Source organism: Zingiber officinale, chromosome 2B (assembly GCF_018446385.1).
Source record: "Zingiber officinale cultivar Zhangliang chromosome 2B, Zo_v1.1, whole genome shotgun sequence".
Lineage (NCBI taxonomy): Eukaryota > Viridiplantae > Streptophyta > Magnoliopsida > Zingiberales > Zingiberaceae > Zingiber > Zingiber officinale.
The window spans coordinates 32,306,537-32,377,904 of NC_055989.1; the positions used below are offsets into that span (position 1 = coordinate 32,306,537).

Below are 71,368 nucleotides of genomic sequence, written 5' to 3' on the forward strand. Positions count from 1 at the left end.
GGAGCATTCAGGAGTTCAGGGAAAATAAGGAGTGGGTTTTGATGCACAAAACTCTAATTTATCGTTGAACCAGTCAACAAGACCATCCCAGTTTAGTTCAAGCCTGGTCCCACCTCGGTTCGACCATAAGATTAAGCCTAATTTGAACACATGATTAACTTAAATATATCTATACCAGTTCTAACTCTCAAATATTGATTAATAAATTTCCAAAGGAAAACATGAAGCAAAGAGGTCATCAAATTCATGCCCTTTGCTCCATAATAAAATGGATTAGATTGCTCAATAAGAAAATGGGTTAGATTCTATAGGTTCAACAAAACCTATGGGAACTTAACAGTGGAGTGGAGTGGAATAAAAAGACGAGAGAGAAAGAAAACTAAAATAAAATAAAGAATAAAGCAAAAAAAATAGCTATAAAAATAAATAGAAAATGGAGAGGAGTCCTAATTGTGAATGAACAAATTCACACACAAAATTTAAAAGGATCTTTCTAATACTCATAAAAGAATAAGGGCCAATGGAATGATCATGAAAGATTTCATGTTTTTAGCAGTTAAATTATAAAAAAGTTTCTAATTTTTAGGACTATTGTTTACTTGAAAAATAGTTGTAAGGATTTTTCAAAAAATTTTCAAGTAAACTCAAAGGAATTTTTCAAGTATTGAAGAAGTTTGTAAAAATTCTTTGACATATAATTTTAGGACTATTGTTAACTGCTAAAAATTTTGAAGAAGTTTACTTGAAAAATTCCTTTGAGTTTTTCTCAGAGTTGCATTCTGTTTCATTTTAACTCTCTTCGCCAGGCATCAAGGTTTGTTACAGAACAATCTTGGCCTCTTTTGATAGGGTTCAGATGGAGTTGCAAATGATAGGTTTGTGACTTTCTACCCATTTTCTATGCTTAAAAGTTGGTTGGTGAACATTACTATACTGTTTTGTATATCACACAAATGACAAATCCTTTGAATTAAATAGCAGTTTTGAACTGGTTTTTGTCAGACTACATTAGGCATACCCAAGAAAAGTTTTCTTCCTGATAGTGATAATAGATGCTAGTTGGGCTTCATATTCTTCTAGCTAGAACTAAAATGAGAAGAAACTTAGGGAATTAAATCATGTAAAATTCAACAGAAAAGGGTTGGATATAAGGAATATGTTTATGATTAAAAAAAAAAAAGTATGAGCAATTCTGAATCCTGAAGATATTTTGTTATGGAACTAACAGTAACGATTGTGTTTAGTTCAAGCTAAACTTTATAAATTAGCAATACCATATCAGAAAATAATGAAGAATCAATACTCACATAAAAACTTTGAATATGTGAATCATGAAAGATCATGAAAGACTGCCTTGCTTTGCAGTTAACCGAAGCTTGGGATCAGGTTCCAACATCAGCCGAACTAAATTTTTAGCACTGTCAGAAATACTAGGCCATGGTTCCCGTTTGAAATCTATTACGCCCCTAAGAATTGCTTGAGCAACTCCCTGTTCAGTTTCTGCAATTAAGAAATCATAGCTCGTTAGATAGAAAATGTATCTGAAGAAATACAAAAAGTGTATTAATTAATAGACAATAAGTATCTTATTAGCATAAAGTGATAGAACTAATAAAGAATAGATTTATTCATGGAAAACTTACAGTAGACAATAAGTAACTTATTTGTAGAAAGTGGTAGAACAAATAATGAAGTGTGCAAAATGGATTTATTGATAGAAAGCTTACCAGCCCAAAATGGTGGAACTCCACACAGTAAGATATAGAGTATAACTCCAGCACTCCATATATCAATTTCTGGTCCATAATTCCATTTTAAAACTTCTGGAGCCATGTAATAAGGGCTTCCAACTATCTCAGAAAATCTTTCACCTAGAATTGGGGTAAAAAGAGAAAAAAAAAAATAAGTAGAGCACGCCCTTATAGTAAAACTAACTTCAAGTTATGTTATTGAATGGAAGTGATCATTAATGAGACTCAACAAAAATGAAGATCATTAGTATGCATTCATATGGTAACTAATCATTGTAACTTCATTAACCAGGACAACTTTAAGACTAAAATAAATAGATGAATACAGTAAAAATAAAACTCTCCCTCAACTCCACTGAACAAAAATTGCTTCTTGTTCAAGCAGTGCCATTGCCAATAGTTCACTCCATTCATAACATTATGAACTTAATCTTCTCATTCCAGACACTCAGAGATCAAAATATTCAAATTAGACATGAAAGCAATCTCAATAAGTGCATTGCCAATAGTTCTTAAAATATTACCAAGGAGGAGAAAATAAGGAAAACATTCTTACGAAGTGTTCTTTTGTTTTAGCAAACTAACTTAGCGAAATGAAAGGAACAAAATGTTAAGTAAACAATGAATTGTGAGATAAATTCTTTCCTTAGAACAACATTAACGGCAATACACGAACTATTTTAGAAGACAACACTAGCATAGATAGTTCCACGGCTGCACCACATTGTTAGCAACACAAAATAATCAGATAAAGACAGTATCAGTGGAAGAAATGTTATGTTAATTATCTATTCTGAACCTAATCACAGGATTAAATCAATGTACCCACATCCGTACCTACACAGAAACTTTAACTGGTCCAAGCTTTTCTAATTAGAAAGAAGACACTTCATCAAAGGGGGAAAAAATCAGCAAGCAGTAGAAGATGAGGATGATTTGGACCTGCGAAGTTCAAAGTGGCGAGGGTCTTCTGGTAGGACTTCGCGCAGTACAAGAAGCCATACACCATGGGACCTAAACTGATAGATGATGATCGTTCTTTGTCAATGAAATACGCAACGAAATCAAGTGATCATAGTGGGAAAGAAGGGAGGAAATGGGGGATGAAGGAGAAAATAAGTGTACCCAAAATGGCGCCTCTTCCGGCTTCATCAATGTCCATTATGCAGGGCTTCGCAGTCCATCTCAGAAGGGAGGAGCAGGAGAAGACATCCTCCCTTCTCTGTCCAAGTTGCTGCCAATTCCAACACAAGGAACTGAGGAAGGAACTCATGGTTCATGAAGACATCCTCAACAATGGTCTTCATGACCACAGCTGCCGCGCGCTCTGAGTAGTGGCCCCTTGCCACAATGCGGTCAAAGAGCTCCCCACCCTCGCACAGCTCCATGACCAAATGCATGACTCCGTCTTCCTCGCACGCCTCCCACAGGTTCACGATGTTGGAGTTCCTCGGCAGGTGCCGCATTATCGCGACCTCCCGCCGCACGTCCTCCACGTCAACCACCGTCCGCAGCTTCCTCTTCGAGATCGACTTGCAGGCGAGCAGTTCCCCAGTGAAGTGGTCCAGGCAGAGGTAGGTGACTCCAAACTCCCTGCGATAGAGCTCGCGATCTAGCACGTACTTCTCCTCGATCCCACCCACCGCCCTGGCGTCTCCACTAAGAATCGCCGCCATTCACTTGGAGTGCCCACCACTATTCTGGCGGAGGTGGTTCTTGTTGGCTAGTGGGCGGGTGTCGTGGTCATGATGGGGACGGGGAAAGGTCTTAATGTCCTCCCAGGCGACGGCCTCCGGCGAAAGGCAGCAGTTTCCCATATCGAGCTCAGATCTGATACCTCCGCTCACACAAATCGACCTAACAGCATGGAAGTGACTAGGGTTTCACATCAAATCAACCTCTCGCAACCACAACGAAAAAGAACCATTTTTTCCCTTTTGATTGGGGAAAAAGAGATAGAAGCAATTGAGAAAGCATCCGATTGGGGGAAGGTGAAACTTTTATCGCCGACTGGACCAACAAAAAAAATAAGCGAGACTGCGAGCAACGTGGCTGAGGTTTCACAACGCGGACACTTCTCCTCCTCCTCCGTAACCGTGGCCTTGGTTAGCGGAGTTACAGGCGAGATGAGGATGAGAAGCGGAAGCTGCCATGGCGGTAGCTTTATCCTCCGCTTGGTCGAGTGCGAAGTGTAATGAGGACGTTTGTCGGTCGTGCTCCGTCTTCTTCCTCGTTTTGTGTGCTTGAAACCTTTTGAATTTGATTAGGGAACAAGAAGATGAAATTAGCGACAATGGATAAAGGAAAAATTACCGGAATATGAAGAAGGACTCCAGCAGTGGCAGTGGCAGTGAATGCTGGACCGGAGATGATGAAGGAAAAACTACCGAAATGCGAAGAAGGCCTCCTCTTCTCACCCAAAGGGAGGAGTTGAAGGAGATGCGGTGTGGTTGGACGGAGAAGCAAGGGCGTCGTGTCTTGATCCTGATCGGGAGAGGAAGGGGCGTTGATCTAGGAAGGGGAAGAGGGAGATGAGGTTGAGAGAGATGGTCAGAGGTTTAGGTTTAGGTTTAGGTGAGAGAGATGGTCGCGCGGAGGAAGGGGCGCGATATAGATTTAGGTTTGGGGGAACTTCACAGTGTTACAAATTTTGGCTGTGGGAATATTAAAATATTTTATTTTGGTTCATTAACACCAGATTTTAAAAATCGCGGTTAAAATCGGCGTCTATTAACGAAAAAAAGGGCGCTCATAGACATCGCCTAAAAAACCGATGTCTATGAGCTAAAATCTGCGCTCATAGACACCGGTTTTTAGAAAAACCGGTGTAAAATACTCAAAGACATCGGTTTTTGCTTAAAACCGTTGTTGTTCCACTGATGTCTATGAGGGTTTTTGTTGTAGTGTTCCTTGGAGGACTTCCTTGGAGGTGGGCCCTTCTAGGTCATCACCGGATCAACGAACAAGAAAGCAACAATAAAGAATGCTCAAACGGTAGTTGTATCGATTCAGAGCAACCCCGCTCTTATACCAATTGTAAGATCAATGCGCTAGAGGGGGGTGAATAACGTTCATTACTTTCACATTCGTATAAAAAATTCAGAGAGATAGGCAGCAGCGGAATAAAGATAGAACGAAAGTAAAGGAAAAACAATCACTAACACAGTTTATTTTTACTTGATTCGAAGTCTGTGACGACTCCTACTCCAAGGTCCATACTCGTTAAGTGTTTACTTTGGATACTTTACTATCAATCCAGATAATTACAAATGTAATAATTTAATTACCATTATTGAAATTATACTGATAATTTAGAATTATGAAAGTAGAGCTTTTGGTCACCGGAGCAACGTTGCGACTTTGTCAAATTTTCTTTGGAGCAGCACTCAAGAGAAGGATCTCAAATTCGAGTACTGTTTGGCCCTCTGCTCAAACTAGCCTTTTATGAACTTCTAAAGGCACATTCAATACCATTCAAGGTACCTCCAGCTCAGATTTCTATCCCTAAATCCACTAACTCGATAACCTCAGCATTTTGTGAAGTTCATCCATCCGAAGGCGCCTTCAAACTCATGGAAGGTGCCTCTCATCTAGTCTCCAAGGCACCTTCAGTGTAAGGTACCGTTAGCGTTGAATGATTTAAATTAGGAATTTTTTTAATATAATAACAATAATAATAATAATAAAATATAAAATTATAGTCGTCCACTAGGTAAATTATTTTATAGAAAATTTAGGAATTTAGGGTTGATTGTATATATATATATATATATATATATATATGTATGTATATATATATCTTACTATTTTATTAAAAATCTCCCCCCTTTACTAACTAACTTTGGTGAAGCCTAAAATGAATTTACGTTAATATCCTTTTTTCTATTCATACTAAAAATAATTCCAAGCTTTATTAGTAATTCCACAAGCGAAACAATCAGTGATCTAGAGTTCGAGATTCAGCTGCGGCATATTATTATAAATTTTTCTCATCATTAATTTTCTCTGGTTGTTTTATATGAAAAAATATAGTTTTCTTTAGTCCCACATCTTAGAATTGACAACACTATGATCAAAGAAGCTTTTATAAATATTTTAAGTCGACAATGTTAAAAAATATACTTTTCTTAGTTTTTTTTACTAAGATAAGTATAATATTAAATTAAATTAATTTTTTTCATAGGGAAACCGTAAAGGTGACACTCGAAAATCCAAACAATTCAGATTTTCAAACACCCAAATAATTTAAATTTTCAAAAGTCAGATACTTTACCCTAATGGCTATGTTTGGTAGGGTGTAATCTGCCTTGTAATGTAATCAGGATTACATTACAAGGTTGATTATTTTGTTTGGTTTAATTTTAAACTTGTAATGTAATGTAATATGGATTACTATGTAATCCGATTACTATGTAATTCGATTACATTACGAGGTCACCGTATAAAAAAAATTTAAATGTCGAATATACCCCTAGTCCACCATGACCGCCGCCCACTGTCGTCGGTCGCCGCCACAGGTGGCCACTGCCGGTCGCTGGTCAATGCCGGCCCCCGCCCATCGCCGGTCGCCGCCCACCGTCGATCGTCGTCGGCCGCCGCCATAGGTGGCCACTGCCGGCCGCCGCCATAGGTGGCCACTGCCGGCCGCCGGTCACCGCCGGCCGCTGGTCACCGCCGGCTCCCGCCCATCGCCGGTCGCTGCCCACCGCCGATCGTTGTTGGCCGCCGCCCACCGGCAGTCGCTTCGCCGCTGGCCGCCGCCCACTGCCGTTGGCCGCCTCCACCGGCAACCACCGTCGGCCGCCGCCGGCCGCTGCCGGTGGTTGTCTCCGTCGTCGGTTGCTGATTGCCAGCGGTCGCTGGTTGCCGCAAGCTCCGACAGAGGTGCGGCAGCCATCGGTAGAGGTCACGGGATATTTTTTGTCATTTTATAATAATACGAATTACATTGCTTATAAAAAATAATTGACACCAAACAAAATAATGTAATCACCCTTGTAATCAAAGATTACATACATTACATTACCAAACGTAGTAATGCAATCAAGATTACAATACATTACATTACAAATTTGATTACATTACAAGCTAGATTACGTTACACCCAACCAAACAAAAATAATGGACACCAAACAAAAATTATAATTCTCTTTAGTCCCACATCTTAGAATTGACAACACTATGATCAAAGAAGCTTCTATAAATATTTTAGGTCAACAATGTTAAAAAAATATACTTTTCTTTATTTTTTTACTAAGATAAGTATAATATTAAATTAAATTAATTTTTTTATAGGGAAGCCGAAAATTCAAACAATTCAGATTTTCAAAGACCCAAATAATTCTGATTTTCAAAAGTCAGGTACTTTACCCTAATGACTCTACTTTAGTATTTTAATGCTAACATGCTTTAATTAATATAATTTCATTATAAAGGGTTAATGTGATTTCAATGTATTATATTACACACGCGACGCGTGTACACGATCACTAATATATATATAAAAGTTACCCTAAGAGTTCTTCGTCGCCTCCCTCTCGCCTATTCCCTCTGCAGCACCCACCGTGCCATCGTGCCGCCTCGTCGCCTTGACATCGCCCTCTGCGGGAGCAAACTAGAGCAAGTCTTCCTCCTATGCTCCCTACAACGATGCCTGGAAAAGAGAGGCAAATATTATCCCCTTTTGTAGGTACGGATCGGTGAGATAGAGGGTGGGAAATGAAGGAAATCCCAGCCAACCAGTATGATTAAGGATGCTTTTTATTTCTATTAGTTCCGGTATCTCCCGGAGTGTGCAAACTGATACTGATCATCGAGGCTAGTGTTCAACACTATCTCCGTAAACGATATTGCTCCGCTACGGTGTTAACGGATAGCAGCAATTTGTTCCCAAGATACAACGACGAACGTCTCGGAATCGTAGCATTCCGAATTCCGAGACCAGCGAACCTTCTCGTAGGCTTTTTGGACTCTTAAATGCACAAGATGAGATGAATGCTCAAGAGAGAGTAGAATAGATGAATTCGATGATTCGATTGATATTTCCAGCATCTGGAGGGTTCTATTTATACCAAATGAAGAGGTTGAATGCCCTTTTGGGTGAGAGGATGTGTTCTTTGGGCTGGATCGATCTGGATCGTCCATTCTGAAGAGTTATAACCCTTCACATATCCCACTTTAATCTCATCCATCAGATCTGAAGAGTTATGACCCTCAGATCTCGCCTTTTGTCATCAGCCATCGGATCTGACACTTCAAATCAAGTCTCATCCTAAGCGGTCAGATCGTGACTCTTCGCGATCCAACGCTCTAGATCGTATCACAAACGATCCATCACACCTCTTTGTTTTCAAAGAATATCGCATTCCGAGATTCTAAGGTTGTTCCCACATGAATATCATGAATGTCTGATTTGTGAACTAGGAAACGATATGCACTACTATTATGGGCATATCCGACAAATACCGCATCGAACGTTTTAGGTCCGATCTTTACTTGCTTTGGTTTAGGTACTTCGACCTTTGCCAAGCACCCCCACACTTTCAAGTATTTGTACGATGGCTTGCGGTCTTTCCATAGTTCGTATGGAGTTTTATCACTTTTCTTATGAGGGATTTTGTTGAGAATGTGATTTGCCGATAATATTGCTTCCCCCCACAAGTTTTGAGGTAAGCTTGAATTTATCAACAAGGCATTCATCATCTCTTTTAGTGTTCAATTTTTACGTTCAGCAACACCATTCGATTGAGGTGAGTAAGGCGTCGTTGTTTGATGGATAATGCCAGAATCTGAACAAAATTCATCAAACGGTGCACCATATTCTCCACCTCTATCGCTACGAATTATTTTAATTCGTTTGTCAAGTTGATTTTCAACTTCTCTTTTATAGGTTCTGAACGTCTCTAAGGCTTCGTCTTTACTTCTTAAAAGAAAGACATAACAGAACCTCGTGCAGTCATCGATAAAAGTAATGAAATACTTTTTACCTCCTCTAGTTTGCACAAATTTCAAGTCACATAGATCACTATGTATTAACTCTAGAGGAGTCGTTGACCTTTCCACCGAATGAAAAGGTAGCTTCGTCATTTTAGCTTCCACACACACTTCACATTTGTGTGTTTCGTCAACATTGATGTTCGGTAATAAATTTAGTTTGACAAGACATTTCAGAGTATTATTATGCACATGTCCGAGTCAATCATGCCACAAATTGAAACACTCAACCACATAGCTGGAAGCAATTTTATTACCATCAAATTTTCGGAGTACAGTCATTATAACCATTTTGAATAGACTTTGTTCTAAATACCCCTTTCCTACAAAGACACCATTCTTCGTAAGGACAAAGTTGTTAGACTGGAACACTAGTCTAAACCTGGCCTTAACAAGTGCCGATCCAGAAACTAGGTTCTTTCTGATGTCGGGAACATGAAGCACATCAATCAGAGTTAGCTCCTTTCCAGACGTCATCTTCAGAACAACTTTTCCGAGTCCGACAATCGGAGATGTCATGGAATTGCCCATATAGAGCTTCCTTCCATTTATCGGAGTATACTTGGAGAACATCGCCTTATCTGAACAGATATGACGAGTTGCTCCAGTATCGATCCACCACTGCTTCGGGTTATCCGCCACTGTATTGGATTCAAACACGACCGCAGTGAGATTCAAGTCCTCAAGAGAGGTTGTGACGTGGTTTGCAGCATCTTTTGGCCCCTTGGTTGGCTTCTTCGGGTGTTTGCAGTCCTTTGACATGTGTCCTGACTTTCCACAGTTGTAGCAAGAGCCCTTGAACTTCTTCGCTTGAGCCTTCTTCTTGAACTGCTTCGGCTTTTTGGCGTTTGGCTCGACCAGGTTGGACATTTCGTCAATAGTCCGCTTGGTTCCTCTAGAGTCAGATAATTTTTGATTATCCTCCTCTATTCGTAGCCTCAGGATTAGGTCTTCCAGTCTCATCTCCTTTTGCTTGTGCTTGAGGTAATTCTTGAAGTCCTTCCATGACGGAGGGAGCTTCTCAATTACCGCAGCTACTGCGAATGACACGTTCAGCTTCATGCCTTCGGCGTCTAGATTGCGCAGTATTAATTGCATATATTGGACTTGAGCTGAGACGCTCTTAGAGTCCACCATCTTGAAATCCAAAAACCGACCAACGATGAATTTCTTCAATCCGGCATTTTCGGTCTTATATTTCTTCTCAAGTGATTCCCACAAAGATTTCGCCGTCTCCAATGAACAATACACGTTATACAGCGTGTTGTCCAAGGCGTTGAGAATATAGTTACGACACAGGAAATCTTCGTGTGACCACGCATCGCAAGCAGCCTTACTACCTTCCGTAGCGGCTGGTGAGTTTTCTTGCAAAAACCGTACAAGGTTTAGCGTCGTTAGATAAAACAGCATTTTCTGCTGCCATCTTTTGAAGTCGGCTCCGCTGAATTTCTCCAGCTTTTCTCTGTGCGGAATTGATGTTGGCGGAATGGCGATCGGAACGACTGTCGGAAGTAGCCATATCAATTTGCACAATATCATTTACGACTGTTGGTTCCGGTATCTCCCGGAGTATGCAAACTAATTCTAATTGTCGAGGCTAGTGTTCAACACTATCTCTGTAAATGATATTGCTCCGCTACGGTGCTAACGGATAGCAGCAATTCGTTCCCAAGATACAACGACGAACGTCTCAGAATTGTAGCACTCTGAATTCTGAGACCAGCGAACCTTCTCGTAGGCTTTTTGGACTCTTAAATGCACAAGATGAGATGAATGCTCAAGAGAGAGTAGAATAGATGAATTTGATGATTCGATTGATATTTCCAACATCTAGAGGGTTCTATTTATACCAAATGAAGAGGTTGAATGCCCTTTTGGGTGAGAGGATGTGTTTTTTGGGCTGGATCGATCTGGATCGTCCATTCTGAAGAGTTATAACCCTTCACATATCCCACTTTAATCTCATCCATCAGATCTGAAGAGTTGTGACCCTCAGATCTCGCCTTTTGTCATCAGCCATCGGATCTAGATCTACTGATCCATTCGATCTGACGCTTCATATCAAGTCTCATCCTAAGCGGTCAGATCGTGACTCTTCACGATCCAACGCTCTAGATCGCATCACAAGCGATCCATCACACCTCTTTGATCAACGGTTGCCATTCGTTTGCCCAATCAACAGTCCAGTCATCTCTTCTTGCCCACGTGGATGCCACATAGGCATTGTCATGACAGATACGAGCCTGATACGTCACCCGAGTGCCACGTAGGTACTGCAATGTCCTCTAGAGCATAAATTTAAGCTCCTCAATGCATACGTGCGAAGTACAAAGTGCGCCTACAAAGCGTCCATTGCGCACGTGCACGTGGAGGGCTCACAAGTGCGAGCACTTGCTCGCCCCTGAGAAGAGAGCACCTGGTCTTTGTTTCTGAGTTAACTCCATTAATACAGTATTATTAATAAACAAAGAATACACATCGAAAATTTTCGATGTGAGATTATTCTCCCATGCATTTCCTTATATATATCATTAATGAATAATTAATGTTTATTTGGGCCGACTTTAAACAATTAATTTCTCATTCACCTTTAATCGGTTTTGAGCAAATTAATAGTCTAAATTTATCTACGCGAAACGTATATTTCAATTTTGAAGTCAATTACGACTTTTATCTATTGATGGCATTCCGATTTTTCCACAAAACTGTATTGGTCCATTAAGGCCCCAATATCCAACAATGTTTTGCTGTAAGATAACATCGCCATTTTTATTTCATCTACTTGTCTAATACGGCGTTTGTAGTGTTTAGAGAATAGGAGGTGTGCCTTTGATTGAGTTGTCTGCATAAGAAACGTGGATTTGGTAATTTCCTGTTCCCCATTACATGGTGGAATGAATTTGGAAATCTTCCTTCTCCTTTCTTTCTACTGTAAATATGACCTCCCAATTCCCTTCCGTGGGTTAAGCTACCATATGAAATATTGAGTTTGGACATGCAAGTATCTCATGATATCAAGTCTTTGAATGGCAGCTAGATCATGACAAAAGTAAATCAAAAGCATATATGATCCTGATTGGAACATTCCTGCTAGTGTGGTGTCCTTATCCTTTTGAGGATGGATAAACGTGTCTAACATTGTGATATGATCCACTTGCATAACAGTATGAAGTTGTTGCTAATAATCATTCATTCTTATTTTTATTTTTCCATTCCAAATAACCTTGTCTTGGTATAGGTTAGCGTAGTCGATTTAGTCCTTTAGGTTATCTAAATCGTCTCATAAATGACTGAAGATGTATTAGTAGTAATCGGCTCAAAATTTTGGCAATTAAGCATGAATGTCTTTACACTATGATTTGGTTATGGAAATATGTATGGAGTTTGTGGCTTTTCCATGCCTAAATGTGTAACCGCAAAAATAGAGTATAAATGTGAAATCCCTGTTCTAGATTCCATGTTTATCTGTTGCCAAGTTATCAAGTATTTTCGACCATGAGTCCTGATTTTAGCTTTACACAGGAATGACTTTTCATTATGTTATGATTATGGAAAGTGTTGGACAGATCCGAAGGAATAGGAATGAGTGTGGTTAGATGGTTTAGGTAGACGATTTCATTGTCCCCTTTATAATACTTAGAGATTTTTATTGTTCCCTTAGGATACTTGGATGTTTTCATTAATTGCTTATGATATATTGTAATAAATACACTGCCTGAAGTTTGGATTTGGGTTCTTTACGAAAGACAGTATAAGTTTATGCATGTTGACTTGTAATATATGATATGCATTAATTCATGTTTGTTTCCTTTTATTTATTATGCAAAGTGGACGCTTAGGGGCATGTGTGGTAATAGTACGGGATGGGTGCCACGGGATGAGCTCTGGGGATGACTCCTCTATACAGATATGATAACATGAAATATGTTGGCCTAAGTCATATGAATATAAGCCTCCTAAGAGGTACCACTAGAGTTTGACATGGATTGAATAAAGGCTCGAATGACGATTACCACTAATTTCCCTTAAGTACATATTTAATAAGTTATACTGGTGATTTTATTTTGCTTTTATACATTATTATTATCATGCTCCATGCTATCCAGCTTCTTTTCTCTTAAGCTAACTTTATGTTTTCATTCATGTATAATAGATATCGATTTTATGCTTCATACTTTATGCTTCAAATTCGTTATTTATGTTATACATCTACTAGTGGATTTTGCTTGCTGGGCCGGTGGACTCATTCTATCATGATTGCAGGTGAGGAAGATGCCATCCAAAATGGGACAGTGGACACGGAGGCGGAGTAACCGAGGTGAGGTTGAATGCATCACACACTGTCTAGGGGCTCTAAGTGTCAATTATTAGTCATTTTCCTTTGATTTTTATGGCAGTATGGGATGAAAACTACTTGTTAGCTTGCTTTGAGTAGGAGGTCACAAATGTTTCTTTAAATATGTGTTTTTTTTTACATTTTAATTTGCAAAATTTTGGACAAATATGTGATCCAAGGATATTTCCTTTAAACGTGGAGTTTATGGTTTGGCTTCTAGCAAATCACATGCCAAAGTATTTTTGATGGTTGTATGGTTCAGTCGTACATATGTAGTTAGGGATGTTTCATTCAGGCTCATTGAAGGCGGCACTGTGCCTCTTTGCGTGAGCCTTTGGCCAAGGTACTCGAGGTGCCTCTAACACTGTGAGAGGTGCCTTGAGCATTGTTCATTCGAGAGTAAATTTTGTGTTTCAGCTCCTACAAAACACGTTAGTCCAAATATACATAGATACCCTGCAGAACAAAGTTAGTATAATAAAATATGATTAATAAAATATTTGATCGTCTCCAGAATATCCGATTATGACTCTTAGATTTCTATAAAATCCTAGGTTAAACTGACACTTACTGTTCCCTCAACGGGGGAACGCATCCTCACTTACTTTTAGGAGAAATTATCTTTTGCCAGACCGGTCATTCAGATCGTCTGGACTTTTGTTCAATGTCTGAGACTTCAGGACTTCATAATGATCGTCCGATCCATGACTCGATGCTCCTTGCACCAACAATAAAAGCATAGAATTATTTCTATTAGTAGTTATATCATTTTGCTTGCTATAGGTTCTTCTTGGTGCAATCCCAACATCAAAGCAGTGCATTATTCTTGTATTCATAGAACATAATATCAAAAGCTATCAGAATAAAGCATGGGATGAATCTAAGCAAAGGGAGGGTAGAAAATTATGTACACGATAAATTGACTTAAAACTTTTTAGTTAGCTGTCAGAGTGGGTTCCTTTTCAATTATTTCAACTATTGTATTAGCTTTAGATGTAAAAGATGTTAGTTAGAGCCCTAGAGCCAATCATCTGATGATTGTATGGACTCATGTATATCATATTCTTGTATATTAATAAAGGCATTTGTTTGGTTATTATACTTAATTGTATTAGTGTCAAATAGACTAAGTATAATAGCGTTATTGAGTAGAAGGTTCATACCTATATCAATCGATTAGTTGAATCGATAGTGAGATGATATAGGGAACACTACTCTAAATCATTCCTAGTCGAGTATTAACATTCAGGGACAATGTTAATGCAATAAGACTAGCATGTAGGTCAGCTCGATGACTTGATCTCACAAGTCATGGATATGGAGATATCAAGTTGACACATGGGTATACATTAGAGAATGTATACTGAATGACCCGCCATGAGAAAGTATCATGGATCGTTATATGAGTGTCATATACTTTCTCATGTGGCTATTAGTATGACTATTAGTCCTTGGACCTGAAGTCACCATAGATCCCTACATAAGGAGTTATGTACTTTAGTTTCGTCAAACATCACCCGTAACTGGGTGGACTATAAAGGCGATTACTAGGTATGTAACGAATTATGCAGAGGGATGTGAGTGATGTAGATGGGATCTATCCCTCCCATATGACGGGAGCGACATCGCTATTCTTGATAGAGTGAGACCACTAAGTGCATGGCCTTGCCCAAATGAGTCAACATTAGATGTTGAGCTCATTTGATCGAGTGAGTCTACTTGGAGTTCAAGATTTAGATTGATTAGAGGATGACACGGTCTATGCCTCACATTGATCAATCTAGATGTCAAGGATAGAAGGACAATGTCACATGTTGTGAGGAGTCACAATTAGTAGTCACAAGGTGATGTCGGATCTCGACATTCTTGTAACTTGGGTAGTAATGATGTGTTGCTAGATACCGCTCATTACTTATGCTCCTAAATGGGTTTAGGGCATTGCCAACGTTACAAGAACCTATAGGGTCACACACTTAGGACAATTAGATGGAGATTAGGTTCATATGATGAACCAAGAGGATTAGATTCATTTGATGAATCAAATTAGATTAAGAGTAATCCTAATTGGGCTAACTTGAGTTGGACTCAAGTTGATTCATGTATTCAATGAGTCTAATTTAGATTATGACTCATTAAATCAACTTAATTTAATGAATTAGATTCATTATATTAAGTTGGCTTGAATCAAATGGTTAGATTAGATCAACCATGAGAGAGATTTGATCAAGTTTGACTTGATTTGAGAGGAAGAGAAAAAGTCATGTTTGACTTGACTTTTTGCCACATCACTAGTGAGTTGGCAAGATGTGGACCAATAGGATTGCTCCACATCATCAATGTGTGCCACCTCATGGAGGTTACAAGCCTCCATAGCATTTAATGTGGCCGACCCACATTAAATGAGGAGGTTACACTTGTTGCCATGTCATTTAGTGAGGTGGCAAGATGTGGACCAATAGTGTTGATCCACATCATCCTAGAGTGCCACCTCATGGGGGTTACAACTCTTAATGGTCTCCACATTAATTGGAATTAATGTGGGGGTTACACCTCCTAGAGTGGCCGGCCACTTGATGGCTAATGTGGTTTTTGTTTTTCCTCTCATTGATTCATTCACTCTTCTTCTCCCTTGGGTGCTCTCTCTTCTCCTTCTCCCATTCCTTGGCCGAACACTCCATTGGTGCTAGCACACCTTGTGTTTTGGTCATCTCCTTCTACTTGTGTCCGTGTGGATACATATAGAGGTTGTCTACTTTGACAACTAGAGATCCGGCGACATCTTGGACAAGCGGGAACGCGAAGGGCTTCGCTATAAGGGTAATGATTTTAACTTTAGTGTAGATCTAAAGTTTTTACAAACTCGTACAAGAAAAAGGTTTTTCGAAAATTTTGTTTACGAATCTTTGCACGAGATCCATGGCTTTGGGTGACTCAGGGTTTCCGCGACGCGAAAAAACGGTTTTCACGGCCCGAAGAACCCAACAAAAGACTTATCATTAGTATTTCATTTGTAAAATTGACTCAAATTTTTATTAGATGGATAAAAATTATGTATTCACGTTTTAATTGTATTTTGAAATTTTTATTTCTATATTAAGCGATGAGTGAATTGTGATCATGTCTAAATTATATATTTGAATTATATATTTTAAATAAATATTAATGATAATTATATAATGTTGATAATTATATGTGTTTAACATCACATCTTTGTTGGATCGTGATGTTTCGATAGAGGGAGGGGTGAATATCGATTACGGAAAATTCTTCGATAAGAGTTAAACGCAGCGGAAAAATTAAGCAATGCTAACACAGACCAATTTTACTTGGTTCGGAGCCTGTGTCGACTCCTACTCCAAGGCTCGCACTCTTTGAGTGCTTTCGGTGGGCAATCACTAGCAATTCGAAATTTATTACAAACTATGTACAGGAAATGCTAATGAAACTAAAATAAATACCGACAAAGGAATAAATTGAAAAGGAGAATTGTGTTGTCGGAACTTCGTTAGCGTCGCAGGATCGCAGAGCAGCAGAGCAAGTAGTAGAAGATCTTCTTGTCAGTTGTTGTCTTGAGCTCCACACCTGACCCTCCTTTTATATGAGGCTCGGGCGCCTCCGGATCCCTTCCGGACGCCCTGGTGAGACGTGGCAGGTCCAACCAGCGATCTCCATGTGGCGACGACGCGATAGGATAAAAATTGCCTCCCGGGCATGTGCCAATTTTGAAATACTTTTCAAACAAGAGTTTTTAAAACCAAAATTTTAAGATTTAAGTTTTCAAAATAGGTTTCAACTTTGAAATACTTTTCAACCTGAGTTTTCAAAACAAAAATTTCAAAACTAAGTTTGATAAATCTACTTTTCAAAACTAATTAAAATTTATTTTTCAAATCTAAGTTTGTCCAATTTAAAAGCTTAGTTTTATAAAAGCTAGTTTTTTTAAAAAATAATAGATTTTCCAAGGATCAGATTTTAAAAAGTTTTTAAGAGGAGTCATTACTTTTAAAGCGGAGAAAATAATTTTGGTACTAAGTATGAAAATAAGTTGATTTAATTCTCCCCCTAAACCTGACATTTGAAATAAAACTTTTGAGAATATTTACTAAGAATATTAAAAAAAAAAAAAAAAAAAATTGAGGTAGAATTTTCTAAAGAGATTTTAAAGAGAAAAAAATAACACTTAAGGAGATTAAAAAAAATAAACCTCCCATTGAATTTGATACTCCTTTAATTTATTACTCTCCCTTAATTTATTGCTAAGGTTTAGGTGTTAAATTTTAAATCCCTAACACATTTTTCTACCTGAGTGTTCTAGGTGATTTAGTAACACATAATTATCTCTGTATCCTTGGTATAATTGTTTATTTAAGTTTGATTAATCAATAATTAATTTTAGACTCAGGTGCATAACTTTAGTTTAAGGTTAAATAAGATAAAATTTTATTAATTCAATAACAGTTAACCATTATCAATAATTTATTGATTAACTTTTATTTTACTTGACTTATCTGATTAAATTTCGTATTAATTATCTTAATATCAATGGATAATAGTTACAATGTATCCTTTATTTTTCATTTACTTAATCTTTAAGTTTTGATTAAGTAACCTAAGTTATGTTTAATTAGGATTACCTAAGTTACGTTTATTTTGACTAACGTCAAAATTAAGATTAACTGAGTTAAATTTAGGTTTAAAGTTTAAGTTAATAGAATTTAAGTTTTTAAGATAGGTGTCTAAGTTTTAAATGAATTTAAAAGATTTTTTTTTATTATTATTATTTTTTAGGTTAACAAAATTTTATTCAAGTGAAAATAATATTTAACAGAATTTTTCAAAATGATTTAATGTTTTTTTTATAATTTTCAGAATCGTTTTTAAGACGATTTTTAAAATAGTTTTTTTTTAGAAATAAATTTTTAAGTAAAGAAAATTTAAGTTTTAAGTTTTAAAATAATTTTTTGAGTTAAAAATTTACTTTTTAAAATAACTTTCTAAGTTTTAAAAAAAATAAGTTTTAAAACAAATTTTTAAGTTTAAAAAAATTTAAGTTTTAAAATAAATTTTTAAGTTAAAAAAAAATTAAGTTTTAAAATCATTTTTAAGTTAAAAAAAAAATTTAAGTTTTAAAATTATTTTTAAAAACATTTAAGTTTAATTTTTAAAATAATTTTTAAGTTAAAAAATTAAGTTTAATTTTTACAATAATTTTTAAGAAAAAAATTTAAGTTTAATAATTTTTAAAGAAAAAAAATAAGTTTAACTTTTAAAATAATTTTTTAAAAACATTTAAGTTTAATTTTTAAAATAAATTTTAAGTTTAATTTTTACAATAATTTTTAAGAAAAAAATTTAAGTTTAATAATTTTTAAAGAAAAAAATAAGTTTAAGTTTTAAAATAATTTTTTAAGAACATTTAAGTTTAATTTTAAAAAAAAAATTAAAAAAATTTATGTTTAATTTTTAAAACAAATTTTTAATTTAAAAATAATTTAAGTTTTAATTTTTAAAATAAATTTTTAAGTTATAGAAAATTTAAGTTTTAATTTTTAAAATAAATTTTTAAGTTTTTTTTAAAAAAAAATAAATTTTTAAAAAATATAAGTTTTAAAATAATTTTTTTAAAAAAATTAATTTTAATTTTAATTAAATTTTAATTTTAATTTAAAGTTAATTTAATTTTAATTTAAATTTTAATTTAAAGTTCTTAGTCATCTCACCCGATCTATGTTTTCAATCAGGGAAAATCCTATAATTTTGTGAGATGAATTAGGTTCAATTTTAGGGTTTGTTTTTAACTTGTGTTAGATTCAGGTTTAGCTTTGGGTTCAACAAATAGACATTCTCTGGATAAACTTCTGGTCTATGGTGAGTCACTTGGACATCATTAAAGTAACCATGCCTTCGAGGCTTTCCAAATAGTCCTATCCACTAGACTTAGTACAAAATCTTGGTCTAACTAGTTAAGATCCATAAAGGGTAGCTTCGGTCAGTTCCACTTAGCCAAATGCACCAGGTCGAAGCCATATCTTCCTAGACATGCATAGACTAAGTTTCCCTAACATACTCTCATCCAAAATTTCACCAGTACCATTTTTCAAGTTAAATTTGAACCCCTTTTAACTAATCATAATCACCCTGTCGGGTAGGTTGGTTAGGGTTACCCTGCCGTGTAGGTTAGTTTTGGAGGTGCCAGCTATTCTGGAGCCTCCCCTGAATTAATGACCATTAATTTAATTTTTTGTTCTCGGTTTATGTCTATTTCTTTTATAATTATATTTTACTTGGTGATAGTTTAAATTTTGTTGAGTTCTAATATGTTTAGATTTTAAATTTTTTTTGTTTAGGTTTGTGTTCTGGTTTTTTATTTGGTTTATTTGACTTTACGTAATATATTTTATCTTTAGGAATATAATATTGGTTAGGTCCTATTTGCGTGGTTAAACACGCTTTCGGAACCCAGGCTTTATTTGTTGGTTTGTATTGGGTTATTAATGATTTAAAAGTTTTATTTGAGTTTGACTTATATCCGAGTCTGGTTTTATTATAACATGATTTTTGATTATTTAGAATTAAGTCTAAATTTTTTTGATCGGGTAGTAAATTTTTCTAACATATTTTTTAAATTATTAATTTCTAATTTTAATGATGAATTCTCCTCCTCAAGTGTTAGATCTTGAGTTGGTTTATTATTTACAACTTGTTCCTTGAGGATTTGATTTTCCTCGAGGAGCAATTTGTTTTCATTTTCTAATTTAACTAATTTATTATTTAAGCACGAGATAATTTTAAAAAAAAATTCGGTTTAAGGTTAGGAATACCTCTTCGGATCCTTCGGAAACGAGTACGGACTCGTGGCTCGATTCGGGTTCGGACCTGTCTTCCGATTCGTCTTTCGACTCTGCTTCAAGGGCCATCAGCGCGATGTGGCTCTGGTGCTTCTGATCTTCTGCTTCTGATTCTTCTGAGGAGGAGTCATCCCACGTCGCTTTGAGGGCCTTCTTTTTGGTCGGCTTCGGTTTGTCGATCTTCAATCTCGGGCACTCGTTCTTGTAGTGGCCCTTTTTGTTGCATCCGAAGCATGTCACACTCCTCGATTCGGTTGGAGAATTGATCTTTTGAAGGTCCTTCTTGCTGAAGCTTCTTTTCCTCCTGGTGAACATCTTCCTTACCAGGTTCACCAGGTGTTCTTCATCTTCAGAGTTCTGGTCAGAATCTTCTTCCGGTTCAAACTTGTTCTTCTTTTCTTTTGAGGAACCTGCAAATAAAGCTACACCTTTCTCGATCCCGGCGTTAGTTTGCTCATGCAGTTCTAATTCACAAAAAAGCTCATCTAGTTTTAATTTTGATAAATTTTTAGAGATCTTGTAGGCATCTACGATAGATGCCCACAAGTTGTTGCGTGGAAATGCATTTAAGGCATACCTTATTAAGTCCCGGTTCTCCATTTGGTGCCATATTGCGTGGAGTCCGTTGAGAATATCTTTGATTCTTGCGTGAAGTTGGCTGGCCGTTTCTCCTTCCTGCATTTTTATGTTAAATATTCTATTTAAAAGCAAGTCTCGTTTTGTTACCTTAGCGTCGCTCGTTCCTTCGTACAACTCGATCAGTTTGTCCCACAGCTCTTTAGCATTTTTATGTGGTCCGACCCGGTTCAGTTCTTCTCTAGTTAATCTGCACTGTAATGTGTTGATTGCCTTGTTCTCTGTTGATGCCTTCTTTTTTAAGTCTGTTGTCCATTCTTCAGGATCCAGTAGATTCCCGGAGCTGTCTACTGGTATTTTGTAGGCTCTTGTGACGCTCAGCCATTGATCGAAGTCTGTCTTTAGATATACTTCCATCTGCTTCTTCCAGTACAGGAAATCATCCCCATTGAAAAGGGGAGGTCGCACTGTACTGAAACCCTCGATCTGCGACATTTTTAATCTACAAAAAAAATAAATGGAAATGTTTTATGACTTGGTCTTGGATTTAGTAGTGCGGGAAGAATTAAATAAAAAAACTAAATTTGTGTTGCACCAATTTAGATTTAATTGTGACGGAAAAAATTCCAAAAAGACAATAATACCAGTTTGGAGATATGCGAAAAGCTGAAAGCCGAAGATGGAAATTTTTTTTTAAAGCAAATCACCCCCTTGCCTGATTAGTGGTTGCACCAAATCAGAGCGGTACCTGCTCTGATACCACTTGTTGGATCGTGATGTTTCAATAGAGGGGGGTGAATATCGATTACTGAAAATTCTTCGATAAGAGTTAAATGCAGCGAAAAAATTAAGCAATGCTAACACAGACCAATTTTACTTGGTTCGGAGCCTGTGTCGACTCCTACTCCAAAGCTCGCACTCTTTGAGTGCTTTCGGTGGGCAATCACTAGCAATTTGAAATTTATTACAAACTATGTACAGGAAATGCTAATGAAACTAAAAGAAATACCGACAAAGGAATAAATCGAAAAGGAGAATTGTGTTGTCAGAACTTCGTTAGCATCGCAGGAGCGCAGAGCAGCAGAGCAAGAAGTAGAAGATCTTCTTGTCAGTTGTTGTCTTGAGCTCCACCCCTGACCCTCCTTTTATATGAGTCTCGGGGCGCCCCCGGATCCCTTCCGGGCACCCTGGTGAGACGTGACAGGTCCAACCAGCGAGCTCCACGTGGCGACGACGCGATAGGATAAAAATTATCTTTCGGGCGCCCAGACCACCTTTTTCCAGGGAACATCTTTCCTGCAAAACAAGGTTAGTCCGAGGTAAATAGATAATGTATATCCTGCAAAACAAAGTGTTAGCACAGTTTATAAGTTCAATATAAAAAGTATAACTTAGATTCCGTCTTTCCGAGACCGGAATCTAGTCACGATCTCGACTTATATATCCGAAATGGATCTAAGCCGGATCGACGCCTAATGTTCCCTTCCCGGGTGTTGGAGTGTATACTAAAAGCCTAGCTTTTGAATAAACATTTATAAGAATCACATTGGTCAAGTGTCTACATTTATATATACCAAATGTAGATGTTCAATTAATTTATATTGTAGATAACATAGTGTATAGTATCACACATAGAAGATCGTGTTATCGGTTCTTTATAAATTAAAAACAGTAGCTCACGACCAAGATGGAAAGGAACAAACAATTGGAAGGTCGTAGTGTAATTAGGTATTAGTTTATCTTAACTATATAATTACACTAGTACACTTAGAGTGTATTGAGCAGGACCATTTAGGGGTCGTTTCTTTTATACTGACTTTATAAAGGAACAAAAACCTCAGTTATTATGGAAGTGTGTACTCTTAATCCTAATATAATAACAAGCACATATATTTGATATTTATTTCTTTAATTTATCAATGGGTGAGATTTAGTTCGATAAATCAATAAGCCCGATAAGTTGGGAAATGATATCACTTATAGTGTGTGTTGTTGATTATAGAAGGAAACTGTGTCCTAGTGATCTAGGTTAATAATGTCCCCAAGAGGAGCTCATAAGGATTGTCATGTTAAACCCTGCAAGTGGACTTAGTCCGACATGATGATAAGGTTGAATGGTACTACTCTTAGACTAAGATATTAATTAAATGAGTTGTCAGTAACTCACTTAATTAGTGGACATTCGACATCTTAAACACAGGGAGACTAACACACTCATAATAAGAAGGAGCCCAAAAATATAATTTGGGAATGGTGCGGTAGTTCAATAATAGTTCTTTAGTGGAATGAATTATTATTAATGAAATTAAGTTGTATGTTCGGGGCGAACACGGGAAGCTTAATTTCATCGGGAGACCAAAACCAATTCCTCCTCTCGGTCCCTATCGTAGCCTCTTGTATATAGAGATTTATACCCTCCATATACCCACCTTCTTACCCATCCTAATGGGGCCGGCCAAGCTAGCTTGGAACCCAAGCTAGGGCTGGCCAAGACCAAGTGGATGAGCCAAGTTGGTGGCCGGCCAAAGCTTGGGTCCCAAGCTTAGGAGGCTGCCACTAGAAAATTAAAAGGAATTTTTATTAAAATTATTTCTTATGTGGATTCCATGGTTTTAAAAGAGAGTTTAAAATTTAAATCTATCCTTTTATAGCTTTCTACAAAAGTTTAAGAAAAAATTTGAAATCTTTCCTTATTTATAGATTAAAAGGTGGATTTTAAATTTTAAGAAAACTTTCCTTTTTTAACCATGTTCATGATTTAAAAGAGAGTTTAAAAATTAAATATCTCTTTTATAAGTATCTACAAAAGATTAAGAAAAGATTTCATATCTTTCCTTATTTGTAGATTGAAAGGAGACTTTAATTTTTAGAGATAACTTTCCTTTTGAAAATTATCCACATGTTTAAAAGAAAGATTTTAATTTATAAAATTTCCTTTTTATAATCCACCATGAAGGGAAAAATTATTGAGAATTTTTTTATAAATTTAGGAGACAAATTAGGAAGTTTTAATTCTTTTGTTAATTAAAACTCTCCTTATTTTGGAGAATAGTGGTCGGCCATTGTTTTAATGAGAAGAAAATTGTTTTTTAATTAAAATAAATTTTCTTTTTCATGGCAAAAGAATTAAGGAAGTTTTTATTAAAATTTCCTTATTTTCCAAGACCAAGGATTATAAAAGAGGGGATAGAGGTGCCTTCATAAAAAAATGACTCTATTCTTTTCTTCCTCTCTTTTCCTCCTTGGTGTGGCCGGCCCTAGGGTCTCCTCTTCTCCTTCTTTTCTCTTCCTCCTTTGTGGTCGGCGGCATTAACTTAAGGGAAGTCCATGGTGGCTGGTTCTAGCTAGGAGAAGAAGGAGAGAAAGAAGGATTTGTTTCTAGCATCCCTTGGAGCTTGGTGGTGGTGGTCGGATCTTTACTTCTCATGGAGAATTAATGGTGGCCGAATCTAGCTTGGAGAAGAAGGAGCTTGGTGGTTCTCATCTCGGAAGATCGTTGCCCACACAACGTCCGAGATAAGAAGAGGAATACGGTAGAAGATCAAGAGGTTATTTTTGCTTACAAAGAAAGGTATAACTAGTAATTGTTTTCCGCATCATACTAGTTTTCTTTGTATAGTTATTTATGGAAATACCAAACACAAGAGGTATATGATTCTAGAGTTTTCGAAATAATTTTTTCGAGTTTGTGTTTTCTTCTTTTTCGAATTTATGATTCGATTGTTCTTTTTGGTTAACCTAAAGTTATTTAAGGAAATAAATATTAGCTTTCCTTAAAAGGCTTTGCCTAGGCGGTGGTGGTTGCTCCCATATCCAAGAAGGTTGATCCTGTCTGAATGCTGAATCAACGGACGTTGGGCACGTGGCGCTTTCCGGGTCACGGACGTGGGTCGACGACCGGTCGTATAAACCTCCTGCGAACCTGCACAGAAGTCGGGCCGGGAAGGGGTTCCCGGCGGCGACCCTCCGACGCTCAAGTCAAGCAAGCGAACAGTAAAGAAGTGGCTCCAAAAATATCAACACACGTACCTCCGGCGAAGTATAAGGCTCCTTATATAAAGCGGTGAAAGAGCTCACACACACCTACAGAGGCAAACACACGTCCTTAGCCCATACCTCGGTATGTGTTTGTTAGAAAGCTTACCTGACACCATACTGCTACAGTCCAGGCACGTCTTCGATAGGACAGCAGAACACCTTGTAGCCAGACTTGGAGTATGGCCTAGTCATAGGACTTGACAGCTGTCATAAGTGTAGGACCGTTGGGCCGGCTAGGAGGGGGTTGTTGGATATCCTGCTAACACAAAAAGGAAAACAAACCCTCCTCGAACTCTTTAGGCTAACACTTGCACAATTAAGTTAAGCAGATAAATTAAAAGCATAAAGAAAAGCGAGGCACAAAAGATTTACTTGGTTACAACCGATGTGGTTGTTAATCCAAGGAAGATTAAGCTCAATAAAACTCCTTCGGGCGGAGAAGCCTCGTACAGCGTTGAAGTGCAGAAAATAGAAGCTTAGACTAAAAGAGAGTGTGCAAGCACTGGATTTACAATCAGTGAGTTCTGTTTAAGCTTCTGGACCAAGGCTATATTTATAGTCTTGGTTTGGGCGCCTGGAAGGGTTCCGGGCGCCCTGGGGGGATAAATTTTATCCCCCAACGGTCGGATCTAGTCAAAACTCGATCTTGTTGAAAAGTCGATTCCGGGCGCCCCGGTCAGTTCCAGGCGCCCGGAAGGGTTCCGGGCGCCCCGGTCAGTTCCGGGCGCCCGGAATGGTTCCGGGCGCCCGGAGCCCTAAGGTCAACATAAGTTGACTTTTCGACTCCGGTTCAACTCGTCTCGATCCATCTCATCTCGGTCCGGGTCTGTTCGCTCCGGCTCCGTTTGCTTGGGTGATCTCGGCCTTCCGGAATAGGGCTCACCCGAACCCATGTTCCGGCCTTCTCGAGCGTGCTTCCCTCCGGCTTCTCGTCCCTCGGAATTGCCGCATGTTCCTTCTCGTCCACCAGCGTACTCATCCGCAGTCTTCGTCCCTCAGTTGCACCCCGTGCCGACCTTCGCGCTAGCTGCGTCTCTTGCTCCCCGAGCAATCTTCCGCTCCGGCTTTCGTCCCTCGGAACCACCGCGAGCGCTTCCCTCTCGTCCGCCGGTGTACTCTTCCGCAGCACCTCGTCCCTCGGACGCACCGCGTGCCGTCCTTCTCTCTAGCTGCGTCTTCCGCTCGAGTACCTGTGCTCCTAAGCTCCTGCACACTTAGACACAAGGTTAAATACAACGCAGGACCTAACTTGACTTGTTGATCACACCAAAACAACCTTGGGGTTCCAACAATAAGATGTTCCTTGTCCTTCTCTCCCTACCCCATGCCGGGGCGTCCGTCCGGCCGGCTAGATGGGGCGTCCGTCCCACCGGCACTCATCTCACGCCCGGCCAGACGGCACCCACATTACGTCCGGCCTTCTGTCTGCATCGGTATGTTGGGGAGATCTTCGATAAAGTGTTATGTAGGGACTGCTAGCAATATGTTACCTTATGTCTTCGGCCTAGCATGACTTCTGCTCGTCCCTTCGTTACTGTTCAATTGAGTGTCGGAACCCCGACCCTTGTCAGAGCGCCTTTCGCTATCGGCCGGCCGGCAGGTAGGCCCATCCTTCTCCGGTCGGCTGACCAGTCAGCCCTTCTCCGGTCGACTACCTAGCCTTTTAACTCCCACGTGTCGTTGACCCCTCAAAGTGGGGGTCCCCTATTCTAACCGCCGGATCAAAGGTCATGTGCCTCGCCATGCAGTCCTGGAAGCCAATTTTGGAAATTAATATTTATGGAATTAATAACTTAGGTAGATTTGAATTAATAGTGTTAAGTTTCTCTTGCGATTCAAATCTAAACCATTAAGAACAGATAAGTTAAATTTGGAATCAATGATGTTAAGTTCCGTCTGCGATTCCTAATTTAACTTCTAAAGAACACAATAGGTTATTTAAGGAAAGGTTCGACACTTGTACAAAAAAATTTTGTACAGTGGAACCGGTACGTTTTCCTAGGACTAACCAACAATTTGTATCAGAGCTAGGGTTTGCCTCTGTGTGTTTAGTTTTCAAATATGTTATGCACATGTCATACATAATTTAGGCAGGATAATAGTAGGATGTGCTAACTTTGTGGTTGCAGGCTCCAACTATTATGGCTTATAGATGTTGTGTGTGATTGGACCTTTCGACATGTCAAGGGCATTATTTTTGTGTGTGCATGATTGTATGTAATTAAATACAGCAGGAGCTGTATTATTTATTAGGTTTTTACATTTTTTGTTCAATCTAGAATACATGTACATTCCTTTATGAAATATAGGATCGATGTATGTAAAATTCTATATTTGTCGCGGATCGGATGCTTGCGAGGCGTGGTACTTTTGGAGCACTAGAGGCGCAGCGGAATAAGAAGCAAGATTGATGCGACAACTCGACCTGATGGTGGTGGCTAAAGATGGCAGCAGCTAGGGTTGAAGCACACGGAGGACAGTGAGGAAAGAAGCCATAATAGTTGGAAAATTAATTTCCATATTTATTGCTTTATTTACTGTGATGTGTGTGTGCATGTGATAAATGCTAGATTAGGTTAAAATTCCTCACCTTAAATAACTAAGTGGGAGAGGGATTAGTATATTAATCCCACGGTCTCCATTACTGGCTTGTAAGTGATGCAACAAGCTTGCGTGTTGGCTTTGAGTGCCTCCCTCCACAATGGATGAGTTTGTTTGCAGATCACTAGATCAAACTTCCTTATTGGATGATTATAGGAAGTTATTTAAGATGTGTGTGATCTTCTTCAACTGAAGGGGCACAATTCTATTTAATGGACTTAGTATCAAGTAATGGTATACACTTAAACACATTTAATAGTATCCTCCCCAACGGAGTCACTACTATCACTTGTGTGACCAAAGGGAAACCAACTATTGATTTGTCATAAAACTAGATTTGCAAGATAATAAAATAAACCCCTCTTACAAATGTTTGAATTTGTATACGTCCACACTAACGTGGCATACAAGATTTATGGTGTTTGAGGTAATTTTATTCGTCAAAAAGTTATATTGACAAGATAGTCAATGAGTAAAACCCTCCTCTTACAAATGTTGATTTTGTATACGTCCACACTAACGTGGCATGCAAAATTCACGGTGTTTTGAGGTGTTGGTAAATTTAAATAGTATTGTTTGAGGAATCAATATTATTTTAAATTTAGAGTCTTGACCAAATATTTGATCAAAGACAGATCAACTATTAATTTTATTTGTCATAGGTTGATAAGATAATAAAAATTAATGGATAAAATCTTTTTTTAGAATTTATATACATCCACACTATCGTGGCATACAAAATTCATGAGGATTTTGAGATGTTGGTCTTGACCAAATATTTTTGTGATTCTTAGGTTTTCAAATGTTAGTCAATCCCCTAGCTGTTATACTATATAATAGACTTAGTAGACCCAATTAAAATGATTGGAAATAGGACTTGGACATTAAGGTAGACTGTCCTCTTAGAACTGAGAACAATATAAGTATGTTTTATTCATTAGTTGATACATGATTAGTGATGTTATCTACTGGTACCTGGTGTGTAGATACGAGAGTCATTGATCATGTTTGCAATTCATTACAGGGTTCCAGGAAACCCGACAACTATATGAAGAAAAAAATACTATCTACATGGGCACTGCTGCAAAAGTAGCAACTATTGCAGTGGGAGATGTTTATCCTCTGATAGGAATAAAATATTGATTTTTAGAAATTGTCTTTACGTACTAAGTTTAGAAAGAATCTGATTTCAGTTTCTAAATGAATAAATATTCTGTCTATTTTGATAACAAACTTGTTATCAAGAAAAATAGGGAAGTTATCTGTTCTGGTATGTTGGTTGACAATTTATAATCCAATAACTCCCACGATGCAATAAATGCAATAAATAACACATCTTCTAACTTTAAGAGAAAGCAACCTTCGGAAATGAACCAATTATATCTTTGGCATCTAAGGCTAGGTTATATTAACTTGAGTAGGATTCATTGGTAATCAATGAACTCTTGGGTTCATTGGTAGTGGAAATCTTTCCAACCTGAGAGTCTTACTTGGAAGGAAAAATAACCGAGAAGCTTTTAAGTCTAAGGGTATAATGGAATTGGTTCATTCTAATTTGTGTGGTCCTATGACTATCCAGATAAGAAGTAGTTGTTGGGACCGAAATGTAGCTAGAGGGGGGTGAATAGCTCGGCGCGATCTCGTGCTTGTCATTGCTTGCCTCTTGCGATGATGTGCAGCGAAAATACAAGAAAACAAACACACAACGCTAACTCTAGGGATTTACTTGATATCCACCTCAAGAAGAGGTGACTAGTCCAAGGATCCACACACTCACGCACCCTCCACTATAAAAACACTCATTCTCGGTAACTACCGAAGGCGGAGAAACCTTACAACCTCACAATACAACAATGAGAAAGAAAAAAGCAAAAAACAAATGAATCTTACAAGATTATAATGAAAACCCTAGCTTCTTCTTCTTGTTGTTGCAACTCACCTCTTGACTTGGATGAGCCTCCAAGACCCTTCAAGAACTGGCGGTGAGGAAGAAAAGATCGCTGTGGAGCTGTGCTGTGATCGCTTGTGGAGAAGAGAGGAAGAAGTGCCGAAGAAATCGCTCGCCAACGGCTTTATCCGCGCCAACGTTCGAATCCGAATCGATTGGATTACTCCCAATCGATTGGGGAGGCTCTGGATCGATCGACCGATAGATCCAGAGTGCCTCTGTGCTTTCTGAAATTGCCCTGAATCGATTGCTCGATCGATTCAAGGCTTCTCGAGCGATTTCCAGCGCTCCAATCAATCAATCAACCGATCGATTCAGAAGCTTACCGTTCGCTCAGAAACTCTCCCAATCGATCGGTCGATTGATTGGGGAAGTTTCAATCGATTCACAGCATTTCTGCACAAAATTGCGTCGCCCAATCGATTGAACCCCCCCAATCGATCGGCCAATCGATTGGGAAGTAGAAATCTGTGTAGAACTTGAAATTAGCTTCGTTTCGCATATGAGATCACCTCATTCCGATATCCGAGTCAAAAGTTATGGCCTTCAGAAGCTTACTACGTCCGAACTTCCTAGTTCCATGCCAACTCCCTATTGGACTTACGATCGCTAAGAGTTTGGTCAACTTTTGACTCATCTAGACTTTCTCCTTGTGCCAAGTGTTCAGTCAACCTTGACCCACTTGGACTTATCATCTCGTGCCAAGTGGTCAGTCCTCCATGACTCACTTGGACTTCCTTCTACCAAATGTCCGGTCACCCTTGACCCATCTGGATTTCCTCGTGTCTGGCTTCACTCACCAAGTCTTTCCATTGCCCGACTTCACTCACCGGGACTTTCCCCTGCCTGGCTTCACTCACTAGGACTTTCACTTGCCTAGCTTCACTCACAAGGACTTCTACCTGCCTGGCTTTATTCACCAGGACTTTCTCAACTGCCCCGCTTCATTCACCGGGACTTTCACCTAGCTTCACTCACTAGGATTTTCATCCGTCTGGCTTCACTCACCAGGACTTCCCACACGGACGATTGCACCTGCAATCTCCACGACCTGTCAGTTTCCATGTATTGTCTCAATGTATTGTCAAACATCGAAACCCAAACATCAAGACCCAAGCTTGAGCCAACTCAAGCTTAGTCAACCAGGTCAACCTTGACCTAGGAAATATTGCACCAAAAATCTCCCCCTTTTTGATGTTTGACAATACCTTTAAGTTAGGCTAATCCCATGCCAATGTATGAATGAGGGTTCCCTTCATTCTTCCCCTTTCCTAGAGGGCACAAACTTCCTCTTTAGGTAATGAAGGTCTAACTTAACCACACATTCTCCCCCTATTGGCACACATCAAAAACTCTCCCCCTGAAGAGTCACTCACCGTTGTTCACAACTTCACTCGTTGTGTTCAACATGAAAATAAAGGTCTCATACCCTTCATTATCTCCAACGCTCACCCTTGAGCACGAACAACTAAACAATGAAGATATTCACTCCTCATTGTATTCAAATGCCCAACTTTGAGCATTTTCACTAAAGAAAGTTAACCACCTTCCAAGGTGTATGAAAAATAGATTTTCATGTCCTTAAAGAGTAACTCCCCCTAAAGACATGCGCATAACTTCTATCATTGCACTAACAATGACTTGGAATCCCTAAATCTTTAGGAAATCCAAATTTAGAAGTTTTGAGGTTCAAAAAGTCAATAATGAAGCCAAACCTCAACCTCAACCTCTACTTAGTCTTCCTTAACCAATCCATCCTTGTTTTCATCATGTAAACTCCCCCTAAAGGTATACAAATGTTTTTGAGAGGTTAGGAATGGTTACATAGACCAAAAATGCTGACAATAAGCTTTCACAGTCAAAATCAGCATCCCCAATCGATTGGAGTTGGGTTCCAATCGATTGAACCTGCTTGAATCAATCCACTGATAGATTCAGCTAGTGTGGATCGATCGGTGGATCGATCTAGTGAGCTTCTATTCGCGAGAAGCTCACTCTCAATCGATCGTCTGATTGATTGAGACCCTTCAATCGATCGGGTGATCGATTGAACGTCTGAAGTTGTTGAAATTTCATTTCAGTCAACTTCAGAAACCCCTAGAAAATTCTACAAAATTCCAAAAAATCATGAAAATCATTATAGACATTATTTAGGGTATATATTATCATGAAAAAATAGTTTTCTAAGAAAATACTTCATATTTTTAAAAATTGATACAAACTTGGAAACTTTTAAAAACTTTAGTGTTTTCTTCCAAGTTTGTGCTTAACTATTCAATGATGATTACTATCAAAAGATAGCCTTCACCAAGGTTTTCCAAAAGAATTTTAAAACCATTTTCAAAACCAATATCCAACCATATTCTTTGGGCTCAATGCACATGACTTGTACATTAGATTTCCTAATGATTGGAAAACACATAACTATGTGTTTTGATGAACTTAAAAACTCAAAAGAATGTACTAAATCAACATCTTGAGTTTGGTTCATCATCCTATCATCTCACTTGTATTTAATATGTACGAAACCACATACAAGTTACCTTATAGTTCTTTAGTGAGATGTAAACTTTGGTTTTGCCCTAATATAGGGGTCATGCATATCTATCTAGGCATTTTGAGGTTATGAACATCCACCAAGGATGTTACTTGTTAATGGATGTCATTTGTCCTTAATTTGAAAGGAATTAAACATGATGCATGATGATGTTATGGCATACATCAAAGATAAATAATTCTCAAAAGATAATTTCCTATAACTACATGATGTATGTATGACATGACATGGTATTTTTGTATTTTTCATAATAAAACATGAATGCAAAACATGATGTCATGGCATATTATGAACAAACAAAGCATGACAAATTACTATAAATAGAATACCTAGATTAACTATCTAAGTATCCTTAAACCTTAGCTAATCTTAAATTTAAACCCTAGATTGCCCAATATTTCCCAAGAAAATGCCAAAACCCAACTAAAATATTTCTTTAACTCTTGATTAATTTGTGCTAGTTAAGATTTTGCATATTCCTCAAATCTTTGGCACAATTTACTCTTACCACAAGAGTAATCATTTTAACCTTAAGGCCCGAATTACCTTTGATTTCTTAAGAGCATACCAAAATTCCAACTTAGTAGTTCTTATGATTTTCCTAAATTGTGCAAATTTAGATTTTATCAAATTCCTCAAATTTTTGGCACATTTTACTCCTTTTAAGAGTAAATGAATAATCTACTTCATTTTCAAAGGTTAATAATAACCTTAAAAATGTTCTCCGAGTGTCAACTTTATCATGATTAGGTTAACTACCCTTTCAATTTGAGTTGACACTCTCTAATCCATCTAAGGAGTAGAGAAAATGCTCCTAGGAACCCAAAATCTATTAGTGCTCCTTGGATGCTCTAGGTACTCACTAGGAATAACCTCGCTAGATACCTTTCTAGTGACCTTGTTAGGCTTCTAAGAAGCCTTGATCACTTTTTCTAGGCCAACCCTAGGGATTTCTTCCCTTGTGACCTTCTTAGTGACTTTCTTAGACTTCTTAGAAGTCTTAGTCACGTTTGTTGTTGCAAAAATACTTCTAGGGATAACTTCCCTTGTATTTTTGACTTAACCACTAGGCCTAGGGTTAGTTCCATAGGTATATAAAACCCTATGGTAAGAAATTGCATCCTTCTTGATTTTAGGTTTGTATCGCAACCCCTTACGACCATTGGATGACTTTTGTACTCCTAGACCTAGGTTATGATTTTTTGACCCTTGTGTTTCATTTGTGATTTTCCTAAGGATCCTTTCCATTTTATCAAGTCTTGACCTCAAAACTTGATTTTCCTTCCATAGTTCCTCAACCTTAGATTTTTCACTAAAATCTTGATTTTTTCCTTTTCTTAGGCATATGCTTAAAACCCTTAGAATTATTTCCTAGTTGGTTATCTACCTTCCTAACCTTAGGTTGAGTGGTTTTAGCATGAAAAGCTACATGTTTTTCCTTAATGCTATCATGCTTCTTATTTTTATGGTAAATAGCATTAAAATGATAAAAAATTAGAACTAACATGCTTTTTATCATAATTTAAAGAGGTAGGCTCAATAAATGATACCTTGCGTTTTACCTTTGAAGCTCCCCCTTGATCCATGCTTCCTCCTTTAGCTTTGACCACTTTCTTCCCCTTAGGGCATTGACTCCGGTAATGTCCTTTTTGATGGCACGAGAAGCACACAATGTGCTCCTTGCTCTTCTTTGTAGTGAGGGCGGTCTCCTTAGGCTTCTCCTTGCCCTTTAGTGTCACTTGGCCCTTCTTCTTTACCAAGTTAGGGCACTTACTTTTGTAGTGCCCGTGTTCCCTACACTCAAAACATATGATATGATTTTTATTATTAATAATTGAAACATTTTTACCTTTGCTTGTAGGGATGACACTTGCTCCTCCATTTGATGTTTCTTGATTTTTGGAGGATGCATTGTCTTCTTCTCCATTTGACCCGGATGTAGAAGCTTCTCCTTCTTCTTGATTCGATGTCAACAAAGGTCTCTCCCCCTCAATCCTAGAGGTGGAGGCTTCTTCATCTTCCTCTTGTACATGGAACAAAGAGTATGCTCCCTCTTTGCCCTTTTCATTGTATTCCTTTGAAGATAAAACTTCTTGACTCTCTTCTTCGGAAGTTGAGCATCTCTCAACTTCGGAGTCCTCTTGCTCTTGGTCTTGCTCCAATGAGTTGCCCTCTTTGGATTGTCTTGATTTGGTATAGTGGAGGGTTCTTCATGAAGCTTGGCCAATTTTCTCCACAATTCCTTTGCGTCTTCAAATTCTCCAATTTTGCATAGAATTGTGCTTGGCAATAAATTAACCAATAATTTGGTTACCTTTTCATTCGTCTCGCACCTTTAGATTTGTTCTTGGCTCCACTTGCTCCTCTTGAGGATCTTGCCCTTTGAATTTCTTGGAGCTTCGAAGCCTTCTATGAGAGCAAACCATTGCTCTATCTCTATCATAAAAAAATTCTCGATCCTTGATTTCCAAGAATCAAAGCTTGTAGATACATATGGTGGAGGCACCCTTGTGTCGAATCCAAGTCCATCTTGGAATTCCATTTTGAAGTTGAGCCTTTTGATGAAGTCTTCGACTTGTAGAATTTTCTCCAACTTCTTCACCCTCTAGCTTTTTACCCCTTCCGGCGATGATTCCAGTGAAGAGCGGCCTCGCTCTGATACCACTTGTTGGGACCAAAATGTAGCTAGAGAGGGGGTGAATAACTCGGCGTGATCTCGTGCTCGTCGTTGCTTGCCTCTTGCGATGATGTGCAGCGGAAATACAAGAAAATAAACACACAACGCTAACTCTAGGGATTTACTTGGTATCCACCTCAAGAAGAGGTGACTAGTCCAAGGATCCATACACTCACACATCCTCCACTATAAAAACACTCCTTCTCGGTAACTACCGAAGGCGGAGAAGCCTTACAACCTCACAATACAACAATGAGAAATAAAGAAGCAAAATACAAATGAATCTTACAAGATTACAATGAAAACCCTAGCTTCTTCTTCTTCTTGTTGCAACTCACCTTTTAACTTGGATGAGCCTCCAAGACCCTTCAAGAACTAGCGGTGAGGAAGAAAAGATCGCTGTGGAGCTGTGCTATGATCGCCTGTGGAGAAGAGAGGAAGAAGTGCCGAAGAAATCGCTCGCCAACGGCTTTATCCGCGCCAACGATCGAATCCCAATCGATTGGATTACTCCCAATCGATTGGGGAGGCTTTGGATCGATCGACTGATCGATCCAGAGTGCCTCTGTGCTTTCTGGAATTGCCCTAAATCGATTGCTCGATCGATTCAAGGCTTCTCGAGCGATTTCCAGCACTCCAATCGATCGGTCAATCGATTGGAGGTTTTAATCGATCAACCGATCGATTCAGAAGCTTACTATTCGCTCAGAAACTCTCCCAATCGATCGGTCGATCGATTGGGGAAGTTTCAATCGATTACCCAATCGATTCACAGCATTTCTGCACAAAATCGCGTCGTCCAATCGATTGAACCCCCCAATCGATCGGCCAATCAATTGGGAAGTAGAAATCTATGTAGAGCTTGAAATTAGCTTCGTTTCGCATCCAAGATCACCTCATTCCGATATCTGAGTCAAAAGTTATAGCCTTCGGAAGCTCACTACGTCCGAACTTCCTAGTTCCATGCCAACTCCCTATTGGACTTACGATCGCTAAGAGTTTGGTCAACTTTTGACTCATCTAGACTTTCTCCTTGTGCCAAGTGTTCAGTCAACCTTGACCCACTTGGACTTATCATCTCGTGCCAAGTGGTCAGCCCTCCATGACTCACTTGGACTTCCTTCTACCAAATGTCCGGTCACCCTTGACTCATCTGGATTTCCTCGTGCCTGGCTTCACTCACCAGGTCTTTCCATTGCCCGACTTCACTCACCGGGACTTTCCCCTGCCTGGCTTCACTCACTAGGACTTTCACTTGCCTGACTTCAGTCACCAAGACTTCTACCTGCCTGGCTTCACTCACCAGGACTTTCCCAACTGCCCGGCTTCACTCACCGGGACTTTCATCTAGCTTCACTCACTAGGATTTTCATCTGTCTGGCTTCACTCACCAGGACTTTCCACACGAACGATTGCACCTGTAATCTCCACGACCTGTCAGTTTCCATGTATTGTCTCAATGTATTGTCAAACATCGAAACCCAAACATCAAGACCCAAGCTTGAGCCAACTCAAGCTTAGTCAACCAGGTCAACCTTGACCTAGGGAATATTGCACCAACAGTAGTTTTGAATAGTTTATCTATTTTATAGACAACTATTCGAGATACAGATAGATTTACTTGATACACCGCAAGTCTAAGTGCTTTGATTAGTTCAAAGAGTACGAGCCTGATGTGGAGAAATGTCAAAGTAAAAATATCGAGACACTACGGTGAGATCGTAGTAGCAAATACCTCTTGGGAGAATTTAGGAGTCACTTATCAGAAGTAGGGATTCAATCCCAACTAACTACACTTGGTACATCCCAACAGAATGGTGTAGTAAAAAGAAGGTATAAAGGCTCTATGGAATAATTAGAATAATGATGAGTTATTACCAAATTCGTTTTAAGGATATACACTGAAAACGGAAGTGAATATAGTACCTTCTAAGTTTGTTTCCCTCCACAACGGATGAGTTTCCCTCCACAACGGCTTTGAGTGTTTCCCTCCACAACGGATGAGTTTGTTTGCAGATCACTAGATCAAACTTCTTTATTGGATGATTATAGGAAGTTATTTAGGATCTTAACCATAGGGTGCGGTGTGCGCTACAGATGCTCTTAACCATAACGCGCACCGCGCGTTACGAATTCTCTTAACTACAGCGCACGACGCGCGCTGTCGATGTCTTATGACTTTTAACAACTTGCAGTTGTATAGTATATGATGCGTACTACGAATAACATAATTACGGGCTATAGAAAATCATATTTATTGTAGTATATATATTAGGTGTAAGTCGTGTAAGAAATGAAAACTTTTTATTAATTTCATATCCATGAGCTACCCTATGCATAACTAGCATGAAAACAACAATGTATTGTAAGGTTGTACCAATAGATTTAAATATTAATAATTATTGAATATCTTCAATTCCGATATAACTAATTATGTGTTAAAATAACTTATCCTAAGCGCCCCTCACTATCAATTTTACGGTGAGATGAAGGGAATAAATTATGATGATTGAATATATATATATAAATTAATTATTATGTTTTAATTGCTAGTTTCTTATTGTTAATGCTAATTGACCTTCAATTAGGCATCTTTTCACATTGCGTATCGAAGGGATGTTTCACCAAGGTTGATAATTAATATAAGTGTTGCTCAAAACTATACTATAAAAATTTAGCTTATGTTTAATTTAATAGTACATTTCTCCCCAAAATTATAGGTCAAATGGTTTATTTTCACATTACCAAATAACCCATATAGTAAAATGAAAGGCACCATGTCTATTCAAGGTAGGGATGCTAGTGGGTAAGATTTGGATCAGATTATGTATTTTTCATCTTTATTCACATTTATTAATTCATTCCAATTTCATCATATATTCAACTTTTATTTTCAATCCCATATCCGTTTATCGTACCTAAATATTTTATTACCACCTATAGTTGTATTTCTTCATATTTGAATTATTCAATGAAGCTACAAATTTTTAAAATAAATAAGAAAAAATGATTAAAGATAAAAAATTAACAAACTAACTTTGTAGAAGAAGTAATTAAATATTAAAAATAGTTTATCTCAACATTATTATCGTTTAAAAATAACATTAACTTTATATTAATAATTTTATTAGTAATAATATGTAAAGGGAAAAAAATATTAAAAAATTCAAGATAGATATATAAATTCATGGTTCATTATTTTCACTTTCATGTGTTTATCAAACTTTTTTTTAAGATTCTTTTGCACCACATATCATTTTTCTAATTTTATTCATTCCATTTAATTGCCATAATTAAAGAAAACATATTAGAATCAACATCATATTCAAAATAATATAATTCAACCCCTAAATTTCAAATAAAAGATTTTGTTTGAGATTTAAAATAAATAATATATATATATATATATATAATTTAATCAAGTATTCACATCAGATTTATGAACAGCCTCCTTAAGAAAACAAATTGAAGATAAAAATTAACAAATTTAATATTATAAAAGAAATAATAAAATATTAAAAATAATTTATCTCAATACTATGATCCTATAAAAATAGCATTAACTCTATACTAATAATTTTTATTGATTCCATCCAATTACTATTATTCAACATCCTACCTTACGGAATTAACATCATATCTAAAAATAACATAATTTGAAAAAGGTGCTGTGGGTTTTTGGATTTTATTTGAGATTTAAGAAAAGATATTTTTCTTTAACATATAAATAAATATATAACAATTTAATTGGATTAAAAAAATCTCGTTATTAAATCTTCCATCATATTTGAGAAAATTTTCCTCCCTAATTCAAGCTTAAGCAAATCCTTCATTATTAGCATTTCGACACACGTAAAATTTAAGGGTTTAATTGAATCGAGTTGAGTTGAATTTTTGAATATTTGAACTTAGCTCGTTTATAATTGAGCTGAGCTCGAATTTTATTTACCAAATATTTTCATAGTTCATGAGTTTATGTAAATTTTTATTGAGTCTAAACGAACTTAATAAATATAAATTATAAATTTAAATATTCATTAAAAATTAAATTATATATTTAAAAAAATTATAATATTTTTATTAAAATTTAAAAATTTATTCTTAATAAATAAATTTAATATATTTATATATATTTTTCATAAATAAAAAGTAAAATCTATAAATTTAATATTAAAATTATTATTTTTTTATTTAAAAAATGATTCGTAAATTTAACGAACGTATTCATGAATTTACGAGTCGAATGTTATGAAATTTGAGCTCAATTTATTTATCTTAACGAGTCTTATTAAACGATTTCAAATAATTTTTTATCGAAGTGAATTTTGAATATTTCATGAATGATTTAATTCATTTACACAAAAAGTTGAAACAAGATAAACAAATGATTCATTACCGCGAGCTAACTGTTACAATTGCATGTCGACCGATACAAGTTCTGACTTGTAACCACCGAGCTTTTCTTCCTGTACCGGCATCGTATGAGAGAGAGGGAGAGCGCGCAGCGAAAAAAATACTTCTTTTGCCGGAGGAAGAAGGGAAAGAAGTGTAAAGAAAGAAAGACAGGAAATAAAATTACCATTACCCTACCCACTCATTTTCGTCGTCTCCTCCTCCCGTGCAATCGAACCCTCCTCCGCTCGGCCATCCTTCGCCGTACCTCTCCGCTCGCTGCCCGATCCTCTCCGTTCGCTGCCCGATCCTCTCCTCTCTTCTCCGTTTTTCCCCCCGATCTCTCGCCGCCAAGTCGCTCGCAGCTCGCACCCGAATCTCGGCGCCCGATCCCTCGTTGCTCGCACAAGAATATGGCCACATACCCAAAATCTAGATATCCCATCTGCTAGTCTTTTCGGTCTTCTCGTTTCTCCAGTCCCCGTCCCCGTCGCCGTACCTGTCCCCGTCCCGTCGGAGCGATCCAAGAGGGAAGCTCGAGGGAGGAGTGCAAGGTGATCCATGTTTGGATTCCTATCCAAAGCTTTGTCTGATAACTTTGTCGGCTTGAATTTTTTTCCAAAGCTTTTCTTGTGATCCATGTTTATTCCTTTTGCAGGAAAAACCTATTGGTTGCAGGTGGATACAAACAGCAGGATATCCGACAAGTGAAAAAAAACATTAATGCTTTGCCCTCTTAACATATTTGGACATTTAAATGTGTAATAGATCAAGAACCGAGGCATGAATATTGTGAAGGGCGTTGCTGACCTCATTCGGAGGTCTTCTGGCAACCCAACTTCTGAAGGTGGATCCACAGTTCACGGTGACAAGTATGGTGCTCCTTATCCAAGGATTTGTTTTGGGTAAGTTTATCTATTTTATTTAAGGTGTTATGATATTATCCTTGCCTTTCTTACTCTTATACGATTTTAAGGTCCATAGTTTTCAAAAGCGGCTTATGCGGCTGCCTAGGGTTTCACTATGTGTGGGGTCACTTTTCCTAGCGGCAAGGTCGTCTCTTATAGGCAACTCTTTTAAAATGCGGTCTAGGCAATGGTTCTATGAAGTGACCTTTTTGCTTAGTGGCTAAGCAGCCCTTGCTATGTGATCCTTTTTGCTCAAGCGGTTCATGTGAGTCTAAGATTTTTTAAATGTTGCTCCTTTTGATATTAACTATCTTATTTATATTTTGATGTTATAGCTTACATTAATTATTAAGTAACTATGGGCCTTCTTACAATTTCTATTTACGACTTGGAATTATTGAATTTTATATTCTATTATAATTTTTGTTTTCTTGGCTGCTATGTCAAATATAAAATGTATTGTTCTTATGTGGCTAGTGCTTATTTGATTATTTATCATTATAAACTTGTTTTGTTTGATTGAGTAAGTATACAATTGTTATATATACATTAATGTTAGCTATTTTTAATTTAATTTAATTTTCTATTTTAATATTATTTTAATACTGACTACCTATGACCTTGCCTAGGATGATTGTTTATCGTATGGACACCCTTTTAATAGCTTCAACTAGGTGATCAAGAAAGAAATAAAACTTCATTGAGTTATACAAAGATATATCTTAGGTGGCGTTTGGTTCTCTCCTAGGAATCGGAATGGGAATGAGCATCATAATATTGTGGAATGAGATTGGGTATGAGTTTGGATATCATTCTTAAAAATAATGTTTGGTTAGTTGAATATTTTCAATCGGAATGAACCTAAATTTCTTTTTTTACCCTTAGAGGAAAATAAGAGAAAAAATTAGATGGAAGAGAAAGTTAAATGTGAGAGAAACATGATGAGAGAGAATGATGAGAGAGATAGTGTGATGGAAAAAATGAAGAGAGGGAAAGTGTGATGAGAGAAAATGAGGAGAGAGAGCGTGATAGGAGAGGTTGAAAAAAAAAGTATGATGAGAGAGAAAGTGTGTTGAGAGAGAAAGAGTGATGAGAAAAAATGAAGAGAGAGAAAGTGTGATGAGAGAAAATGAGAGATTGAGGAGAGAAAGTATGATAAGAAAATGTGATGAAAGAGAAAGTGTGATGAGAAAAAATGAAGAGAGGGAAAGTGTGATGAGAGAAAATGAGGAGAGAGAGTGTGATGGAAGAGAATGAAGAAAGAGAAAGTGTGATGAGAGAAAATATGGAGAGAGAGTATTGTAAGATAGATTGAGAAGAGAGAAAGTATGATGAGAGAGAAGGTATGATGAAAAAATGAGGAGAGAATGAAGAGAGAGAAAATAATGAGAGAGAGTGTGTGATGAGAGAGAATACGGAGATAAAATGGTAGAGATTGTGTGTTGAGTGTGTTGAGAAAGAATAAGGAGAGAGAGTGTGATGGAAGAGAATGAAGAGAGAGAAAAATATGATGAGATAAAATATGGAGAGAGAGTATGGTACGAGAGGTTAAGGAGAGAGAAAGTCTGATGAAAAAAATGAGAAGAGAATGAAGAGAGAGTGTGTGATGAGAGAGAATATAGAGAGATAATGGTAGAAAATGTGTGATGAGAGAGAAAGTATGTTGAGAGAAAAATTGTGATGATAGAATGAGGAGAGAGAAAGTATGATGAGAGATAACAAGGAGAGAGAGTGAAATGAAAGAAAAATTGAACAAATATACTAAGGCTTTTTTCGTCTAAAATTTAATTCTTATTCCCATTCCATCAAAACCCAAGGGAGGGGATGAGTTTCATCCATACCCAAGTTTTTGGGTTTCATTTCAAAATCTTGATTTCATTCCCATCAATCAAACACAAGGTTTGGGAATGAATCCATTCCATCAGCATGCTAAAATAAAGTTGAACACCTCTAGGCCCAAGGAAGTTCAAATTCTTCAAATTGGATACCACATGATGATACATTGATTTTTCTGTTGGAACTGAAACATATGTAACAACATGGCAACAGTTTTATGACCTGTAATCGTGTATTTGGCTAACTATGCATGGTATTTCAATGGAATCAAAATTGGACACTGCTAACATATATATGTAAATGGGAAAAATATAGTATTGATATTTGGAAGTGGTATACTGGTAGAAGTATGGAGTGATGTTACTTAAGGAATCTGATTCTACATTTTTCTTCATTGTTTCCTCTCACTTTATTCCAAATTCTTCATGAAGAACACTGAAAGAAAACTTGCAACAATTAGTTTGCTAAACTTTTCAATTTAACTGTTGAAGCTTGTTTATCGTCTAATTATCACTTGTTTCATTTGGTCTTCTAAATTGTAATACGTTGCCAACCTTCTTTGTTTTGGCAATGTTGTAGTTTTCAATGTTACGTAGGTCCTAGGTAATGTGAGTGATGACTGACCTGCAAAAGAAGTTGCATATTAGCCTTTACATTAAAAATTAATTATAAAATGTATTCGTGGATGCTTATTGTCTATTGGCAAAAATTCCATGTTTGATCTGTCAAACAACCTAAAAGTTGTTTTGTGTTTAGATAGTTCTGTAGTTCTCTTAGGCTGATTTGTCAATCTCTTTGATAGGATGGAGTTGTTGGCTATTATATATTGTTGCACTATTTTGTGGGAAAGACAGTCATTACACGTGCCATTTCTGGATTATTCTTTGTTCTTCATGGATAAACCACTTAATCACTAATGCTTGGGTTCAATATTTCTAAGAACAAGTCCAAGGCTGTTTTCATTTCATTATATATTTTCCTCAATCATTATATTTTTTGTTTTCAATTTTTTTGCTTAATAAAAGTAGAGCATTCATCTCTAAAATTTGACTTATGACAGCTTTGAAAATCATTGTTATGGTTTTAATTGCAACCTTTTATTTTCTAGAAGTGTCATGGTTGCATTGGTTTAGCTTAAATTTTGAGGCCACAAATTATTCAGCTACTGATGGCAGTTGATTATTTTCATGGATTCATGAAGCCCAGTTGCTACCATATGACACATTATCTAAGGTTTAGTGCTAAATTAGTTCCTTTTACTGGGTTTAGATTTTCTTTTTGGAATCTGATACCTTCAAGAGTTCTTTACCTAGAAGTATTGATATATTTCTCGATTCTTCATTTGAGACAAGTATTGTTCTGTTGTTGCATGATTAACTTAAGTTGTTCCATTTCCAGTAAACTTTGCACACAAATATCTAATTTTTCATCAACTTGTATGTGGAAGATTATTATCCTACTATTTCATAAGTTTCACTTTCTAAACAGTATTCTTTGTGGGTACTTTGTGTTTTTTTAGGGATGCTGGTGAGGAAGCACTTTTGAATACACTTTGGCAGAAATATACTAATGAGCTTGATAAGGTAATCATGTTTATTGGTTCTTTTGTTAGTTATTTCAATTGGCATCTGATGCTATGGTTTAGCAGAAATACAAGTATATGCTTGATAAGGAAATCATAATATTAATTATCTGTATATAATATAGCTTAGCTTTTTTGTCAGACATTAATTTTTAACTCTTAGCTGGCATTTATGTTTTCTATATTCATGTTCATGGAAGAGCAGCTATTATTTCACTCTATGCAAGTCTCAGTCTTTTGATTGTAAAAGTTTTAGTAAAATCTAATGGTTATTTCTATCATGTTTCTTTGTTTCTCAATAACATAATTTGATTGTGCATCGGTGCTGTTAATGACTGTAAAAGCCAAGTAGGATGAGAATTAACGAAACAAAATGGTTTAATGCAAGATTATCTCCTATTGAAATATTGCCAAGTGCTTTCACTATGTCCATCAAGCGTTTAATGCACAGGCAGTACATTTATTAGTCGCTGATAGAATGGCTCGAGTGATCTTATGGTCTACTTTGATGATTTGATGGCTGCCATATTGTTAGTTTATCTCTGTACTGAAGGTTAAAAGGTGTATGCAGTAGATTTTCTATATGTCTCAATCCATCTAATTCTTATATGTCAACAATACAATATCATGCAATGTAAACACATAATTATGTGCTAAAGTAACATGCAAAAGTGTCTATAACATTGTGGGATAGGGTTCCAGTAAGTAACATACAAACAAGTATGTGCTAAAGTGTCTATCACATGCAAAACAAGTATTTAAATTAGCAGTTGCAAGTTCCATGCTAGCACAAGAAAAATTTTAGTGTTTCAATAGTCACAAGTATTGTTCTCTTCAAAAACAGATTAATTATTCAAAAAAAATTATTTTCACCCTAAACTAATTCAAACTTCGAATCAATTGAACTAGTTATTTTTCCTCCATCACATAGGTAGTTTGCTTGGTTTGTTTGTGTGGCTTGCCTACCAAAAAAAGGTCTAAAAGGGATTGCATATTGTAAATGCATTGTTTTATCTTTTCTAAAACAACTAGGTGAGACTGAAAATGCAGCCTCCATGACACTTTACTGTCTCTAGGTTAAACATCTATATCACATCTCCGTCTCTATCAAATGTAATATTCATCATCAAATCAAGTTGAAACACCCTAATTGCCTATACCTTACACATAATATATATAGGATTTATTTATTATTTGAAAATCATCTCAAGGTCCTACAAACCAACTAGGTTTGTCTAAAAGAAACAAGTGCAACTGACCAAACATAAAGGACCCCATAATATCTATCGTCAAGCTACATAATTGACTCAAAAAAGAAGAAAATTTTAACATCATAAACGAAAAGTGACATCAACCCCAAAGAGAAGAAACCCTCAGATGTGCGCTGCCTGATACAAGGTAGCTCATCCATCAAGACCCTCTGTCTCCTCATTACTTGCACCGTATAGACCCAGTGAGTCGAAAGACCCAACAAATTCAACATCATTTATTACAAAAAAAAATATATATATGCACATGTTTCAATATATATATATATTCATTCAGGAAAAATACCTTGAACATTTTCTAAACAAAAGAAAATAAAACTTACTAGCACGAAAGTCCATGAACTTTCAAATTTTGATGAAATATCGTTAAACAGTAAACTTCATTGCAACATTTAATATCATTTAAGAAAATGAGTTCAGTTCATTGTATGTGGCTCCTTTTTACCTCAACCTCTATTCGTTGGCCAAACATCTCCCTGGTACTAGATTTGGTAGTGTTCCGTGGTATCCTCTAAGCTAGGTTAGATTCCGATATCCTCTAAGTCGGATCCTTACCTTAGTTCTAGGTTTGGTAATGTTCCCCGTATCCACTAAGTTGGGTTTCACATGGCTTGGGTAAGGATTGCTGGTATCCTCTAAGTCGGATCCTGCAACCTTTTTTTTTTTTTTGGATATAGAATTTCGGTATCCTCTAAGCCAGACTTCTTATCCGTCAATCTGCCACATACAGTATGCATAGCTCAAAAACTTTTACCTTTGGTGCATTAAATTCTTTTAAAACAAACTTACACTTGAAACCATGTGATGCCTTCGAACCAAACATGACATACAGGATCAAAACATAAAAGAACAGATAATATGATCTCAGTTATGGAGAATAAAGTAAACCAACGTGTGTTGTCATGAGACTAAACTTTTGCACAAGACTGTTTAACAAAGAGCCTAGATCATTCAGAGGACAGGTCAAACCTGTTAATAATATTTCGGATGATTCTAGATTTGGTTAGACTTCATCTACATTAGCTCTAATATTGAAAAAAAACTTATTTTCTAGGTCTGAAAGACTTCAAGATTAATGGAAAACATGATGTTAAAAAAAAATGGAATCTAAACCAGCATACATCAAGTGCAGATACATCAAAGACTGGGCTTACATCAAGGCCTCCTGATCACCTTACAAACCTCCACAAAGCAACAGAAATCCCTCAAAAATATCCAGCAGCGCAGATTTCCAACCAAAGAAAAAGAAAACGTGAAACCTTCGTCAAAACATCACAGAAATCAAATGTGATGTAATCAGCATCAATAAATCATATACGTAACATCAAAATCCGTGTAATATGGTCCATGTAGTGCAGTAAACAAAGGTAAGAAAACCCTTGCCTTAGCGTAGAAGAACGATTGACGAAGATGAACGAGAACTTCTCTTCCAAAGCCCTCAACTTGGTATCGGCAGCTAAGAACCTAGGCTAGGAGATGAAACTTTTTTTTTTTTTTTTTAAACACTACCAAACTAGGCTAGGGTTATAGGTTTGTCATAATTAGTTTAGACCCATTAACTAATTAGCTATAATATTAATTATCTAGGTCCAATATTATATAATTACCCATACTTATTTAAATAAAAACTGAAACTCCATTTAAATATAAATTTCTGAAATTTAAAGACCATGTTTAAAACACTACAATTCCTCTCCCCCTTAAATGAATTTCGTCCTTGAAATTTAAGCTTACCAAATAATTCCGGGTATCTGTTTCTCATATCAACCTCAGTCTCCCAAGTGGCTTCTTCCTCGGAGTGATTTAGCCATTTTAACCATCTAAATAGTTTTGCTCTATAGTTTCCTCTCCTATCGGTCTAATATCTGTATAGGCCTCTCCTTATAGGACAGATTTGGAAAGAGTTGTAGTGGCTCATAGTTCAGTACATGTGAATGGTTCAACACATACTTTCTCAACATCAATACACAGAACACGTTGTGCGCCCCACAAGGTTTGGCGGTAGTGCCATTTGGTAGGCCAACGCCCCTACTTTGTCTAGGATCTCGAATGACCCAATGAACCTCGGACTCAACTTCCCTTTCTTTCCGAATCTCATAACACCCTTCATCGGCGCAATCTTCGGCGTAAACTCGAGATCCCGTCTTCGGCGTAACTCTTCTGCCAACTCTGGGCAGGCAATCTTCATCCTATCACAAATTCGACCTACTAAATTGGTATGGGTCCAATCTCTGTCCTTTCTCTAACCTCGTCCCAGTGTATGAGCGATATACACCTCCTCCCATAAAGTGCCTTGTACGGAGCCATACCTATAGTCGACTGATAGCTGTTGTTATAGGTGAACTCCACTAAGGGTAACTTCGATTCCCAACTCCCTCGGAAGTCAATCACGCATGCTCGGAGTACATCCTCTAAATTTTGTATCACCCTTTATGATTGTCCGTCTGTCTGAGGATGGAATGCTGTACTGCATAATATCTTCGTTCCCATTGCAGAATTGAAACTCTTCCAAAAAGACGAAGTGAATCGTTGGTCTCTATTGGACACTATAGAGACTGGGATGCCATGCAACCTAACTATCTCCCTAATATATAACTCTGCATGTTGTGTCATAGAGAAAGTTATCTTTATAGGTAGGAAGTGTGCTGATTTGGTGAGAGGTTAATTATCACTCATATGGCATTTAAGCCTTTTACTGTACTCGGTAATCCTACCACAAAATCCATCGTGATATTTTTCCACTTCCATTCTGGAATAGGAAGTGACTCAAGCATCCCGGCCGGTCTCTGATGCTCCACCTTAACCGACTAGCAAGTTAGGCACTCGGATACATAATATATATGGCTGAAACCTATACTTATAAAATTAATATTTAAAAACTATTCTACTAACATTTTTGAAATAAAATATCAACTGCATTAAAACCTAAATTTGCTAGTCACACAAACATAAGTCTAAACAAACTATCTAAAATCATTCAAAACCCAATCTTCAAATAAAAATTCAACATTTTAACTTTCAAGAATATTTAACTCTCTCAATTTAAAAGAAATCCTCTCATAAAAATTCGTCTAACATAGTTTTGCGGAAATGCGAGGTCCTCGTGAGTGTACTACCATGCTCGGTCCAATCAAGAGTCAGAGCCGCCTCCTGCCTTCATATTTTTCATCACTTGCAACCATTCAACCCTAGTGAGTCTAATGACTCAACACATTCAAACCCTAATAGCAAATATATAAATATACAATCATATGCATTTAAAAAATACTTTTTATAAAAATACATAACTTTTAAATTATTTGCATTTACATTCATATAAATATTTGAAATACTTTAAGCATCGTATACTTTTTCCTCATCATTAATCCTAGACATCTTAGGTGAAGTTTGATCATTGAAAGTAATTCCTCTATCCTCTATTCGATTGATTGATCTATAAACCATGGTACCAAGCGGCGGAGTTCAGCGACCACTTCTTTGTTGCATCCCTTACGGCGATATATGAGAATTTGATACTGGCTCCCTCTGGGGCCTTTTCTCGTAATCAGGCTCCCTCTGGGGCTTTTTCCCTTGCGGTATTCTCATTAATCATTTTGTAAGTTCATCGGAGTTCAGCGACCATTTTTCGTTACATCCCTTTGGGCTATATATGAGAATCCAAACCGGGGTCTTTTTCCTCCTGGTATTGCTATTAATCATTTTTTTTGTAAGTTCACCGCCCGTGTTTTCGACGGATTCCTCACACATCCTCTTTGTCACAGTCAATCACATTCCTCAAAAACATTTTTCCTTTCCTCTCCTTTCCAAAAAGAAATTACCTTTTTCATCATTTTCATAAAATAAGCATGCATCCGTACATTTCATACAATTAACACATAGCTTCAAAACTGTTAAAATTTTTTATATAACCTTTCAAGCACATATTATGGTTACTCGGGACATTACCATGACTTCTAACTTTTCATTGAGACGTAACTTTACTTAGTCATATATAAGCTTACCTGTTTTAGACTCTTACTAACTTAAACTTATAACTTTTTCCCCGACTCGAACCGAGGCACAACCACCCCTTTACTAACACCCTAAGACATTTTCCTTGGGTAGAAACTAGGGCAGAAGGAAATATGAATGGGGAATCGTCATCATCACATCCTCTTTATTTCTGCTCACTCCATCCCAGTCCCTCCCACACCATTTGCTTTGGCTAAAAAAAAAATCATTTTTTTGCAGATGTGAAACTTTTGCTTAAAATGTTTTTAGAATATCAATAGAGTCCCCCCTAAAGGAAACAATGACATAGAAAATTCTCCTAATTTTCTTCCCTTCAAGGAAACACTAACTATGAAAATATTTTCCTATCCTTTTACAATTTAGTTTCCCTACCTCACTTCTTCATTGGCCATTCACATCCCTGGAAAGAATAGCCTAAAGGTTCTGATAGTTTTATAGCATTTCAATGATTTTAACCGTTGGGTGTTTAAATCTTCAATTATCTCTTTTTTTATTTATCTTTGGACAAAAAGGATTTAACACAAGTGAAGGCTTTATAATAATTGTAAAGGCTAAGGCTTATCATCTATAATGTTGCACTGCTTACTGAATGTCAATTTAGTAAAATTTTGTTATTAAACAAGTTTGTATATCTGATGGTTAAGTTGGTAATTGCTGGTGTTTAGATGCTTCTTTTGATTTCTACAGGTTGAGAAAAAGAAATTATTGCAAGCTTTTCTCTTGCAATTCATACAAACATATGAAAATTGGGACCCTGTGCATAGTGGTCAAACATCAGCGGAGTTGGTAACGGAACCAGAAGATATAATCATAGGTTGCTCTGCTGGTCATCCATCTGAGGTTGTTCTGATATTAATCCAAGAGATTGTCTGCATAACATCTCTTTTGGCAGAATGTAAGAAATGAAATTGTTTTTCTGTTTTTCGTATAGTTTATTCCTCATATTTGTGCACATTCTTGACAAGGCTGTTATATATCCTGATTTGACTGTGATCTTATTTCTACAATCCTCCTCGTTCTCTCTCTCTCTATATATATACACACACACACACACCACCCACCCACATGCACACATCATTTTGTTCTTGGCAAACCTTATAAGAGGCTGTGAGCCGATTTTCGTTTTGTGTAATTGTAGAAGTTTAAGGTTTGAACCTGTAGAATTGTTGCTAACTAGTCATAGTTTATTTAACTGCCCAAGTATTGTTTCAGTCACTTTAGTTCTGACATTAAAGCAAGGATCTAGTCTGTCTCAAAAATCATGATTTTCTTTCTAATGTTACAGATCTACTCTGGTATTTATACTTGTATCTAGTGGGATATCATATTCTGATTGAGAATGATACTGTTCCGTCCAAGCCAAGACATATGCATTGTCTCTCTATAAGAGGAACATACAAATATATGACACTAATGAATGGACAGATAGTTCATGATTAAATTCATTATGTAACTATTAAATTAGATGACAATGACAATACCATAACATGTGAGGCTCCAATCTTATGGTGATAGATCATAACATATGATAAATTTGTGAAGAATGACTTATCATATATTTTAAGACATTTTCAAATATTATATTCAAATTCAAAAGTGATAATAATAGCAAGTCATCCACTTCACACAATTCATACATAACTTAAATGCAAAGTCAGAATGCTAGATATTTTCATTTAGACAAATGAACTTCACACAAGTTGGAGAACATGATTTATGTAATTTCTATTAACCGCTCTATTATACAAAAGATTCACAATTTATTTGCATAATTACCACATTTAAACTTGATTAATGAGAAATCAGATTTTTCCCCAACACCCTACAATAACATCTCTACCACAATATGAACCTACTAATCAATGATACTAAATATTACTTTAATACCTTTTAATACCTCTTCTTTCACTACCTTTTTTCCTTCATCATTGATTTAGGTTTCTTTTATATTTCCCTCCATTTTTTTTTCAATGATCTGATCAAAATATCCAGTCCACTTCTCTCATCCTATCTGCTTTTTATTTTTGTTTAGGGTTAATGGAGTTGTGTAGTGACTGAATGTTTTAGGTTTAGGATTAAATCTTGAGTCTTATAGATATACCATGTTTGATCTGCTTCTCATGTTCTGGTTTCTCCTCTGCACTGGTTCCTTATCAAATCCACTTCTTGTTCTTCCAGCAAACACATTTCTCCTCTCATTTTCTTTTTTATTTTCTGTACTTAGACCTCTTATTTACCATTCCCTGCCACACAAACCTGCCTCTACATTTTCCCTTTCCTTTTCCTCTTTCATTTGTTTACAACAAACCCTTCCTCTTCTTCCCCAAACATGCCTTAACTCTCCCTTCACCATTGCTGCCATCAGACATTGATATCACCTTCTCTTCTTAACCGAACACCTGATATACTGGCATCATTTTATGTGGTCGGTTCAACATTTTTTTCTTCCTTCTTTTAAGTATTAGCCTTATCTCATACAACTTTGGGCCAGTGGTTGGGCTTGCTAGCCGAACATATATACACCATCATGTTCCTTACCGATAGAGATCTTATATGAAATTGGAGATGCATGCCAAGCTATTTAGTAAATCTTATGTTAAATTTTTTCCTCCATCTATTTTACAGTCAAACTATTTATCGATTTAATTTTATTTTAATAATTTGTAGCAAAAAATAGTGCTGGTGGGCAAGGTAATGATGATCCTTCAGAACCATTAGGAAGCTCTGATTTTACAGCTGATGCTTTATGTGCCTTGAATTGTCTCACAATTCTAACACGCTCGACACACAATTGCAATGTATTTAGCTATTATGGAGGGGTGCAAAAGATCACTGCTCTTTTCAAAGGTACCTGAATTTAAATCTTTTGTTTCATTCTTATGTAGGATAGTTATGTTAACTTTTGATGAATATTTCAATCCTTTTGATGACTCTTATTATCTTATAATTGTAGCTTACACTGCAGAACCTATTGCAATTATCTCAAATCTGATATTTCTCACTGCATCATAAATTTTTCAAGTACTTGGATATATATTGGTCTAAGAACCAAGTGATCTATACCACTTAGAACTTATACCAAGTTAAGGTCGTGGTATGTGCTTGTTGGAATCAAATTTCTCTATGATCTAAAGGTCTTCAATCCTCTCAAGGGTGTAAACATCTAATACATGTTTTACCTTAAGTTTGCAATTCTAAGTCGTATTTGCACCTTGCCTCAGTTGAGTACTATACAAATCCTATTTTCACAGCTCTTGAATTTGGAATATTATGTAAATGTTTCCTCCACTTAAAGTCTTTTAAATTATAAACTTCTGAGTTTGATTTTTCAATGAACTTTGTTGATGCCATTTTACATGTGTACTCTTTCTGTTCTCTGTTGTGTTTCATTACTTTTTGTTTAATTGTTATTTCCGTACTGTATTTGGTTACCTAAAATTTGAAACTTTAAAGCTTGGGTTTTTTTATATATTCTCAGACCTGCTTCATTTCTAATATGTTCTTTTTTGTTCAGCTGCAGTTGTGAAGTTGAAAACTTTGACAAGTTCTCTTCCTGTAGATGAACACTTGCCAAATACTCTTCTGGAGAGGATAAGTTTCTTGCAAAAGATACTAGTACGTGTTGTTTCGATTATTTTTAGTTTCATGGAGTTGCATGCTCAGAGAACTGGGAACATACAGACTGATATAATCAGGAAACATCCACGAGAATTTTCTTCTAGTGGTTCAAAGAAATTGTTCTGTGAGACGAGAATTATTTGGCAGCAAAAGGCAATTGTCATGGTGATTGAAGCAGGTGGTGTTAATTGGTTAGTAGGTAAGGTATGCTTTTCTTTAGTTTATTTGCTGGCATTGTCTTTCATTTGATTTGCATTTACTGCATTTTCCAAATTTAGTTTCCTGTTGTTTTATGTGTATTCAATTGTCAGCATTAGTGATTTGGTGCATTAGTTTTGCTGACTATGAATCATTTCATTCTCTCTTTTGAGAAGATGTAAATTATCTTTTTGTCTTCTAGCTTATTTATTTATCTTTGTTGTTCACCAGAGAATGTCAATAAATATGCTTTTTGCTACCTATGAAAATTTCCCTCGTAAGCACTCCATCATTAATGAAGTTGGATCTGCTTGGAACATGACATATACCTCAACTCACTGATACATCAAGTTGCACTGTGTGGGGCTGTCATCTAAACAATTCAAACGATACCTAGTATCAAACCTCTCAGCTATCAGGATTCACTTGGTTAAACTCCTAAAACATTGGCTCCGTTGATGGTCACCATAATTGACTTCACACCCATGATTTCTGTAGTGATGTAACATTCCTATATCTGACCCAAGGTTTAAAATTTCGACCCGTGCCGAGGTTTCGATTTTGGACCGGAATGATACGGTTTCGGTACTGTATCATGTCGTGCCAATATAGTTTTAATATTTTTAAATAAAATATATTAATTAAAAACTAAAATATTTAACATAAATATTTAAAAAATAAACAATATAAAAAATAATCTTTAAAAAAGGAAAAGATATGAAAATAGATAAATAAATAAAAATTTTATTATAATTTTAAAATTAAAATAAATAAAATATAAAATTAATTAGATAATTTTATTAGGGTTTAATAAAGTCTCTTTAGATTATCTCCATCATAGCTAGGAGTTGATTAAAATAATTAATCTAAGTTTAATTAAAAAAAATCTGAAATCCGACACCACTCGCGAGCCCGCACGACCTAGGCGCTGTCGCGGGGTTGCGCGACCAGCCATGGCCACGGGGATTACTTGACTCCTTCGGCGCGATCGCGTTGGCCGTGTTACCCCTCTGCAGCGATCGCAGGGTCGCATGATGCCTCCGCGGTGGTAGCGGAAGGATTATGCGACCCCTCCGTTGCTGTTGCAGGGTCGAGCGATCTCTCCGTTGGGACCACGGGGTCGCGCAACACGTCACACCTGTCGCGAGTTTGGTGCCGGGGTTCGGTCGACCGATTAATCGAAGCTTACCAACGATTAGCTCTAAACCCATATATTTATACACTAGTTATGGTTGAACTAGACAAGTTTTCTATATGACATGAGGAGTAAATGCTAAGCTCAAAGTGTGACAGGAAACATTGGAATTAAAAGTTTTTAGACTTAATAGAGTAAAGATCGAATGTATGAAATTTAAGTTTAATAATATTAGATGTAGTAGGGAAATTGTTTAGGATAGGAGATGAGAAGTTATCTATAGGTGAGAGTTTAAATGTTTTAAGATTATTTTTGTAAAAGAATGGAAGGATTGATAGAGATGTTTTATATTGAATACTAACAGTATGATGGAAATGAAGGAGAGCATTGTGTGTTCTGTGTTCCTAAAGTGCCTCGTAAACTTAAAGATAAGTTTTATAAGACAATAGTTAGATTCACTATGTTATATGAAGCTAAATATTGAGATATGAAGCTACTGCATGAGCAAAAGATGAAAGTGAGATGAGGATGTTAAGGTGAATGTGCATACATACGAGGATGAACATGATAAAAATAAGAACATTAGAGAATAAAATTAGGGATGCACCTATGGATGGAAATCTCCGAGTGACACATTTAAGATAATTGGATATGTACTTAAACGAATATCCCGGTTAGGCAATGTGTGGCCATGACAAATACACACTAATAAAGGAAGAGGGAAACTAAAGATGACTTACTTAGTAATAAAAAATAGGATAAAATTATTTAAATATAGATGATGATATAGTAGGATATTCAGCACAATCACGTAAGAGGATCCATATATCCGACCCCATTTAGTAGGATAAAATCTTGGTTGTTGTTGTATGTTTATTAATAAATAAAAATAATTTTGATTATTCTAACATGAGCATTTATAGTAAATATTAATAATTTTTTTTGTTAAAAAATTAATACACTTATATTTAAAAAAAATATCGAAATCGTATCGGCAAGGTACAATACTATACCAAAACCGTTTTTAGAACTAAAACATTGGTACGACTCCAAATTTTAAACCTTGGTAAAATTTTAATCTCTTGAATAGAATAAATAATAATTTATACATTGCCATCAATATGTGATACATGAACCTATATTTTTTTGTTGGGATTAGTGAATCAATTTCATCTTGCTTGATTAATGATTTATTATTCTTAAATCTATATTGTATTGCATTAAATATTTTGATTTGTAAAAATCATAAAAAAGAGGGAATGTGTTTACCTTATTCTATATTTTTTATACGAAGCTTATAATTCATGGGTTTAAAATCATCAAAACAATTTATAAGTACTTGGTAGTTGGTATTTGAATTTACCAATTGACCCTAACTTAATCCTTGATGTTTTTTCTTGTGTCTTTGTGATGATTAATGGGATTGTGTTTTTTTTTTTTGAAAAAAGATATTGAGTAATTAAGTGTCACTTTATTAATTAGGCAACTGATACACTGAGATAAAGGAATGAAAATATAGAAATATTGGAACCATGAGACATTTAGCACCCGACTCTCTCTACCTAGCAATTCAGCCCAAAACCTAATTACATGAAAACTAAGTTACACCAGCTAGACTTGAGATCTATCAATTCGTAGCAGTTTATAGGGGGCCTCCCTATAGGCCTTCCTTGAAAAAGCTGGCAACCTCAGCTTCCATAGTGAGCGTTTGCTTCCAAGAACAAAGTACCTGAGCCTTATTCAATCTGTTGTCTTGGAAAACAGAATTTCATTGAGCAACCCACAAGTACATCCATGCCTCAGTGAAAGTGTGGAGCATCCATCTACAGAGAAACAACTCTTACTAATGCCACAGACATACTCCCAGTCCATTGCAAGGAAAAGATTGGAAAAAGCCTGATCTATTCTTTTCTTGCAACTGGATATAAAAGGAAAATATGCGAGGTAGATTGATTCAAATGGCTATGGCACATGACATAGGAATAGTTTAACAAAGCTATCCACTTTCTTTAAAATGGGCCAGGTTATAATTTTGACCTTGATCATGGAAAAGGAATGTCAAACTAACTTAAGTTGGAGAGATTTATACCTCCCTGCTTGAGTACAAGGTACATTGATTTCCTCAAAGATTTCCCATCTGTGGATCATCTACATGCAATACCACAGAGGTGAAGGAGATTATGGAATACTTTGCGCTATCTGGATCAGCAATATAAGCTTCAAACATGGAACACTCTTACTAAAACAAAGTCCAAGAGTCGGTGAAGCTACGTCGAGTTGATTAAGGCAGAACTCTTGATTCACAGTTAAAAAATACTGGAAAGGACCATTCTAACACCATGTGGTCATATCAATGACTGTGCTATATGTATAACTCAGCCCCTGTGGAAGTTCCTGTATCTGCTAAAAGTAAAAGTCTGGCCTGCCAAATGTACCTTCAAGATACGACCAAGCTTGATCTGGAGAGGCGATCTATTCTCTAGATGCAAAGCAGGCTGCAGAAACTATACATTTCCTCAAAATATACTCATAGATAGGACCATCACCATTTACACAAGAGAAGGTTTATACTCTCAAGTAGGGTGCAAACGAATCGAATCGAGCCGAATAATATGAAAATATTGATATTCGAGTTCGAGCTTGAAAAATATATATGATATTCAAAGCTTGATTCGAAATTCAAAAATACAAATAATTTTGGCTCGAGCTTGATTCAAATAAAATTCGAGCTCGAGTTCAATTCGAATTGTTCGAACCTTAATTTGGATATATTCGAATTATAATTCGACATGACTTAGATTCGAATTCGATTCGAATTATTCAAACCTTAATTTGAATATATTTAAGTTAAAATTGTGTAAAAATAATTAGAATTCGATTTGTGTTCGGTTCGCAAGCAGCTCGTGAACAATCGAACCAAATAGTATAGGTTTGAATTAGGCTATTTCGGGTCGAATTCGATAATTTCGAATACGAATCGAATATATTTCTAGCCGGCTCGAAAAGCTCACGAACCGGCTTTATTCATTTGCACCCCTACTCTCAAGCACTAATAATACCCAATCCTTCTGTAGATACTAGCTTGCATACTGAATCCCACATGGCCAGATTCCTGACAGACGAGACTGAGGAATATCAATGGTGCCAAAAGAACCCTTGTCGAATGGAGGCAAGTCTATGTCTGACCTATACTACAAGGAGCTAAATTGTGCAGGAATACATAATGAGTGAAATGATGAATGATGACACTATTTATCAAAGTGAATCTCCTTCCTAGAAAAAGAAAAAAAATTCATCCAAGGTGTAAGCCGTGAAGAAACTCTTGAGACAAAACTATCCAGTGTTCTCTACTAGGTGTACTCATACCACGCTGGAAACCCAGATAAGAAATCAGAAACTGCTGCAGAGTACATTTAGGCAACCACATCCACTAAATCACTGCTGACAGAAGAAGATTCCAAAAAAATAATTTCTGCATGCATCCCAAGGTCCATGTCAGACACATTATCACCAAAAGGGAAGGCATCCACCTAGCCTATGCTCTGGATCATCCTTTGAGCTGATCCTTGCAGTGTGTCTCTTGTTACGTTGCTCCGCTGTCTCCCTTGTACCTCTGGAGTCCGGCCAATCTGGCAAGCCATAAATTGCAAACAATTGGATGGAAATCTCTTATGCATGGTCTTATCGAGAATGAAATAGATGGAAGAATCGCTACCAAAGATTTTGTTTGTGCAGTAGCATAAACTGATAGAAAACAATCCTTGCTGAGATCCCTCCCAAACCACTGGGACTGGAGAATTGAGAATGAAGCGATTCTGTTTGGTGACACTTGTAGAGCAGTGCCCTCCACTGCAAAAGCAACAAAACCCAAACCTTTGCAATTTCACTACTGCCTTATCGATGTCAATATAGGCTTCTAGAATCTCTTCTGAGTAAATGAGTAAAATAAGCCCTAAGTACGCTTGTAGAGGTCCTCCAAGCTAGTTTTCCTATGAAGAGTTCGGCTGGGACAGATGGCTCATCCACTGCCTAAGAACCCACCTGAGAGCCCTTCCTCCTGGCTGAGGACCACCTGGCCCTGCCCCTTCTGTTTCCTGATACTCCTCTATAGGGTTGTGTTCTTGGCTGCAAGAACGTTTGCCTGCCCTCTAACCTATAAGGATTTTGTTAAGTGGATCCCTGTTCATTTATATGTTTCATAATCAAGAAACTGCTGATAGTTTCATTTATTAAATGCGATCTAATTTCATTTAATTATCTCCATAATTGAGAAACTGCAGATAGTTTCATGTTCAAATCTAAGTGGGAATCAACTTCTTTCATGATGCATTGTCGACTACACTTATTTTTCATTCCATGATACTTCTTTTACCTATATTGTTATTTAGAAAACTTCTTGTTTCATACTTCCTATTCTATGGTTCAGTCTCATTGCACCAATTGTATGGTTAGTTGGACTATCCTTCGGGAGATGAAATACATATAATGTATGCTATCAATTCCTAAGTTTATATCATACTCAACCTAATTTTGGGTAGCATAGGAAGAAATCTACAGTTCACAATGTACAGATTATCATTGAAGATGCTTCCTTTCTTTTTTGCTTATTGCATTTCAAACAGTACCTTTCAAAATTAATCAAATCCGTATTGCTATACTTCTGAGCATTTGCTCGATGCATTAGTCTGCAAAGCATGCATTGGCGCTTGGTGTGATGATCATTTCATTCACTCTTATTTTGTGGTTTTGGTCATGTGAATTGACCTTTTGCAGAGCTTTTACGGGTTATTAGAAGGTTGAATTTGAAACAACAGTGGACTGACTTGTCCCTTAATTATTTGACTCTGGGAACTCTAAAGTCAGCACTCTGTGAAAATCCACGGGCCCAAAATCATTTTAGGAGCATTGGAGGACTTGATGTTTTGTTGGACGGGCTTGGACTTCCATCCAGCAATTTTTCCTTTTCAAACAAGATGATTCTTAGTGAAGATGATAGGTAGGCCCCTTGACAATGTTTTTTTTTAATATGACAGTTTAAATGATTAGTTTTTTTTTGTTTAATGTCTTGTACTGTACGAGATTATTGTTTTTGCTATATTCATGTGTGGTATACTATGAAGCTTTCATTTATTTATTTATTGCAAATTACTTTTACTTGGCAACCATGTGAGGTACCGAATCTTCTCCATGGATGCACCTAATCACTTAAATGAGGAAAAAAAATTCCTTCTTGTTTATTTCTAGAAAAAATTAATAGAACCTGATTTTCCCTTTTTGTTTCTAGATTTATTTTCATGATTATTTTCCTCTGTTCCATGGTATGTATAGGAATTCAGAAGCGAGGAGGAAGGAAGCTTCATGTATTTGGTAATAAGTTAGTCTAGGAAAACTAGTGTCATAGATTCAATTAGGGATGTCTCTATATATATTGAGACAAGATACAAATACGTGGGACATTTTTGTTGAACTACCAGGCTAATATTCCTTCTAAAGTTGGAGCTTATGTATTAGTCATTCTTAATTTATTGTATAGCTAAATAAAATGAGCTCTCCAAAGCCAAGTGAAATTATAGAGTATATTGTTATACACGAAAGGTATAAAGAGACAATCTTCTTTGAAAAATTGCATTGGTATCAATTTTAGTTAATTCAATTCTGTTAAATCAATATTAATCTTAATTAAATTAATTTTAATTTTTAATCAATTTATTTCTTATTTTAATGATTTCCAATTCTGATTGAATCTTTTAATTAATTTACTTAGTTTTAACTAACTAAATCAATTATAACTTAATTTTAATTAATTCTCATTAATCTAATTAAATTTAATTAACCTAAGTAATTTTAATTTGTTTAATTAAATTAAAATTTAATATCTATTAAAATTAATTATGATAAATGTTAAATAATCTAATTATTTAAATCATACTGAAATTTAAATTAATTTTTTATTAATTTATTAATTTATGCCTAGAATTTAATTTAATTTAACTATTAAAAATAGTTAGTCAATTTAATAAAATTTCTAATTTTAATTTGTTAAGTAACAAAAATCTATAATGCAATTTAATTAATAAAATTACATAAAATCAATTAGGTTAATTAATTATTTGTTTAAATTACTCTAACTAGATTAATTAAACTTAATTTAAATTCAATTTATCTAATTTGATCAATTAATTTTAATCATTTAATTAAATAATATTATTTAAAAGGCGGTGCGGTTGATGTCCGCCTCCCGCCTAGGCGGCTGCCTCAGCTGCTATTTAGAACACTGATCATGACCCACACCTACTTGTGGATAATCCGAAAGGCTCGACCTAATGACTCAACAGCTCGACGACTCGACAAGTCGAATCGGATCAGCTCGAACCAACTCAGATTGACTCGGTAGCTTAGGGTGGTGCCACGTAGGTACATCCTATTGACCTCGAGCCAGCCGAATATTGACAGTATCATAAGTCGCTCCTTCAAGTTGAATCGAGAAGTTGTAGTGTGCGAGACTCAATTAGAGTTTCTAAGTCAGTATGATATCAGAATGCGCTTGAGTAGTTAGGTTGATACGGTCAAATTGGTGAAGAGATAGAGGAAAGCTTTCCCTAATAGTAGAACCAGAAGGGCGAAAGATTGAGCTGGGGAGGTCGACCACTAGTAGCAGAGTTAGAGGGCGAAAAGATACTTATTATTTTTAACATTAAACAAATACAAACAAACTTGGTGTGAAGATGCCAACTCTAGAGCCTAGTGAGTCTAGAGAGATACCTATGGCGACCTATTCCGAGAAGGAGAAAATTTGAGGCAACCTGTCTAGAATAGTGGATAAGTTGCTATTTTGTTCGAGATATATGATAAGTGGCGACCTTGTTCGAGACAGAGGAATATGAATGACTTTGTCTAAGACAGAGGAGATAAGTGGCGATCCTGTCCGAGACGACTTTGTCCAAGATAGAGGAGATAATTAGTGATCGAGACAAAGGAGATTAGTGCTGACTCTATTTGACTCTGTTTGAGATAGAGGAGATAAGTGACGACCGTGTCCGAGACAGAAGAGATAAGTGACAACTCTGTTCGAGACAGAGGAATATGAGGCGACTCTGTTTGAGGAGATAAGTGGCGACCCTGGGATACATGATAAATGATGACCTTGTTTGAGATAGAGGAGTATGAGGGGATTTTGTCCATGGAAAACTAGATAAGTGGCGACTCTATCCGACACAGAGGAGATAAAGTAGTGATTCGTCGAGACAGAGGAAATAAGTGGCGACTTTGTTTGAGACAGAGGAAATAAGCTCAATTCGCGACTCTCAAATACTCGTGGAGTCGGGGAAAGAATAATAAACTCAATCCCTCAACTCATGAATGCTCGTGCAATCGGGGAGAGAATAGCTCGATCCCTCAACTTCCGAATGCTTGTCGAATCGAGAGAGAATAGCTCAATCTCTCCACCCCCGAATGCCCTTGGAGTCAAGATAGAGTAGCTCGACCCCTCGATTCCCTAATGCTTGCGGAGTTGAGGAGAGAATAGCTCGATCCCTCGACTCCTGAATGGAGTCGGAGACTATTCTCTCAAGGCATCTACTATATTTCCTGGCTCCACTGATTGATTCAACCGATTTATCAAAACATAGATTTCGACTATGTTGTCCGTCACAATTCAAGATTTTGTATCATGATTGTAACTGCGAAACAAGCAAAAGATACTATGATATCAATTGCAATAAATGAATAAACTACTAACTACCAAACATTGGTGTTACTGCTAATAGCTAAACACCAATCAATGAGGGACAGTGGTTGAACCTATCTTCTGTGTGAACACCTGCTCCCATTCTAGTGATGTCCATGTAAGCTCTAGCATGTGCATGGTTACCAAAGGTATTTTCAACATGCTGTGTCCATCTTATGACATTTGTTGACATGGCTAATGTAGGGTTGAGGTGAAAAACTAGTACAATTGCAAAAATGGTCTCAAATTATCATAATAGGCCAAGGGCCCCACTTCAACCTGACTTAAACTTGACATTGTTCAGACTGGTTCAGTGTATCTACATTTGTCCATCTGTAACAAATCATGCCAAAAATTTGTGCCCTGTTCAAACCAAATACATACCCAAGATGATCTACATCTAGTCCAACCATCCAGTGGCCAATGCAACACCAGATTAAGCCAAGCTAACTAGATTACCATACAATGGACTCTTAACATCCCAATTCAACTTTAAAATGATTAATTCAACCATAAAACATTCAAGATACATCTAATTATCCCTTTAGAATTCTCTTTTGTGTTGGCTATGATAGCGCCTTTCTCCTCCTTGGTGCCTTCTCCTTCTCTTCCCAACTTGTTTTTGTTGTGTGTTCCCTCAACCCTCTCCAGCTCTTGCATATAATTGTCCTTTCATTGGCGTGTCTCTCTCCATCCTCCTTTCACACCTGAAAGCAAATTTGTCCCTCATGTTGAGTGTAAGACCACCACCTCCTCCTTTTGTTGGTTCACATTCCCCTACCTAATAAGCTACTGCAAATTTTGTTTTTTTCCCTTGCACAATCTGTCTTGTCATCCACATGTCCGTAACCATGAATCTTACTAATAAACACAAATATTCTCTCAGATAATCCAATTAGAACCTCAAATTTAACTCAAAATTAGTTCGCTTTCAACCTTCCCACCATCAAATGGACTCCACTCGAGTTCAACTCAAAACCTAACTCAGGCTCAATTTGATCCACACTCAACTAAAATTTCAAAAACCAACAAAACTTAGATCAATCCTGAATCTAGTCCATTTACATCAAAGATCAACTCTTAAACACCATCAATCCATTCTAAATAATTAATTTAATTTAGCCACAAAACAACCATTCCTATCAACTTTCAACCAGAACAACAATCAAGCCTTATCCTACATGGGGTTGGCTATATGGATCCTTCTACGCTATTGGACTCTATTCCTTACTATTTCCTAATCAACTTTAAATATAAATAATCTATGCTATTTGTCCTTTAATCCAATTTTTGATTATTAAACTTCTTGCTACTAGTTCTCTTCCTCCCTTCAACCTAGCAGTGAGCAGAGACTCTTACCTCAGCCCATGTTGTTGTGTTGCAGTAACTGAGTATTGCAAATCTATCAACTTGCTCCTTTTGATTGCTTGAAAATATTTTGTCATTATTCAAGTTCTCCTGAGTTTTCTATTATTCAAATTTCTGCATCCTGTAGCATATTTAAGTGCTTAGTTTTGTTGGTTGTCATCCTCTCATGATCCAAGGAATATGATGCAATCTAAGTGAAGTTTTTAAGCTGGCCTTGGCATTAATTGCCTACCATTTATGTACCAGCTAAGAACTATTTGTGATTCCTTAGATGACATGTGACTTGGGGTGCATTTTACCCATTTATACCATCAGCGATTCATGGAGTTAATTCTACTTCTTTCTCAAGGTTAACTACTGTATTAAACACTTAGATTCTAAATCCATGAGTCTCTTAACATTTGTCTTGTGTTATTTTTCTTTTCTTTGGCCTTACAGCACGATCTCATCCTATTCATACCATTTTGGCAGATGGATCACTCTGTCTGTGAAGGGTATTGGTTACTCCTTTATAATCTGTACCCCTTTCTTCTATCTTCTATATGCCCTAAATGCCCTTTTAGTTTATTATCTGTGAGTAAGCTAACTAAATCACTAAATTATTAAATAATCTTTCCTGCTGATTTTGTTTCGGTGCAGGATTTGAATATAAGAGAAGTATGGCATAAGTCTCAAACATTATATTGGTTGGCAATTGCTAAACACTCATCTTCTTTCTATACTTTTAGGCTTCAAATTCATAATCACCTAATCCATCAAGGCCTCCAAAATTTTATGAAAATGGTTCCCATTTTCTCTAATCTTAAGAGTCTAGAGTAGTTTTGCCATTTTGGTAAACTTGTCCAATTATTATTTCCTAATAGTGTGCAAAAATATGCCTCTACACCTGATTTTTTAGTGCATTCTCGTGTGGTCCAAGTTGAATTTGTTCAAGTATGGTTTCAAATAGTTTGTTCCCTTCATCTAAAGACTATTTTGAGTGATATGACTCTCCTTACTGAAAGCCCATTTTAAGTCTTTTTTATCTTTTTGATTTTTTTTTTGTGTTGACATGATTTGGAAAGTAATTATGCCAATGAATATTTTAACACACCTTTCATTCCTTTCTAATTAGAGTATCTTTATCTTTCGTCAATTTGTATGTTCTTATACAGTCCAATAAAATAGTGTTGCTAAATAGGCATTTGTTGAGACAGCTGATACATTATTATGTGATGATATCCTTCTTGGTAGCTAACCTCATAAGTTCATCCCTTTAATTCTTATAGTCAAATTCCCTTTACCGTTTCTTCTGACTTTATCTTCACTTCATGAGTTGGAGTGCTCTTGTTTCATTCATCATGTGCCACCAATTATATATAAATTCTCTTAAATTGTCAAGTTTATCTTTCTTGGCTATTCTTGCATGCATAAAGTGTATTGATGCTACCCCCCTTAGTTGCAATATGTATTTAGCTTGATGAATGTGAACCTTTTGATGATATTCTATTCTTTTTTATCGATGTTTCCTTTTGAGTTTGTTATAGAGGTTCTTATTCCTACTATACTTTTGCAAGTTGTCATTCCTTGTCTACTCTATAGGCCCAATGCCAACTCATGAAGGCTAATGGTTGAGATTATTATTATTACCCCTTGAGTCTACCTATTAATTTGGCACTATCACCATATCTTGAGCTAAATTCACCCACTTATTTACACTTTATTTTTCTTTAAAAAGGTACACGAAAGTGCATACCTTCAAGTCCTCTTTCTCAATAAATTTCTTCTACTTATTTTGTCACTTGGTTATTTGGCCTTTTCTCTCTCTTTGGTTTCAAGTTTCATTGTTAAGACAATCTTGAGTTACTTTATTTGATCTAGGGTGTCAACAAACTATGGTTCGTGCTGTGAAAATTTTGCAAGTCCATTTTTAACTATAAGTGGGTATTCACTTTGAAGACCACCACGAAGGTTAAGGGCATTGTGGATCTACATAAAGTCACAATAATGACATAAAGATAAATTTATAGAATTAATTAGCTTTATTGTACCTCTCACTCTTGAAAAAATATATCTTGTACCTACAATTATTCCTTAAGTAGAGTTCCACTTTAAGTTTTGGTGTCTATACAAAGGATTTAAGTTATGCCTTGCATGTTGTATTTGATATGTGTTTGAGTTACAAGGACTTAAGAGGACACACATGAAGCTTGAAGAGCTCATGACTCCACGAGGTCATAGATGATGGTTTGGCATGACTAAGACAATATGCTCACAGTGGCTTGGATGTTCGTTGGAGATCTAAGATGGCAGGAGGCAACTGAGGGACTATAAGACTGAAAACATTGAGGTAGTGTTGGAGTAGCTTGTGCGGTATGACTTGACGTGACCAAGTTAGCAACTTAGTGGCTCAAGGTTCTCTAGAAATTAGAGAATGATGGTACGAAACATTAAGGGACTATAATGATGAGGAGCATCAAGGCGCATCATCGATGACCGTTGGAGCGAAGGTGAATTACGTATGTGAAGCGTGAATGATGGCATGTAGAGGAGTTTATGGATTTAGTATATCCGAGGGATGAGTAATCTGATAAGAGACAACCTTGATGGTGAAGTAAGCTAGGAAAGTGTTGCAATAAAGAGATTTCTAAATCATACCTATTTCAGGAGAAATACATCGTTTATATAACCACACAACCCTAAGTGCATCAACTTATTTACAAAAGATAAAAAGACTTATCTACCCTTGTTTCTCACAACACTCCCCCTCAAGTTGAACATATATATCAAACATGTTTAACTTGCTAAGAGAAGAGTCGAACACAGCTTGGGGTATAGCTTTTGTAAACATATCAGCAAGTTGGTCCTCAGACTTAACATAAGACAGACATAGCTCTCCAGAATCAAGTCTCTCCCGAATAAAGTGACAATCAATCTCAATGTGTTTAGTCCGGTCATGCTGTACTGGATTATTTGCAATATTGATTGCTGCCTTGTTGTCGCAATACAGCTTGAGATGTAATTCAACCTTTAATCCTATGTCTGTCAACAGAAAACTCAACCACAACATCTCTGCAAGACCATGTGCCATGGCTCGATATTCTGCTTCAGCACTGGACCGTGCACAAACATTTTGTTTCTTACTCCTCCAAGTTACCAAGTTTCCTCCCAAAAAAGTGCAATAGCCAGAAGTGGACCTTCTATCATCTCGAGAACCAGCCCAGTCTGCATCAGAATAGCATTCCACCTTCAGATCACCACCTCCTTTAAACAGCAAGCCTTTTCCAGGACATGATTTCAAGTACCTTAAAATCCTGTCAATGGCCTTCATGTGGATAGTCTTAGGAGCATGCATGTACTGACTTACTACACTAACAACATAGGTGATGTCAGGCCTAGTCATAGATAAATAGAGTAATTTTCCAATCAGCCTTTGATATGTTCCCTTTTCCAGACTTGTAAGATCTTCCCCACTAGAACTAGTAAGATCATGATTTACTTCTATAGGAGTAGACGCTGGCCGAGAACCCAGTTTCCCTGTCTCCTTGAGTAAATCCAACACATATTTTCTCTGACACACATAGATCCCTTTTTTTGATCGAGCAACTTCAATGCCCAGGAAGTACTTCAATGACCCAAGATCTTTAATTTCAAATTCTGATGTTAACTTGGACTTAAGAGTGGATTTCTACCTCATCATCACCTGTAACTATCATATCATCAACATAAACCAAAAGAATAGTAGTGCTGTCCCATTTCCTTTTTATAAAGAGTGTATGATCAGCATTCCCTTGTTTAAAGCCAAACAATATCATGACTTTGCAAAACCTATCAAACCATGCTCTGGGAGATTGTTTAAGCCCATACAAAGCTTTTCTTAGCTTGTAAACCTTTCCTTTTGTTTCAATTCCAGGAGGTGGCAACATGTATACTTCTTCACAAAGGTCACCATTCAAGAAGGCATTTTTGACATCTAACTGAAATAGAGGCCAATCATATTGAGCAGCAAGAGAAAGAATTACCCTGACAGAGTTCAGCTTTGCAACTGGTGTGAAAGTTTCCAAGTAATCTACCCCATATGTTTGGGTGAATCCCTTGGTAACAAGTCTGGCTTTATATCTAATCACTTCACCCTCTGAGTTATACTTGATAGCATAGACCCATTTAGAACCAACCAAGTTCTTCCCCTTCGGGGGATCAACTAATTCCCAAGTACCATTTCTGTTAAGAGCCTCCATTTCGTCGTTCATTGCTTCCTGCCACCTTGAATCCCTTACAGCCTCATAATAGGAAGAAGGTATAGCATGATTTGATAACTGTGAAACAAATGCATGATATGAAGGAGACAAACGAGAATATGAAACGTAGTTGGAGATAGGATGTTGAGTACATGACCTGACACCTTTTCTAACAGCAACCAGAAAGTTCAGCTCATTCATATTTAGAGGTGCGGTTGACTCAACTGATGAGGATAACTGCTTCACAGGATCAGGAGCCAGAGCATCCGATTCAACTAGCCGATCAATAGTAGGTTCTTGCTTGCGTCTTTGTCGTTTGTAAGTAATAATATCTGGTGAAGACTGTGCTCCCAGTGACGGAGCATCTTTTCCCAGTGGTGGGGCATCTTTTCTATTTTCTATGACATCCAGTGGAATAGGAGAAGAAATCACTTGAGGAACCACTTGAGGTACAAAGGAAGAGGTAATATTCTCCCCCTGAGGATGAGACTGAGGAGAATAATAGGACTCAGACTCAAAAAAAGTAACATCCTTCAAAATATATCTCGTCCTAGTAATAGGATCAAAGCACTTGTAGCCTTTCTGGCAAGTAGAATATCCTATAAAAACTCCTCGTATAGAACGAGGATCAAGTTTAGAGGACTTGGGACCAAGAACATGAATAAAACAAAGAGAACCAAAAACCCGAGGTGTAAGGGAGAACAACTCCACACCAGGATGAAGAATAGTGAGAGGACACCGGTTCCCGAGACCTTTAGATGGCAATCGATTGATGAGATAAGCGGCTGCAAGAACAGCATCAGCCCAGAAATATTTGGGTAAGTGACGTTGAAATAAAAGTGCACGGGCTGTTTCAAGAATATGACGATTCTTTCTCTCGGCCACTCCATTTTGTTGTGGTGTGTAGGGACATGATGACTCATGAAGAATTCCCAAATCTTCAAGAAAAGTATTTAGAGACTGGGCAAAATACTCACGGGCATTGTCAGAACGAAGAATCTTCACCTTTGAGTTAAATTGGGTTTCAACCATTCTACAAAAATTTTGAATAAGTCGAGGAACTTCGTCCCTGGTTTTCATCAAATAAAGCCATGTACAGTGGGTGTAGTCATCAATAAAGGAGAGAAAATATCGATAGCCATCCTAAGAAGTCACAGGAGAGGGCCCCCACACATCCGAATGAACAAGATCAAATGGAGATAAACTCTTCTTTAAAGACTCAGAAAAATGTGTTCTACAATGTTTGGACAACTGACAGATTTCACATTGAAATGACTGAAGAGAAACAGAAAAGAAAAGACTAGGAAATAAAATTTTCAAAGACTGAAAAGACAAATGTCCCAACCGAGAATACCACAAAAGAATTTCTTGATGCTTAGTTTCTAAACACTTGGCTGTAGATTTCAGAGCAGATGTTGTTTCAAGCTGATAATAATAAAGACCCCCTACTTCACGGCCAGTCCCAATCGTCTGCTTGGTCTCGAGATCCTGGAAGACACAATGATCAGGGAAAAAGGTTACGGAGCAGTGTAGTTGTTTAGTAATGCTACTAACAGAAAGTAAATTAATAGAGACGGAAGGAACATGAAGTGCAGAGGATAGGAAAAAATGATCTATAAGTTTTATGGAACCTTTGCCAGCAACAGTGGCTTTGGTTCCATCTGCAATGATCACTTTCTCTTGCCCAGAGGATAAAGAGTAAGAAATAAAGGAGTTAGCAGCATTTGTTATGTGATCCGTAGCTCTTGAATCAATGACCCAAGGGCTGTAAAAGGTGGGACCAGTAACACTTAATCCCAGACCACGAATACCTGTGTGCGCTTGAAAGGGATTAGAGTCTGCAGGAGTAGAGGCCGAAGATGAAGCCTGAAGCCGAGAGAGAAGATGCTGGAGATTAACAATATCAGTAGAAGACAGTCCAGTGGTAGAAAGCACAGAGGAACCAATAGTCTCTTTATTTTCTATCTTTTGGACAGCAATATTACTACTATTAGGAGCCTTCTTAGCGTTGTGCTTAAATTTTTCAGGTTTCTTTTCTGGATATTTTTCCCAACAGAAATCTGAATCATGATTAGTCCTCTTGCAGTGCCGACAAAATCTGTCCCCTTGTCTTTTAGTTCCCCCAGGTCGGAACTTGTTTGCAGAACCAATAAAGACAGAGGTCTCCCCGATCGGAGGGCCTACAGCGGAAATCCCCTTGTTGTTCATGGTCCTTTTTCTACCTTCTTCACTTAGAATTTTGTAGTAAACCTGTTCTAGAGAGGGAGTAGGATCAAGACCAAGGATTTGCCCTTTTAAATTTTCGAACTCTGCAGTAAGGTCATCTAAAAATTTAATAATTTTGTCTTTTTCCAGAAGCTTTAAATATCTCTGATGATCATCCGTGGAACTCCAATTTTCCATCCGGTAGTAGTCAAACTCATCCCACAGCCCCTTCAGAGTAGCAAAATAATTGGTGACGGACATAGAACCTTGTTCAAGTTTGAAAATTTGACTGCTGATCTGATAAGTACGCAGCATATCATGTCGACGTCCATACATCTGCTCTAGTGTCTTCCACATGTCGTACGCTGTTTTGTTATGAAGAATGACTTGTTTGATGCCAGAATTAACAGAGTTAAGCATCCAAGTCATTAATTGAATATTGTCACGCCGCCAAGTGCGAAAGCTAGGATCCTTCTCATCTGGTTTTACTTTAGTGCCATGAAGAATATCAAGTTTATCATGACCTTCGACATAAAGTTTAACAGCAACTGCCCAAGATGCATAATTTGTCTCAGACAATTTTTCTGATACGATCTGAAGACCGGATCCTCCAGTGTCTGTCATTGTGAAAACCGGTTGTACCTGTCCTGAAGAAGACATAGGGTTCACAGAAATCCCAGAGGATTCGCTAGCGTTGTCCGCCATTAAGATCACAAAAAAAAATGTTTTTTTTCCTGGAAGGGCGGCGGCAGCAGACTAGGCTGAAGAGAAGAGGAAAGGGGAAGTGCAGGAGGCAGAGAACTCTGGAACAGGAGGCAGCTTCTTGTGCTTTCTGTCCGACACTGCTGGAGGCTACTGCTGGTGGCTCTGGCCGGTGGCAGCGTCCGCGGCGTTGGGTGGACGGGAGGCGTCTGCGGCGTGCGCGAGCAGAGACGGCGTCCGCGGCGTGCGCGAGCAGAGAGGGCGTGCGCGAGAAGAGAGAGCGTGCGCGAGCAGAGAGGGCGTCCGCGTGCGCGAGCAGAGAGAGCGCCGTTCCCCTTCTCGCCTTCTCCAGTTCCACCGGCAGGCGATCGGCGAAGCAAGAGGCGCCTCTTGTGGTCGGCAGCAGGAAACCAGAGGCCAAACGCGCGGCTTGTAGACAGCGATGAAGAAGGGAAGAGGAAAGCTTGGTCGGAGCTAGGGCAGAGAGGAAGAAGATGCGCCGGCGGCGGCGGCTAGGGTTAGGGATCAGAAACTTTGCTCTGATACCATGTTGCAATAAAGAGATTTCTAAATCATACCTATTTCAGGAGAAATACATCGTTTATATAACCACACAACCCTAAGTGCATCAACTTATTTACAAAAGATAAAAAGACTTATCTACCCTTGTTTCTCACAACAGAAAGGAAACTCTATGCAACAATAAACTAACAAGGGACAACCTTGATGATGAAGTCAAACTATGGAAGATAAACTTTGACATGTGAGTTGTGAGAGTTAAGAGGATATATCCTTGGGAGAGAGTAGATTTCAAGTTAGGTGAGACTTGATCATGAACATGATCATAATTAGAGTTCCAATCGACTAGACTCAGTTGAGTCCAATCGATTGGTGAGTTGAGTTGACTAAGGAGTCGATTCAGGGTAATAAAACAATAAATAAAATATTTTCATTGGGGGCTGAGTTAATTGGAATAGTTAAATGATCTAAAGGCCACAATAGAGCAGTGGTATAATTCAACTGAGTCAAATGGTTATTGGTAGACACGAACCGAAGTGTTTAGTAGATCTAGTCGATTGATGGTGGATCTACCCATCATATCTATGACTGATTAGCCAAACAACAAGTGAATATTGAAGGGACTGAAGGCTATCTATAAGAGAGCAAGGTGGATGTTTAAAGGTAAAATATAGATTTGTCTTGTAATCATTTAAGTATTTCTCTTATTCAATTTTGTATGTGCATGTTGTAAGAGGTTTCTCACCATCGAAGGTTATTCACCATGAAGAATGATAGTGGGTTTTCTAGGAGTGACTCATCGACGAGTCATAGGTCATTGAGTAGGATCGATGGTTTTAAACTATGTTACATGCTTTGATAGTATTGTGGTATGCTTTAATTCTTTTTATGGTGTTAAGTTTGTAGTAATAGTATTAAAGAATTCAGTTGTAGGGACAATCGCTATTTACCCCTATGCTCATTCGATCATCCTCTTCAATTAGTCCTAACAATGGTATCAATGTAAGGTCTCTATTCACTTGACTAACTGCTAAGGAGGCAACAAGACAATGACTAAGATGGATTTTGAAATTCCATAATTTTAGTTCTTGGAAAGAAAATGTGGAATATTGGTTCAAGATCAACTTCCAAAGAGGTCTTGCTATACAATGAGGATATGAAATGCAAGGATGAGGAAGCGAAAAGAATCAATAGAAAAGATTGAACAAAGTTGCAAACCGAGATTTACGAAGAATTACACAAGACTTGATCATTAGGATGATTGTGACTTCTATTGATTGTAGATGAGTTCAATTGACTAGTGAAATTAATTAAGGAATCGACTGAGTGTGATCATCTAGCGAGCAAAATGCTTGGGT

General features: G+C 37.0%; 2 protein-coding genes across 2 annotated transcripts; one reads left to right on the forward strand and one right to left on the reverse strand.

The window, feature by feature from the left end:
• Nucleotides 1-1,339: 1,339 nt before the first annotated feature.
• LOC122048228 (calcium-dependent protein kinase 13-like) lies at nt 1,340-2,760 on the reverse strand. Its single transcript, XM_042609822.1, has 3 exons — nt 2,694-2,760; nt 1,728-1,871; nt 1,340-1,500 (listed from the first exon to the last, which is right to left on the reverse strand). Exons 1-3 carry the CDS (start codon nt 2,758-2,760, stop codon nt 1,340-1,342), a joined length of 372 nt encoding a protein of 123 aa, XP_042465756.1.
• Nucleotides 2,761-38,799: 36,039 nt separating this feature from the next.
• Nucleotides 38,800-58,219, forward strand: LOC122045567. Its single transcript, XM_042605847.1, has 7 exons — nt 38,800-39,271; nt 39,376-39,622; nt 42,981-43,044; nt 49,010-49,217; nt 50,990-51,169; nt 51,837-52,144; nt 58,047-58,219. Exons 2-7 carry the CDS (start codon nt 39,501-39,503, stop codon nt 58,071-58,073), a joined length of 909 nt encoding a protein of 302 aa, XP_042461781.1. The 5' UTR covers nt 38,800-39,271; nt 39,376-39,500; the 3' UTR covers nt 58,074-58,219.
• Nucleotides 58,220-71,368: the final 13,149 nt, after the last annotated feature.

Bases quoted from the DNA above. Each gene is read 5' to 3' on its own strand.
- LOC122048228 (XM_042609822.1), bottom strand. From the start codon at position 2,760: ATGGTGTATGGCTTCTTGTACTGCGCGAAGTCCTACCAGAAGACCCTC. The intron at 1,872-2,693 runs GTCCAAATCATC...CCCCAATTCTAG, and splicing joins CGCCACTTTGAACTTCGCAG to GTGAAAGATTTTCTGAGATA. The intron at 1,501-1,727 runs GTAAGCTTTCTA...TCTTAATTGCAG, and splicing joins AGTTCCACCATTTTGGGCTG to AAACTGAACAGGGAGTTGCT.
- LOC122045567 (XM_042605847.1), top strand. From the start codon at position 39,501: ATGAATATTGTGAAGGGCGTTGCTGACCTCATTCGGAGGTCTTCTGGC. The intron at 39,623-42,980 runs GTAAGTTTATCT...GTGTTTTTTTAG, and splicing joins TATCCAAGGATTTGTTTTGG to GGATGCTGGTGAGGAAGCAC. The intron at 51,170-51,836 runs GTACCTGAATTT...TTTTTTGTTCAG, and splicing joins GATCACTGCTCTTTTCAAAG to CTGCAGTTGTGAAGTTGAAA.